The sequence below is a fragment of the Salvia hispanica genome, chromosome 1 (genome assembly GCF_029641045.1).
Source record: "Salvia hispanica isolate PSC_SH4W2 chromosome 1, Shi_PSC_v1, whole genome shotgun sequence".
NCBI classification, from domain to species: domain Eukaryota; kingdom Viridiplantae; phylum Streptophyta; class Magnoliopsida; order Lamiales; family Lamiaceae; genus Salvia; species Salvia hispanica.
This window is the reverse complement of record NC_142692.1, coordinates 5,883,254-5,952,381: the sequence shown is the minus strand read 5'-3', so window position 1 is coordinate 5,952,381 and position 69,128 is coordinate 5,883,254. Positions and strand designations below refer to the sequence as shown.

General features: G+C 38.6%; 9 protein-coding genes and 2 pseudogenes across 10 annotated transcripts in view; 6 read left to right on the top strand and 5 right to left on the bottom strand.

Annotated features, from left to right (window-relative positions):
* Positions 1-2,265: 2,265 nt before the first annotated feature.
* Positions 2,266-4,444, bottom strand: LOC125218458 (cytochrome P450 76T24-like). Its single transcript, XM_048120129.2, has 2 exons — positions 3,523-4,444; positions 2,266-3,041 (listed from the first exon to the last, which is right to left on the bottom strand). The coding sequence occupies exons 1-2, from the start codon at positions 4,402-4,404 to the stop codon at positions 2,427-2,429; spliced, it is 1,497 nt and encodes a 498-aa protein (XP_047976086.1). The 5' UTR covers positions 4,405-4,444; the 3' UTR covers positions 2,266-2,426.
* A 12,460-nt stretch (positions 4,445-16,904) lies between these two features.
* LOC125222589 (WD-40 repeat family protein / beige-like protein) lies at positions 16,905-37,481 on the top strand. 2 transcript variants are annotated; one of them, XM_048125290.2, is made up of 33 exons: positions 16,905-17,193; positions 17,302-17,418; positions 17,688-19,775; positions 20,348-21,129; positions 21,811-22,473; positions 23,026-23,160; positions 23,860-23,964; positions 24,060-24,173; positions 24,768-24,844; positions 25,132-25,213; positions 25,621-25,923; positions 26,350-26,972; positions 27,344-27,428; positions 27,596-27,790; positions 28,386-28,931; positions 29,013-29,156; positions 29,240-29,710; positions 30,124-30,266; positions 31,154-31,223; positions 31,336-31,419; positions 31,771-31,827; positions 31,923-31,991; positions 32,080-32,166; positions 32,255-32,371; positions 33,034-33,183; positions 33,388-33,472; positions 33,583-33,703; positions 33,888-33,984; positions 34,065-34,178; positions 34,924-35,293; positions 35,637-36,385; positions 36,701-36,823; positions 37,122-37,481. In XM_048125290.2, the coding sequence occupies exons 3-33, from the start codon at positions 17,750-17,752 to the stop codon at positions 37,194-37,196; spliced, it is 8,862 nt and encodes a 2,953-aa protein (XP_047981247.1). In that variant the 5' UTR covers positions 16,905-17,193; positions 17,302-17,418; positions 17,688-17,749; the 3' UTR covers positions 37,197-37,481. The 2 variants fall into 2 exon arrangements, with proteins under 2 accessions (XP_047981247.1, XP_047981246.1); XM_048125289.2 differs by lacking the exon at positions 17,302-17,418.
* Positions 37,400-39,569, bottom strand: CYP704A2 (cytochrome P450, family 704, subfamily A, polypeptide 2). The gene is made up of 5 exons (XM_048125291.2): positions 38,858-39,569; positions 38,493-38,777; positions 38,079-38,411; positions 37,788-37,988; positions 37,400-37,717 (listed from the first exon to the last, which is right to left on the bottom strand). The coding sequence occupies exons 1-5, from the start codon at positions 39,377-39,379 to the stop codon at positions 37,520-37,522; spliced, it is 1,539 nt and encodes a 512-aa protein (XP_047981248.1). The 5' UTR covers positions 39,380-39,569; the 3' UTR covers positions 37,400-37,519.
* Positions 39,570-41,712: 2,143 nt separating this feature from the next.
* LOC125185329 (uncharacterized) lies at positions 41,713-46,019 on the top strand. The gene is made up of 13 exons (XM_048081853.2): positions 41,713-42,177; positions 42,580-42,671; positions 42,787-42,806; positions 43,124-43,367; positions 43,453-43,548; positions 43,633-43,748; positions 43,866-43,946; positions 44,220-44,343; positions 44,597-44,646; positions 45,029-45,119; positions 45,198-45,233; positions 45,384-45,481; positions 45,678-46,019. Exons 1-13 carry the CDS (start codon positions 41,882-41,884, stop codon positions 45,792-45,794), a joined length of 1,461 nt encoding a protein of 486 aa, XP_047937810.1. The 5' UTR covers positions 41,713-41,881; the 3' UTR covers positions 45,795-46,019.
* An 882-nt stretch (positions 46,020-46,901) lies between these two features.
* Positions 46,902-49,089, top strand: LOC125224171 (serine/threonine-protein kinase Aurora-3-like). The gene is made up of 6 exons (XM_048127530.2): positions 46,902-47,153; positions 47,228-47,470; positions 47,630-47,725; positions 48,330-48,544; positions 48,636-48,708; positions 48,789-49,089. Exons 1-6 carry the CDS (start codon positions 47,016-47,018, stop codon positions 48,888-48,890), a joined length of 867 nt encoding a protein of 288 aa, XP_047983487.1. The 5' UTR covers positions 46,902-47,015; the 3' UTR covers positions 48,891-49,089.
* A 568-nt stretch (positions 49,090-49,657) lies between these two features.
* On the top strand, positions 49,658-51,257 carry LOC125185477 (fasciclin-like arabinogalactan protein 10). Its single transcript, XM_048082005.2, has one exon. It carries the CDS (start codon positions 49,780-49,782, stop codon positions 51,055-51,057), a length of 1,278 nt encoding a protein of 425 aa, XP_047937962.1. The 5' UTR covers positions 49,658-49,779; the 3' UTR covers positions 51,058-51,257.
* Positions 51,258-53,202: 1,945 nt separating this feature from the next.
* LOC125218108 (zinc finger protein-like protein) lies at positions 53,203-58,375 on the top strand. The gene is made up of 7 exons (XM_089059438.1): positions 53,203-53,616; positions 54,229-54,692; positions 55,938-56,052; positions 56,530-57,207; positions 57,595-57,672; positions 57,778-57,888; positions 57,981-58,375. Exons 1-7 carry the CDS (start codon positions 53,269-53,271, stop codon positions 58,242-58,244), a joined length of 2,058 nt encoding a protein of 685 aa, XP_088915564.1. The 5' UTR covers positions 53,203-53,268; the 3' UTR covers positions 58,245-58,375.
* Positions 58,376-61,931: 3,556 nt separating this feature from the next.
* LOC148933161 (uncharacterized) lies at positions 61,932-62,968 on the bottom strand (annotated as a pseudogene).
* A 1,293-nt stretch (positions 62,969-64,261) lies between these two features.
* On the bottom strand, positions 64,262-65,735 carry LOC148933160 (uncharacterized; annotated as a pseudogene).
* Positions 65,736-66,312: 577 nt separating this feature from the next.
* LOC125218109 (phenolic glucoside malonyltransferase 1-like) lies at positions 66,313-67,970 on the bottom strand. Its single transcript, XM_048119709.2, has one exon. It carries the CDS (start codon positions 67,834-67,836, stop codon positions 66,463-66,465), a length of 1,374 nt encoding a protein of 457 aa, XP_047975666.1. The 5' UTR covers positions 67,837-67,970; the 3' UTR covers positions 66,313-66,462.
* A 176-nt stretch (positions 67,971-68,146) lies between these two features.
* LOC148933159 (uncharacterized) overlaps positions 68,147-69,128 on the top strand; it is a 2,354-nt gene continuing 1,372 nt past the window's right edge. Inside the window, exon 1 of the mRNA XM_089062976.1 lies at positions 68,147-69,128. This exon is cut by the window's right edge and continues 116 nt beyond it. Within this exon, the coding sequence (XP_088919102.1) occupies positions 69,107-69,128 (22 nt within the window). The 5' untranslated portion in view covers positions 68,147-69,106.

Sequence of the window (69,128 nt, the reverse complement as noted above, 5' to 3'; positions counted from 1 at the left end):
ATTCTTGGGGACGAAGAGAGTATCTTTTTCCTTCCTTCCACAGTCTGCTTCTGCGTGTTCATTTTCTATAAGTTTTTCTATGTTTTTTCTTGTTGTATTTCTATTTCTCTTCCTTTTCTTTTCTTATTTTGATAAAATGAAATGATTTGGACTTGAATGTAATAAATTATAATTTAGAAAGTGATTTAAAATTGTTTTAATGTAAATTGGGATGGTCTTGCAAAACTTAAAAGTGCATTTGGAAAATATCTCCAATGATACTGCAAATCAATCTTAATATAGGTTTTTAAATAAATATCTCTCTCCATCCCATCGAAAATTATTCATTTTTCTTTTGTTTGTCTCAATCAAGATGACCTATTACTAAAATGGAAGTCATTATCTCTACATGATTTCCTCCCTTTTACTTTACTTACTTCACTTAACACACAAAATAAAACTGTATCAAATCTCGTGTCGCCCAAGAAATGTGTCATCTTACTTGGAACAGGGGGGAGTACTCATTTTCGGGTTTACACTAGCTAAACAACCTTAATAGCTTTTTCAAATTTTATAAGTGCAAAAAAATAGTGGATAAGTTTGAGTTTAGATTAAATGATTTAAGAGCACTTCCAATGGTGCCGGCTAAAAGTCGGCGTTTTTTCGCCGTCTATCGCCGAGTTATCGCCGACCAATGGGAGAGGTCGGCGATAATTTGGCGATTTTTCCTCCCGTTTTATCGCCAACCGGCGAAAAATCGCCGGATTATCGCCGAATTATCGCCGACCACTGTGGGCGATAATTCGGCGATAAATATATTTTTTGTTTTTTTTTTTAATTTCCCCCCTATAAATACACACCTTCTCTTCATTCTCTCCCCATCCTCATCCCTTTTCTCTCTTCATTCTCTCCTCATCCTCATCCCTTTTCTCTCTTTATTTATTTTCTCTCTCTCCATCTATATTTAATGAATTCTGAATCCTCTTCTTCATTCTCTCCTCATCCCTTATTAATTTTCGTCGTTGTAATGTTTACCCGTGTTTAATACAACGAACTTTATTACTATTATTTGTTTTGTCTTATAAATTAAATTAGCTAGCTTTATTATATACAAAAATAAAACAATTAAATTAGTGATGATGTAAAAATGAAATGTTGAGTTAGGGAGAAATAAGGGAGAAACCATTGGAGCAGTTGGCTAAAAATTGAGGATAAATTATAGTGCTGATGTGGCAGGAGTTAGGGAGAAATAAGAAAGTTTTTAGAGAAACTGTTGGGAATGCTCTAACTAAAGTTTGATGTAATACGTATACTATAAAATGAGGTTAATTTACTACAAGTAGTCAAATATTCCCTAACAAGGAATCAAACCCAGGTCTGCATTATGAAAATGCATTCTTCAACCACCCGACAACGATAATAATTAGTTATAGAATCTTAATATACTAATCATCTTATTTTGTTGAGTACAAATTGTACCCCTTGTTTTTTACTATTAGATACGCACATAGTAATGTGACATGGGATTTTGATTTAATTTGTTTCAGTTTTGTTACCAAACTTGTTAGGTCATGTTTGGTCCGACTGAAACAGAACGAAGATAAGAATGAAATGTCAATTTCTTTGGATTTTTTTTTTCTTTTTCATTCATTCCATTATTCATTCCATCATATCATGTAAATTAATAAAATAAAAATAGAAATTTCATTCCATTCCATCATACTACTAAATATGGCCTTAGTAATTTATAATAAAATTAAATAATACTAGCCGGATGCTGTTACAAAATCACTTTTCTCTGAATCCACACTCTATACTAGTACGTGGTAAATGTAACATATACCTTTCCAAAATTGAAAACATTGAGAATGCTCATTGAATAAGTAATTTAATAAGAGAGCTCGGATCAGTAGTATTAAAAAATCTCGTTATTTTTGGGAAAACAATTTGTTGGGCTCTTCTAGGTGGCGGTCATGATATAAAGGCCCAAATGTAATATTGTTTTTATTTTCGGAATATGTGTGTGCATGGATGAACATTTTCTCTCACATATATAGGACATTGTTGGAAAAAATGCTTTTGAGTTTTTAGAACTTTTACTCAATTTGGAATTAGTTTTGAGCTTGTTTAATTCTCAGCTAAATTTAGTGATTATAAATTTAAGTTTACATAAATTTGTGAATTGGAAATTATTCAACGTGGAGCAATTTTCTCCAAACAAATTTTCGATAAATAAAAAAATGATATGCTAAATTTGTGTGATTAAAGCTTGATAATTATTCTAAATTAAAATAAAATTATTTTAATAATATTAATTATAAAACCAAAATAATAATAACAATAAACAAACACAAAGTAACATAGACCTATGTTTCTAGTTCAAATAGGGTACACATTTATTTATACATAGTCACATATTCGTAGATATAGAAACTATATAAGTCGACTCATAGTTTGGTGGGAATTGCTTTGAGAGGTACTGCCTTTTGAAGCGTAATTCCAAAATTCTCATTCATATCTATTTCTTCTGGCTTCATATTTTCCAGTTTCCACTCATAATTTCCCACAAATGTCACCAACATCTGATGCACCATCCGATCAGCCAATGGCAACCCGGGGCAGATTCTTCTTCCCGCGCCAAATGGAATCAGCTCGAAATCTCTGCCCTTAAAATCTATGTTGTCATTTTCATTTAAGAATCTCTCCGGCAAGAATTCATTTGGATTCTTCCAGATATTGGAATCTCTGCCACTCGCCCACACATTGATGAGAATCTGGGCATTTTCTGGTACGATGTAGTCGTTTATTTCCACATCACAATTGGCTTTGTGGGGTACTAGGAAAGGGGCTGCGGGGTGTAGCCTGAAGTTTTCTTTCACCACTGCTTGCAGATATGGCAGCGATGAGATGTCTGATTCTTCAACTTGTTGCTTCCCATTTTTAGACATGAAGCTCCTTATTTCGCTCCTGAGCTTGGCCATTTTTTGAGGATTGCGTATTAGTTCCGTCATTGCCCATTCTACTGTTCCTGAAGTCGTGTCGGTTCCTGCAACAAATAGATCCTGCATACCGTTGTTATTAAAATTTAGAATTCACAGATGTTAATACGCAACATATAGTCAGATTATTCTCAAACAAGTTTAATTATTGATAAGAATGACCGAATCAAGACAAAAGAGATCAAAATTTGAAGAAATCATAGTAGTACTCCCTCCGTCCACAATTTAAAGAACCATTTTGCCATGTTAGTTCGTACACGATTTATAGAACTATTTACTTTATTCCACTTTTAGTATGCAGATCTCACATCCCACCAACTTTTTACACTCACAATTCAATATAAAACTAATACTTTAAATGGGTCTCACATTCTATACTCTCTTTCTCTTTCTTTACAAAGTCAAACAATTTTTTAAAACCGTGCCGAGTCAAAATAACTCTTTAAATGATGGAAGGATTTCTTTACAAAGTCAAACAATTTTTTAAAACCGTGCCGAGTCAAAATAGCTCTTTAAATGATGGACGGAGGGAGTATATTCGTACCAGAAGGAGATGTCTTATGTCATCTCGGCTAAGCTGAGTTTCATCTCTTCGGTTGATCTCAAGAAGCGCTTCCACCAAATCGCGTTTCTCGCCCTCCGATTTCAGTTTCTCGTCTATTATCTCATCCAATTTCGCAAACAGCTTCCCATAATTATACTCCGCCGCCTTAAAAATCCCCTGCGGATCCGCCGGTTTCAGCAGCGGAAAATAATCAGCCAAATTAGGGCTTCCGACGGCTTTCATGACTCCCCACACCACCTCCTTCATCTCCTGCGACGACTCCGAATCGAACCGCGCGAACTCCACCGAGAACAGCGACGCCGACATCAGATTCAGCGCCGTTGTGAACGCGGCATCTCCTACGTTCACGGCGGCGCCGCGGTCGCTGCGCTCTGCCACGAAGTCTTGCAGCTTCTGCAGCTTCTCTCTTCTCAAACCCTCGCTGGCGTCAAGCCGCGGAGCTGAAAACATCTGCTCTCTGCATATCTTCCGCAGCTTCCGCCACTGGCTTCCCACGGGTAGCCACGCTACGGAGAACTCGTGGTGGCGGAGGGCTTTGGAAGCGGACGGAAGGGTTCGGTTGGAGAAGGAGGAGTCGTGTTTTTGAAGCACGAGTTTTGCGGTTTCTGCTGAGGTGATGACAACGGTTGTAATGCTGCCTAGCTTGAGCGACATCACGGGCCCGTATTTCTGGGATAGTTCGGCGAGGGAGCGGTGGGGTTTGGGGCCGAGATGGAGGATGTTGCCGATAACCGGGAGCCCGTACGGGCCCGGCGGGAGTTTGGATGATTTTCGAGCTCGGGAAATAAGTATGCATACCCACGCAATGGATGCTGCAATTAGCGAAGATGTTAAGAAATCTATGAGGAAATTGAAGTTCATCTTTACTCCAAAAGTTGATGAGTTGATGAATATTGGTAGGATATAACTTTCTATATATAGGAGTATTATGCTATGTTTGTAACAACTTAAAAACTATTGATGCAATTAATTTTATAAATTACGTCAAATTAAAATCGTGTTGTCAATTCATTGGGTGAGGCTAGTCAATCATTATCTATTGGAGGGTTTATAATTCATTTGTTAAACTCTTATTGTCAAGTTGATAAGATACATTTTTCTTCAGTGTTACTAATTGATGGTTTTGATTGACTTTTCGTGCTATTTTTATGACTTTAAATCTGGCCATTGAAATATTTGTATCATGGGCATGTCAGAATAGGTATCTTAGTTGGATTTTTCTTTTTCAGTTCTGTACGCATTCATGCGGATTTGCAAATATTATGCAAATATATGAGTTAATTTGTTTCTGTTGTTTGGAAATTTGGATTACTGGGAAATTTTGTTTGCCTAAACTTACAATTTCAAATGCAATTGATTTTCAAATGCTTACCCTATATATATGTCGTGTTCCTAAATAAGTCTATATATACTGCTATGGTGTCGTATGCAGGTGAAACTTGGTCTCTACTAAGAAAAATATGTATATCAAATAATAATTAATTGCAAATTGAAATAGTAGTGATAAAATTTAATACGATGTGTGTTAACTTATTTGAAATGTCACTGGATTATTGAGAGATTTGATCATGTGAGGACGAAAGGTTATTATTATGGCCAACGTCCTTCAAATCCATATATAGAAAATTTGCTGAGGAAATTAGTTTTTATGTCACTGAAAATTTTAGTATTTTAGAAAAACATGGGTAATAAAAATTTTCATGTGCTAATCAAATAATCTACTCTAGTGTTTGGAGTCTTTAATTAGTTTGCCTCGATTTTTCTTTTACAATCTAATTAATTTAATCTGTGTGCATGTTCATTTCCTCTCATTGTTTATCTTTAACGGATGGAAATATCTATTTGGAGGTGGAAAACGGTGATTGATCGAGTGACAAACGAAAATTTGGCATTTTATACGTGCATCAATAATGAAATATGCACATAAAGACAATGCATAGGTCATAATTATATCTCATATATCCCTTTCTCAATAATTATGTAATAATTTCAATTTATTCACTTTGCACATTGTAGAGTTTGAATGGTGCATATATAGCACGGTTTTAAAGTGGAGAATAATATATATATATAGCTGAAAAACATCATATACTTATATTATATACCAATGAAGGGGTATAGTTTTTATGCTGATAAAATTGAAATTACGTGATTAGAAAAATTAATATTGTAAAATTTAACTACACTACAAGAAATTGAACTTGAAGGGAAAGCTTGTTTTTTTTTCACTTTTCGCCATTCAATTTGTTAATTTACAAATAATGCTATCAAGAATGTTAGCACATCTATAAAATTACATTTTGTTATAGTGGCATATCTATCTCAATGATAAAGAAAAACGATGAATATGAAAATAAACTCGACTTAGATAATTTGCTTTTAAATGCTGGTAAACTCCTATATTCAGAATCATATCTCTATATTCAACATAATTTTATAAATTACTCTACTCATATTGATATTATTCAATTTAATTTGTTCTTTATAGGCCCAAATGCGATATATAAGCCCAATTACAATATTGTCTTTTGAAGACTAACTAAGAGTCCGCAAATAGTTTTGAATTCATTTGGAATTGATTTTAAGATCGTAGAACTATTAATTCATATGAGTTTCCCGAATTCAAAACATGGAAGATTCTTTTACGAAACAAATTATTAAAAACGGTTTCTTTTTAATTGTTAAACCGACTTATTAAAGTGAAGCATTGAGGAAAAAAGTTAAAATGGGATTTTAATTATTGAGTCAGCCCACTATATTTACGATCATTTCAATTCGGGTTGAAGATTAGTTGTCGTGGACTAATTGGACTGAAATTTTAACAAGTTATAAATTTTCAATTTTAACTTTAGGCATTTAGTTAGACTATCGGGGCTACAAATAACAACAGTAACCTTTATGCACACGGCATGGACTTACCTTAGGCAAATCCCACATCAGACGGAAAGGAGAATGAACAGCTCTATAAATGGGCTGGCATACCTTTCTCTTGTGTGACGCGTTTTAAAACCGTGAGGATGGCATGCACTCGGCATGGTCCAAAGCGGACAATATCACGCAGGCGGCGACCTGGGCTATTACATTTGGTATCAGAGCCGGTGCCGGTTCGATGGTGGGGCAAACCTCAGCGAGGACGCTGAGTCCCTAAGGGGGGTGAGTTGTCATGCACATGGCATGGACTTATGATAGGGACCTCGAGCTCCAAGCCCAAACGATCAACTAAGCCGTGGCCCGACATCTTTTATTGTTAGTTTATTAATTATTTCCTTATCTAGCTATAGTATTTTTGAAGCACAAACCTTGCTCCTTAAGCAAGATATTTACCGTATTTTAGCATAGGATTTATGTAAATCTTTTCGGGTTTTCTTCTTGATTCTTTCCCAAATCGTAGAGTCGAATCAAGCAGGGTCCGGACTCTATATATACTAGAGTCCATTAGAGAGTCAAAACATTGAGAAATATGAATTAAACTTCTATTCTCATTCTTGTTCCGAAAACCCTAGAACTTCAACTAGGGAATTATCTTTTTGCTCAGTTCAATCTTCGTGTGCTCTACAAACCTCTCGATAGGGAACTTAAACCCTATCAATTGGTGCTTTCACTGACTACTCTTCCCCCTCAACACGCGATAACCATAGCACCGGATTTGATGGTTTCGAAGCCCCCACCTTCGCCCAAGTTTTTTGGTTCTGAATCAATGGTTCGGAAGCTGGAATTCCTAGCTTCTTGCAGGAACATTACAACATACAAACATAAAGAACCGCCAGACCCCCCAGTTACGGAGACGCCGGCACAAGGCATGTGTGGAAACCACCACCATCTCGGACTACAGCACCGGCTATCACCACTCGGGAGTCCAGTCCCCGCCCTCGCTTGGAGCCGCCTCGTTTCACAGGTGCTGATACTTCTAATTGGATTCAGAAGATCCAGAGGTACTTCAATCACTCTTATACTCCAGAATCTGATCGCCTCTATCTTGTCACGTTCTTATTTGACCCACCGACGTCCGATTGGGAAACCTTTTGGAAGGAAAACAACACAGGAAAGGGCTGGAATGATTTTTTGATAGCAGTCAAGCATCGTTTTGACCCAAATTTCGATGAAGATTACGTGAGCAACAAAGCTACGATCGAACCGCCTGACTCACCTGCTATTCCTTCAGACACAAGCGGGTGGAGATTGCCTCCGTCGCTCACACAGCCGCCGACATGAGCGGTGCCCGTGGCCTTACCTCGTCCTCGATTTGATGCTCCTCGTTTCGATGGTAAGAACGTCGTTGAGTGGATTCGTAATATACAGAGGTATTACAACCATTGCTACACCCCTCTATCTGATCGGCTATACCTTACTAAATACTTGTTTGATCAACCGGCGTCAGACTGGATGACAAGCTGAAAATACAATCATGTCGGAGAGAATTGGGATGAATTTCTATTGGCAGTCAAGCAGCAATTTGACCCCGACCCATATGAAGGGCGAGTAGCAACCTTGCGACACACGCCTGCCGAATATGGCGTTTCTGATAATGGTGTGGATCTCTTGATTACCTTGGACAAACAGGCAGCTACCTCTGGGATACGTGCAGAAAGGGATGAGACTGTCGATTGGTCAGGGATGTATAAGAGAGCTACTCCTGTTCAGAAGCCTCACACTTCCACTTCAAATATGTTAACTTGGTCAGAGGCTCCTTCTGCAGCAATCCCCTCAGCCACCACTGCCGCTCGTGCGAGCCAGCCTATGGGCGGAGTTGGTAGAATACTGTTTGATGGCCAGATTATTGATGGGAACGCTGAGAATCTTAATGACGGGAAGCCTTGCTCTGGCTACAAACTAGACGGGATGAATGGCAACAAAATAGTCGCGGGTGTCGGTGGAGATGGTTCAACAGACTCTAGAATGTCTGATGATGATTTCACAAGCCGAATATCAGCCCACATTGTGCAACAAGCTCCAATTATTGCAGGTGACAGTGAGCATCCTCATCTGCCTGAGCGGCAAAAATTCACTAGCTTCAAGGAAACAAGTGATGGTGATGATACTTCTTTTTCCTTTGAATCTGCTTTCTATATTAAAGATCCAATATATGCAACAACTTTGACACGATTATTTAGTGATGATATGAAGTCTTTCCTAGAGCCAAATACTTTGCTCGGTGTTGCAAATCGAGATGTGTTCATACATAAACAAGCACTTCCCTCTGATGCCCGCTCGATTCCTCCATGCAATGATGTACTACGTTCAGGCTGAAGACTTGACACAGGTGGGAGTATGCCGGGTTCCAGAACAGCCGACTCATTTTTATCTATTGAGTCTTTATCCCAAGTTCGAATGGCTACCTCTCGTTCCTTGGGTGATGATCCCATAGAAAGTATGGTATTCAAATTTGATGGTAGTAGTGCTCTGGGCCCGCTACATCTCGAGCTAGATTTTTTCTCTCTTGTTAACGTTTTGACAGTTCCGCCCCTGTATCCGCTGATTCTTGGGATGGAGAGATTATTGGACCAGTTCACGCTTGGATGTCGATGCAACAAGGGGAGAACATGATACAACCTCATCGACAAATATCTGTCAGTTGCCCCCTCTTTGCCAAGCTGAGAAGACGATTTTACGCCCTTTCTTCTGTTCTCGAGTGGCATTTTAACTCCGAGCTCTATTCTATTGTAGTGCATAGAGGGGATTGATAAGTCGTATTCTAAGCCTTGGTTACTGGTCAGTATGTCGTGAATTACATGTATTATCTGCAAAACAGTTGCTTAAGTGTGCAGGATTGAAGGATCCAAGCCAGTAGGTGGCGATTCGTGTGACGCAAGTGAAAAAGGGCACTAGAAGGGTGCGACACTGACCAGAATGCACGCCAGAGAAAAGGCTCGAGATGGAGAAGGAGGATAGCTGGGATGATTATTTTACAAGGGCAAAAAGGTCAAAATGCAGGAGAAGTCTACCCTAAAAGTAAGGGCAAGCCTCCCTATAAAAGGAGCCATTTGGAGAGAGAGAAAGAGTTCGGTTCGGAGTTTGAAAAACACACTTAGTAGAATTCTCTCTAGAAGATCCATCCTTCAGCATTATCCTACCTCTCGTTCCTCGCCACAGCCATGGTCACTTAACGTCCAAGAGTCTGCCGGAGAAGTCATCAGTTCGCCTTTCCAGCCAGTTGTCGCAGTAGTATAGTAGTATCATCGCCCGGAGTGGCAAAAACAATCTTAATCGCTTTCTTAGTTAAAGTTTACTTGTTTTCATCGCTAGTTATTCTGCAAACACTCATCGTTGTTGCCTTTTTGAAGTACTTTGTTAAATTCCAGCTTTTACGTTATGAAGTTTCTATTTCGCATGTCACTTTGGTTTGAGTTTGCTTCATTCTGCCTAGGAAAGTTAGATTTAGTCATTGCTTTCAATTTCTAAGTTTTATTTCTTGTCGAGAGCGGTTGATTTGAAGTTGTAGCTAAGTTAGTCAAGTTTTTATGCATGAATTTCCTTTCTGCGTAGTGATTACCACCTTGCATGTCAGTCAGTAGAAGCAAAAGCTGCAGTTACCGTTTAATTTAAGTTTAAGCATTTTAATCAATGAATCTTGAGTTTGAATTTATGAATCTGAAGTTTAGTTATGGTATCTGTGTTCATATGATTTTTGTCAATACTTGGTGAAGAAGAAAACGTCAAAATCAACTTTAGTTTGAACCACCTTTACTTTTAAGTTACTTTTTACTTTTGTTCCCTACTTTTCAGAGGTACTATCCAGACGTCAGAAAGCCCCCAGCCATCAGATACACTTTGTTTTCTAACTTTCCTCTTTTAGTAACTGTCTACTTTCCGTATGTCCCTGATACACCTTGTTCCCTACTTTCACGAACACTCCCATATGTCTGTTATTTTTTCGCCTACTAGTCAGTAGAGTACTTCCTTATTTCCTGTCTAGGTAAAATCTCAACCCAAGCGTGGTAGCTAACCAAACACCCAGGAAAGTCACCACAGTTATCTAAACGTGTCCATCCTCGTGGGATTCGACCCTTACCTCCGCTATACTAATCAGTAGAAGTGGGTTGAGGAAATTTGTTTGAAGTCAGGTCTCGGTCGTCGTATCAACGACTCAGCTGGGTCGGGAATCTCTTCCTGATCAGTTGGATACACTCCAATTCCACATGCGAAACCATCGAGGACAGAGAACCTAGAGACAGCACTTCAGGGATACATCGAAGGCTAGCCATTCCTACAGATTCATTCACTTAAACTCCACAGAATGCTACATATATGATGATTCTCGAGTTCCAGCAGTAGATGGTGCTAAAGTTTTCGAGCAGATGGCCTATATTCTCCTCTATGCTCCGGACGGCACTATCTGGCTTACAGATTTCATCCTATCTCTGCAATTATCAATTGGATTTGATTCTTTAGTGGCATCACAACTACTATCTATTTTTGAGTTAGGACATGGTGATGCAATTGTTTTGCCTCATGGTAAAGAAGACAACTGTTTTGAGGCTGATGAAGAATACATACACCTAAAGACTACTATTTCCTTCGTCCCTGACTCTATGGAATGGTGTCAAAATGTGAGTTTGGGTGGGGAAAATGGAGCTGGTGAAGCTGATAAAGGTCAAAGTTTGACTAGTGAAAGAGTTATAGTTGCTGATGGAGTTGAGAGTTTGGTTGCTGAGAAACATGAGGCTGGGGGATGCTTGGACGGTGATACTGTATTTTTACCAAGAGGATGTTACCATGATTGTTTTAATACTGCAAAAACGTGTTTGAGGAGGCAGGGAATAATACTGCATGTGTTGTACTAGTTGCCTATGTTTACGACACTGGTGGAGATCAGATTGAACTACTTAAGTTTCTGGATGTTGAAAGCTTTGAATGGGATATTCACAATAAGTGATAATTCAGCTAAAGGATAATGTAGTCACTTCTTTGGATTATTTGATGCTGATAAAAAAGGTTCCACATCTGCTATGACTATGGGCATCATTTCACCTATTTATGCAGGCAACGCTTCCCACAACAATAATCTCCTTGAAAGAGTTCATTTTGCCTTAGTGTGTGATTATATAGAATTGGTTATGGTGCACATTGCTGTTGTGGATGATGACTGGGTTGTATCTTGGAAACCGCTATTTTTTGGCACAATGCTTGACATCCCCAATGTTTCGAACAAAAATGTGACTACTGTGTATCTTCTTGGTCTCCTGCATAAAGCCATTGCTCATGGCTTGAATGAGATTAGAGAGGGAAGAAATTGGGCTGCTGCTATGGCAGACATATGTATAGAGGCAAATGCAATCTCGGGAGAGTTTGAAGATGTTTTTCTTAACGTGATAAAAGTGGAGTTGATATTTGCCTTGTGCCTCTTTTGCTGCATTTTCGTCATATTCGCCTTAAGGACAAGGCGATTGTTATCGGGGAGGGAGTTGATAGGGACCTCGAGCCCCAAGCCCAAACAATCAACTAAGCCGTGGCCCGACATCTTTTATTGTTAGTTTATTAATTATTTCCTTATCTAGCTATAGTATTTTTAAAGCACAAACCTTGCTCCTTAAGCAAGATATTTACCGTATTTTAGCATAGGATTTATGTAAATCTTTTCGGGTTTTCTTCTTGATTCTTTCCCAAATCGTAGAGTCGAATCAAGCAGGGTCCGGACTTTATATATATTAGAGTCCATTAGAGAGTCAAAACATTGAGAAATATGAATTAAACTTCTATTCTCATTCTTGTTCCGAAAACCCTAGAACTTCAACCAGGGAATTATCTTTTTGCTCAGTTCAATCTTCGTGTGCTCTACAAACCTCTCGATAGGGAACTTAAACCCTTGATAAGGCTCGTTTCATGCATTGGTTTTGGGTGATATTATATGCTTTTGGGGGAAATAATGCACAAATTTTGAGCTTAAGTGTGCAGAAATCTGCTGAACCCAGGAGTTTGGCCTAATTGACCTGGCAGATGCAAAAGTGCTGATTTTGAAGTAAAACACCAGAAGTCGTCGCTCGGACCTAGGAGAATCAGGAAGTTGACGACAAGAGTAGAAATGGAGCAAAAGCGCAGAAAAATTCATCTACTTGGTCAAGGAGACAGAATAGCGGAATGGAGCAAAAGTGCAGAATAAGTCTCCTACCTGGTCAAGGAGACAGAATGGCGGAATGGAACTAAAGCGCAGAAAAAGTCATCTACCTAGTCAAGGAGACAGAATGGCGTGCTGACATGAAGATCCTTAATTATTGCAAGGGTAAAATGGTCAAATACCAACAAAAAGTTGTCATAGGGTTAAAGTTAAAGCCACTCTATAAATATAAGCTTTCCACAATGAAGAGAGAGCTCTTAACGCTATCGTAGTTTAGGTAGGAAGCTCTCATAGGCGCTTAACGCCACCACTCTCTTAGCTTAGTTTAGTTTAGTTGCTGATTTCTTAGCTTAGTTCAATAGTTTCATCAGAGGAATTGACGACTCCGCCGTTGGATCTCGACTTATTTTCAAATTTATGAAGCTTTGGTGTTTATTTTCATGTTGATGATGCTATTTACTTATTTCTCTTGGATGCTTTTCGCAATTGGTGGCTTAGATGTTTAGATCCATGTTGTTTCATAATTTACAGTAGTTTAGAGGTTGAGATTTAGTTGTTCACGTGCTCGATTTCTGAGATCTGATAGTTTAGGTGACGTATGGAAGGTAATCTGTGTATTTCGTTTTCTGCTTGACCCAGTGATGTGAATCAAATTGTAGTCCTTATTGTATTGTTTTAACACACATTTTTAGGTGAAAAATGGACTCATTTTGATATATTGTAGGACAAAAGACCAATCCATAAGAGAGAGGAGGAAGAAAACAAAGGTCCAAATCTGATCAGTAATCAGCTCTGCAATATTAACTTAAAATGCTTCTACAAGTCCACCATTCCATTCACCTTCGAAAGAGCTTCGCGTGGATACCTCGCACGCCTCAATCGGAGTCCGGATGAAGAAGATACGGCTGTTTTACGAAGACTGCGCAATGCAGTGCAAAACGCGCGACCGGGCGTCAAAACGCGCGACCTGATCGAGATCGGGCGTTTTTTCAAGATGCAAATCGCCCGACCGGGCAAATGCTACTGGGCCTGTTTTTCGGGCCCTAACTATTTAAATAGCTAGGGCACGACTTCCAATGCATCTTTTGGCGGCTGGAGGCGATTCTTAGAGAGAGAAAGAGGCTTGGAGTCCATTTTTCGGAGGAAGAAGAAGAAGCTTGAGGCTAATTCTTCCCTAATCTTGCCCATATGGTAGCATTTACTTGTTTTCTTGTATTGTTGCCCACCATGAGTGGCTAGATTTTAGGGATTACTCCTAGTTTGTTAGGGAAGCTTGTAAATATGAATTTATGATTGTGTTTTGATAGATTTCCATGTTTTGGTTCTTGTCTATGTGTTTATTTCAATCCGTGTTGGGTTTTGCTAGCAAACTTAATCCGGTAAAGGCCTTAACTTCAATGTCTCTTTAACTTGGAGCAGGGAGCTAACATAGATAAGGAACCCTAGGCTAAAACTGATCAGGGGATAGTCCGGGGTGGATCTTATGTGTTGAACGTTTGTAGAAGCCAATCTCGAGCTTACTATGCGACTGTAGGAGTGAGGGGTTGGTGAGTAGAGCCTAGGAGACGTGATCAGCTTATCCTAGGTGTAAAATTCCACGATCAGTGATCAGCTGCGTGAGAGCGTAAAATCAACACGATCCCGATAAATATTGGAAAGTAATTAGACTTTAGGATTCATGTGAACAAGCAACCCGAAACAAGCTAGGAGTAGTCTTCCCTCTTTATCGTGATTTCCTTATTCTTTTTCCTTCTCGTTTCGTTCTTCACTCGCCTCTAGATCAAAAAAACCCAAAATTAAATTATTTTACTGCTTTTTAGTTAGATTTACTAGTTTTAGCAATTAATCTCCTCCCTGTGGGTTCGACACCTTTTATACTGCATTGCACGTTTGTATACTTGCAGAGGTAGTATTTTTAGGGATTTATTACTTGTTTTGTGTACTTAAATTGCACCCTAAAAATCACAACACCCAGTAGCGTAGATCTGGTAGTTCTAGCTTGAATTTCGCATTTACGTCTCGTTTTGAAGCATGATCAGTTTTATTTCGTCAATGGTGTTGAAACTCTGTTCTATGCTCTGTTTTTACTTGGTGGTTTGAAGAAGATGAAGTAGGAGTTAGGTAGAGAATCAGAACTGCTTTTTGCTTTTGCTTTTTGCTTTTCCAGCTTTTCTGTCAGCCCAGCTAGTTTGAGAAAAATGGTCCCCATTTGCTTTTACATCTTTTTCTGCCTATTTTAGGAAAGTCTTTAGCTTGGTTAGTAAGTTTCAATTGTTTTCTTTAGTTGCTTTCATGTTTTATTAAAATGATGAAAAATATTTTCGTGTTTTATTTTCCTTCCGTACTTCTCCCGTCTCCTAGGTCAAGTAAATAGAGTCCAGTTTAATTCCGTCAGGTCAAGTAGATTAGAGTTTTAACCCACTCAATGAATGTGTAGCAGCAGCCGACCCCTTTTCTGAATGTGTCGCAGAATCGATCTCAAGTAGGTCCATAGTCTCTGTGGTTCGACCCCGCTCTTGCCGCTTATACTTAGTAATATTCGTTGCATTAGTGGGAAAATTATAAATCTTGTTGAAAGGAGGGACACGTGCACACGACACACGTGCAAAAACCCTCTCTTCAACCGTATCAACTTACCTTAGGCAAATCCCACATCGGACGAAGATGAGAACGAACAGCTCTATAAATGGGCTAGGATACCTTTCCCTTGTGTGACGCGTTTTAAAACCGTGAGGATGGCATGCACTCGGCATGGTCCAAAGCGGACAATATCACGCAGGCGGCGACTTGGGCTGTTACAGTAACGTCATTTATTCAAAAGGTTCACGATGAACCCCGTCGTGTAGCGTGTCCAGATGCATCAGTCTCCTCTAGCTCCCGTAATGGCTAGTAACCCCCGACGGTTACAGTCAAAGCCATCATGGCTCACATAATGGTCGTTGACTCCATCAATGCCCATGAGTGGACTTGGCCTATAAATAGGCATGCATCCATTGCATTCTCTACACAACATGAAAGTCAACAAGATTGCATATCATTTTGCATAGCTCTCCATCTCTCTGCATAGTCTTCCATCGAAGCTCTGCCCTCGCCATCATCCAGTTCGCCGGAGCTTGTTATGTTTGTGATGCTGCAACGAACAAGACGAAACCGTTTTATCTTTGGGGACGACACGCCAATCCGAGAGCACTACCGGGGCGTATCTCGTCTTGCGGAAAGAGGACTCATCGACTCGCCTTACATCTTTACGGTTTACAATTTCGATTATTGTTTTTGTTATTTCAATTCAGTTTATTGTAGACTTTTATCTTCGTTCTTCATTTGAGTTGTATTACGCCCGATTAGTATATCTTTGTACCACAGTTAATATTCAAATAAAAACCAACATCGACCTCTTACTTTTTAATATTGGCGTTCTCTCTTGACTACTATGCGTTCTTTCAACATTGCTTAAAAGTATTATTCTCATAAATTATAAGATTCGATCTTTAAATTTTTAATATTCTCATTCACTCTAGGCTGACTAGGCGTTCTATCAATATTTCTTAAGAATCGTTTCTCATAGTATCCTTCGTAATCTCATGAGTTATACTCTAGTTTATATCAACTTTACTTTCATAACAAATTGTGATCATATTTAATATATTTTCATTAGAGTGATTGAGAATGTATTATTCATAGAATCTATTTAATTTGCAATATTATCTCTCATCTTTAAATGTGTACTTATGTTTAGTTGATTAAATCTCAGGATAATCATATAATAATGATTTATAGCTAATACTTATTCACTCAACTAAAAAATCCTACTACAATCTAATCCCAAATGTATTATATGATAATGAGTTATAATAACCATATGACACCTTAGAGTATTATATTCTAAGTAAAAAATGTGTGCATGAAAGTTTAAATGATTGCGGAACACAATAATACTACTAACATTTAAACTCACAAAGTAAAGCGAATGACGTATATTATGTTATTACAAGAAAAACATTGAAATTAACATGCACATTCACATCCAATGATCCAATTATAAAATACATTCTCGTTACAGATTCTCTAAGAAGTAATACTCCTACTTGACTATGCGTTTGGTGGCGACAACTTCTTATTCGTGGTGCATATATATCGTCAATCAGGTTAATTGGTCGTCTCCATTTTCACTAAATAGCAAATTATGATTGCAGTCTGATTACAAGCGTGATTAAAAAAGTTTTTGCACTCAGTCTTCAAACGTATAATATAAGAAAAAATGCATAAAATTAAAACTCAATTTTAAATAATACTTCTATATGATATTGATACTCGCTCATCCTTGGAAAATTACCAATACTCTATCTCCAAATTGCTTCTATAATTGTGCAATTTGGGATGAACAAAACATACATATGATTGGGGAATGTAACTTGAAGCAGAGAAATATTTATTTGGTTGGCTCGGATCGGACTTTATTCCTCACGCTCCTATTTCGATTCCCCTCTTCTCATTCAATTTCTCCAAATTTCTTCATCCGATCGCCGTAGCTTGTCCCATATTTATGAAGGCTGATTCAATCAAATCGCCGGATTTTATCGCAAATCTTTTATTTTAAGGTAAGAAACAATAATTACCAGTCTGCATTCGCGGTGATTCTCGCGGCATGTTTGCATGAATTTGAGATCCTCCGATTCCGAAGCCTGATCTGCATTTCGTTTTTGTAGCTTCCGAATTCGTAATGCGTTGCTGGGATCTGTTGATTGAGTGTCTCGAACTTCACTTTTATCACTTGTGCTTGTTGTTTGATTCGTATGCGTGCGGTGGGGAAAAATAAATGATAGGTGCATTTTATTTAGTTGACTAAATTGTTTAAATCTTAAAGCTTGCATTAGCTCCGACGTTTACCCCAGGTCCGTGATATGAGAGTTCTAGTTGAAATTCGAAATGCATAAAACCTAAACTGAGTGGAATCTCTGTTTTCTGAAAAGTGTATATTTTCAGTTTAGTTTTGTTCTCCTCTGTTACCTCTCTCTCTCTTTCATTGTGGAGTTCAAACTTCAATATGGTTGTTAATTCTATGTGATTGACTGCTTCCAATTATGTTTTTCAGGTTTATTACAAGAAATTCATACGAGGAATATGTTTATGCTTGCGTTTATATTTTGTTAGAAAATGGAAGAAGAGGAAACAAAGAATCATAAAGAAATGCCTGGTAATGACCATGAATCACAGAAGAATGAAGGCACCAGCGTAGACGATAATATAGTATTATCTAAAGCTGCAGATATAGAAAGTGATACTAGTCATGCCAATAATGGGGGTGGTGGTACAGATTTAGAGGGAATTAATCCAGCTTCTCCTATTTTAGATGATGATCTTTTTGACCATATTCCCCTGAAAGATAAGGAAAAAATAGGTATTGAAACAAATCAGTCTCCAGGTCCTGATGACATCAGACATTCATCTATTGGAAGTGAGGAAACATTTGAATTTACCTTTCCAAATGTTCCGCCATCTGGCATAGATTCTTCACCAGATGCAGGCCTGGATTATGGTCTCCGCTCAAGCTTTGGGGCTGAGAATGACTCCAACTATGACATCAATGAGTCCCTGTCTTCATCTAGTCTTGATGCTTTGCAGCCGTATGGAGAATTTGGATACTCTGCCGATTCGCCTCAAAAGCCAAAATCTAAACAGTTGTCACCTACTGGGTCCCCAGAGCTTTTGCATTTAGTAGATTCAGCGATAATGGGGAAGCCAGAAAGTTTAGAAAAAATGAAGAGTGTTGTTAGTGGTGTTGAGAGGTTCGGAGGAGATACTGATGCAGTTGCTGTGGCTTACGTGGTAGTTGATTCACTTCTTTCCACCATGGGAGGAGTTGAGTCTTTTGAAGAGAATTTGGATGAGAACCCACCCAGTGTGATGCTGAACTCTAGGGCTGCTATAGTGGCTGGTGAGCTCATTCCCTGGCTTCCCGACATGGGAGATTTTGATGGTTTTATGTCTCCTAGGACTAAGATGGCGAGAGGACTGCTAGCCATCTTGCGTGCTTGCACTAGGAATAGAGCAATGTGCTCCGTGGCTGGTTTGTTGGGGGTACTACTTCGGTCTGCCGAGAGGATGTTCGTTCAGGATATCTGTTCAACAGAGAAAATGAAATGGGATGGAACTCCTCTGTGCAACTGTATTCAGTACTTAGCTGGGCATTCGCTTAGTCCACGGGATCTGCACTATTGGCTTCAAGTAATTAACAGAATTCTCAGGACAGTCTGGGCATCTCGTTTAATGCATTCACTAGAGAAAGCAATGGCTGAAAAAGAGGTATTAGGTCCAGCGAGTACTTTTGAGTTTGATGGTGAGAGTTCTGGTCTGCTGGGCCCAGGTGAAAGCAAGTGGCCTTTTACCAATGGATATGCATTTGCAACTTGGATCTACATTGAATCGTTTGCTGACAACATAAGTACAGCAACTACTGCAGCTGCAATTGCAATGGCTGCTGCCGCTACATCCGGGAAGTCATCCCCCATGTCAGCTGCTGCAGCTGCTAGTGCACTAGCTGGTGAAGGCACAGCACACATGCCTCGTCTATTCAGTTTCCTATCTGCTGACAACCAAGGGATGGAAGCATATTTTCATGCTCAATTTCTGGTAGTTGAATGTGGAAGTGGGAAGGGAAAGAAAGCTTCACTGCATTTTACTCATGCTTTCAAGCCGCAGTGCTGGTATTTTATTGGCCTTGAACATACTGTCAAACAGGGTCTTCTTGGGAAGGCCGAAAGTGAGCTTAGGCTGTACATTGATGGTTCATTGTATGAAAGTCGTCCTTTTGATTTGCCAAGAATTTCAAAGCCTCTTGCGTTCTGCTGTATTGGCACAAATCCTCCTCCAACTATGGCTGGATTACAACGCCGTCGCCGCCAGTGTCCTTTGTTTGCTGAGATGGGACCTGTATATATATTTAAAGAACCAATTGGGCCAGAAAGGATGTCACTTTTGGCTTATAGAGGAGGTGATGTGCTGCCTTCATTTGGAACTGCTGCTGGGTCCCCATGGCTGGCAACAACCAACCATATCCATAATATGGCCAGGGAAAATGCACTTCTAGATGCTGAAATTGCTGGATGCCTTCATCTTCTATACCATCCTAATTTGCTCAGTGGTCGTTTCTGTCCAGATGCTTCCCCTTCTGGTGCGACAGGTATCAGGATTACACTTTTCACTTTTGAAAAACTCAATATAAATAAAGGTTCACAAATTTGATTGTTAATATAAACTTGTTCGCGATATGTGATCACCTTGTTTCTTTAAGTTAGAAATGGCTGGTGTTTTTTAATTATATCCATATAAAATTGTTTTGTACTTAGTTTGATACCATATGGTGGTTCTTATTTCTTTGATATGGATTAGTTTCTTGCTTTATGTTTGGGACACCTGAAGACTAATTGAAAATTAATATTGGATGGAATTATTTTGCAGCATAGACCTATCCTTTGCATGACATCATTCTCTCTGTTCTTGAGTCAAAATTGTTTTCCTAAATAGCGGTATTGTTTCCCCAGACATATTAACTGGTCCCTAGTTGTAGCATTTTTGGTGGAGCTTGCTTTTACACTAATGTAGAGTGTTGACACACATTTTTACACACAAAATCAATTTAATGATAAATGACTCCAAATTCTCTATATTATATTCTTGCTTCTCTTTTATGCATGGTTTGAACTACTTGACATGCTACTTTTCCTTGGCGAATAATGATCTTGTGTATTTAAGGAAACCTCCGGAGGCCAGCAGAGGTTCTTGGTCAAGTGCATGTTGCTACAAGAATGCGGCCAACAGAAGCTTTATGGGCCTTAGCTCATGGAGGCCCCATCTTCTTGCTGCCTTTGGTAGTTGGCAGTGTACATGAGCATAGCCTTCAGCCACGGAAAAGTGACCTTTCTTTGTCCTTGGCCACAACTGCACTTGCAGCTCCTGTATTCAGAATTATATCTTTGGCTATTACGCACCCTGGAAACAATGAAGAGTTCTGCCGACGAAGAGGCCCTGAAATATTATCGCGAATCTTGAATTATCTCCTCCAAACTTTATCTTCACTTAAATGTGCAAAACGTGATGGTCGTGAGGAACTTGTAGCTGCTATTGTCTCCTTATGCCAGTCCCAGAAGTTCAATCATGCACTTAAAGTGCAGCTCTTTAGCACCCTGCTTCTTGATCTAAAAATTTGGAGATTATGCAGTTATGGACTGCAGAAAAAGCTTTTATCATCACTTGCAGACATGGTTTTTACCGAGTCATCGGTGATGCGAGATGCAAATGCTATCCAGATGCTCCTTGATGGTTGCAGACGATGCTATTGGACAGTTCGTGAAACTGACTCTGTTAATACATTTTATATGAGTGAGGATACTCGTCTTGTTGGCGAAGTGAATGCTTTAGTCGATGAACTTTTAGTGGTTATTGAGCTATTAGTTTTGGCAGCCCCACCGTCTTTGGCTGCAGATGACATCCGTTGTTTGTTGGGTTTCATGGCTGACTGTCCCCAATCGAATCAGGTACAAACTCACTCATGCTTTTATACGTTTCTAGTCTAAAAATATATTGGTGGTAGAAACATTTCTGTCATTTTGTCTTAGTTTCTTTTTCAAACATAAAAATTCCTACATTACATGGAGTCATGGGTGATAATGAATTCATCTCTGTAACTGCATATAGAATGTATCTGACTTATAATAAAGACACATGGGAAGCAACTTAGTTGTGTTGACCTCATAAGTCCTCTCAGATCACTGAAATCTATGGGCTTGTTTAATTGCATTTCAATCTTCATGTCTAGTTTTAACTATTCCCTGCTGGGATTACCAGATTGTATGTGGAATGAAATTATGCTTGGGTTAGTGTTTGGAAACTGAGATTTTATAAATCTGAAAATAAGACGTATAGATAAACTTAGCTGAAAACAAGACATATATTACGTAGTGAGTTTTACTTTCGGGACTACCAATTCACAAAGCTGCTGATAAGCTTAGCCAAAAGCCAATTTGAAGGCTATTCATGTTATAAATTTTTTGCTTTTACTTTGCACCCAACAATTTGGCACCTGTTTGTATAATCGAATATTCTGTCCTTATTTTTGGTTATTTGGTATGTAGTAATTTTCATATCCATCTAATTGTGAAGTTCTTTAACCATGCATGCCAAATCTTCTGGAATTTATGGCTTCTCTCTCCTTCCAGGTTGCTAGGGTGCTACATTTGATTTACAGGCTTGTGGTTCAACCGAACACATCGCGGGCTCAAACCTTTGCTGAGGCATTTATATCATGTGGTGGCATGGAGACCCTTCTTGTTCTGTTGCAGCGTGAAACAAAATCTGGAGACCGTGATGTCTCACAAATGTTGACTGAACATGATAAAGGTTTATCTTCTGCCAAAGTTGATGAAGATAATAATCATGGTGATGGGAAATCTTTGGAGAGAAAAGATCTTAGTTTACAGGAGAATGCTTCTGAATTTGAGAGTTTTGATGGTTCTACTGTATCTAACACTGAGAGGATTTCATCCACCTCTGCTAATCCATTACCTAAAAACTTGGGTGGTATAAGTTCCTTAATTAGTGCTGAAAATGCACGGAATAATGCGTATAATGCTGACAAAAGTGACGGCATAATCGTACGAATTGTTAACCTCTTGGGTGCTTTGGTAATATCTGGACATTTAAAATTTGATTCACCTGCTCCTTTGGACGTGACAAGCAACCTCCATGGTTTGCCTGAGGCAGGAGGTACCATGTTTGATGACAAGGTTTCTCTTCTTCTTTTTGGTCTACAAAAGGCTTTCCAAGCTGCACCTAACCGGCTTTTGACATCCAATGCGTACAAGGCTTTATTGGCTGCCTCAGTACGTCTTCCATCCTTTTGCTTCCTCTTACTTCCTTAAGAAACTTCTGCTTGTTCTTGCAATACCATTTGGAATATAATAGGCCTTAAAAAGCTCTGTATTATTTCCATTAGCTCTTTAAGTTGGCTTAGATGAGAAAATTCAATCTTTGATGAGTAATGCAGTGCTAGGATGAATAACTATGTCAGAATTGGTTGGTACAAATTCTGACCAAATAGTATGCGCGTTTTAGAGGTAAAATGGATCTGATATGTTCTCTCACGTCTATTGTGATGAACTAATTTTCATGTCTGTTGCAACCTTCTCTGGTCAATTATGGATATTCACCTAACATATTTATCCCATTTCTTTTATTGTTTCAAAATTATCATGAACTCCTTTGTATTGCTTGGATCACAAAGCCCAGTATGTATTCCTTATTGGTTGGCAGTATTATGCTTGAATATTAAATTATTGATGCTCCAATATATGCAAGGAGATACTGTTAAAGTACTATTAAGTTGTATTTTGGTCTTTTTGAGAAACGTTTCTGGTGTTTTCTTTGCTTTCCAGATAAATGTGTCTTCAACAGAGGATGGTCTAAACTTCCATGATCCAGGGTACCGCTTCGAGCACTTGCAAATCTTGTTGGTTCTTCTTCGTTCTCTTCCGTATGCATCAACATCACTGCAAAGTCGAGCACTTCAGGTGCTAAGTTGTGATATTCTACTATGCCTGGATCGGAGAATCTGATTTTAGATCAATGCAGACTTTTTCTGTTTCAATCTCTCTAGACTTTCACATCTTCCTCTATTTCATTTGTTTTTTTCTCTGTGCTATTTTAGGAGCTTTGCTGAGGTAGTGTTGGAGAGAGTTCTTATATGATAAAGTTGTTTAGCAAGGAAAACATGAGTCCACTTCTAAGATAACTTTGATGTTTGAAGTATATACGTTGGTCTAAAAGCATTTTTTGTTAGAGTCTCCCAATTGATTAATGCTGATGCTATCATGAAATTGCAGGCATATTCTGGGCATACATTTCTCATTCTCTTGTTTTCTTCTAGCTTATTTGCCTTCATATGGGTTTATTATTTAATATACATTGCATGCGTCAAGTTTTAGTGTTATCTCTCCAGTAGTAGAGGGTTGAGCATTATATAACAACGGAGTTTTTTGGGAAGTACCCAAATTTTCTCCTCATCTTCTCTGTTGAATTATGTAATGAAATTTTGTATTGCTTTCACAAGACCATTATGTCTAAAGTTTTTATCCCAAATTGCTACTCTACCACAATGCAAATTGCAAAACCATATTTAAATGATTGCTAAACCTAGTGCCTTTTTTTGGGGAAGCTAACTATAGTGCTGCTGGTTCCATTTGAAATCTGACACCTCATGTTTATGTCAGGATCTTCTGATTTTGGCTTGCGGTCATCCAGAAAACAGAAGCAGCCTAACAAGCATGGAAGAATGGCCAGAGTGGATCTTGGAGATTCTCATATCTAATTATGAGGTCACATCACTTATCACTTACCCATATAATGGCTGACATGGGTATTTTATCGAACCTTTTTGTGGTGCCATTTCTCATTTACATTTTTTATGCAGAAAAGTGGAAGTAAAAATGGTAACCCTTCCAGCTTGAAGGATGTAGAAGATTTCATACATAATTTCTTGATAATATTATTAGAACATTCAATGCGCCAGAAGGACGGATGGAAGGTCAGTGTCCCTTTCTGTTGTCTTCTATTCACACCTTTGTATTTTCTGCCAAGCAAATGAGGTGTTCGTAAAATTATACTCCCTCCGTCCACTAAAAATAGTCCCATTTGTGGATGGCACGGGTTGTAATGAAAATTGGTAAAGTAAGAGAGATGGGAGAAAAATTAGATAAAGTAAGAGAGACTGAGAAAAAGTAAGAGAGAAGGAGAAAAGGTGGGTAAAGTAAGGGAGAAAGTTTCCATTTTTGAAATGAGAATTTTTTCGTGGACAGAGGGAGTAAGTAATACTTTAATAGAACATATTGGGGGGGGGGGTGAGTGTCTTGAAGATGATATCTTAAATCCTATAGGCTTTGGTATATTTGTTTTTTTTCCTCTTCTACTGTGTGTCAACCTTTACATAGTTCAGTGCCACATAATGCATGAGTTGCATGTGTACTATTTCAAAAGATTTGGTGCCAACATAAAATCTTGGCCTTCCAATATACATATAATTTTATCCTTCTTTTGTTCTTGTTTAAGCTAATCTCTTTGTTTTTTCCCAACTTTGTCAACTTCTGAGTTTCATTGGTGTATCTGGCCATTACTGTGACAGGATATTGAAGCTACAATTCATTGTGCAGAATGGCTGTGTATGGTGGGTGGTTCTAGCACTGGAGATCTAAGGCTCAGGTATTGCCTGCCCAAATTACATTTTTCAGTATTCTGGTTTTTAGTGTAGAGAGCCATGGATTTTTCTCAAATCTTATTACTGTATCATTATTTGAATTCCCTCATGTACGGTATCAAACAAGGTTAAAACTTGTGGGTTCTGCTCTCCGAATTCTGGTCTGAGAGCAGTTAGCTGTGTAAACTGAAATTGTTCCAATAAAGGCAATTATGGGACCCGTGGCTATAGAATTTTTTTACATTGTGCGAATTGTTCTAGAATTTCAAGAGGCTGATACTGTGCTTCACAGACGTGAAGAGTCATTGCCCATCTTCAAAAGAAGGCTTCTGGGTAGCTTGTTGGACTTTACTGCTAGAGAATTACAGAATCAGGTAATGTTATATCTTTGTTACAGAAATTTCTGTTTCTGGTTGGCCATGTAGGGTTTTCAGTTTTCTTGTTAGTTTTCTCTTCATTTGCTGACAATATTTTGCTTTTTGTTGCCTGTATTATCGTCCTGCCTTGTGAGGCAATAACTTCAGCCTCTGTATATTAAGCAAGTTTCAAACACTGCTTTTCAACAATTACTGATAAATGTTCAAAGTTAATCATTATTCGTATGCATTCTTTTTTGAGTCACTTCCTGGGGTACATTTTTATATTTTTTAAAACAATTACCAATTTTTAACCTACCTGTCAAAATCTGAAGCTAAATTGGTAATGTTCTACGGATGATTTATTATTACTATTCTTGCAATGCTATAACAATGTCAGCCATTTTAGCTTTTCTGTCCTTCAGACTCAAGTTATTGCTGCAGCGGCTGCTGGTGCAGCAGCTGGAGGATTGACACCTAAGGCTGCAAAAATTGAAGCCGTGAATGCTGCTCAGCTCTCTGTTGCTTTGGTTGAGAATGCAATAGTGATCTTAATGCTTGTTGAGGACCATTTACGGTTGCAAAGTAAACTCTACAGTGCTTCATCTACTTCTGCTACTCCACTTTCGAGTATGTTTCTTCAGGGTGGCCGCTCTTCAACTGCAACGCCAGATCCTACAGCATCTCAAAAATCATCAACTAGTGATTCTGGACGACCCTCTCTCAATGTATATATGTACTTATATTATTTGATGAGATGAGCATTTTTTACCTGCAATAATATTGAAATACTTGCATGTAATTAACCTTTATTAAGTTTTACTTGGCAAGTCAGCATGATGTTTAACACAACACCATTTTCTAGTCGACCATTGTATGTCAAATTTGAGAAGGCTCCAATTCCAAGTATTTACACCTGTCTGAGAGGCACCATAAAAAACTTTCTTACTTGTTGGCATGTCATATCCTATGTGTCATGGCAAAAGGTCTGTCAGTTGTTCCCGAAACACTACTCTCATAATTCTGAGTTTAAAGGCATAGATAGCTTTGTTCCTGAATGAGTCTTAACATTACACATGATCAAAGTCCCTCTTTCAAATTTCCTGCATTTGATTGTTACAACTAGAAAAACTAAATCTACTTGCTCTTGGTAGGTTCTAGCTCCAATGGCGGATGGAAATGGGCAAATTTCACCAGCTGTAATGGAACGATTGACTGCTGCAGTGGCAGCAGAACCTTATGATTCAGTTTCCTCTTCTTTTGTGTCATATGGGAGCTGTGTCCTAGATTTGGCAGAAGGATGGAAATACAGAAGTCGGTTGTGGTATGGTGTTGGACTTCCATCAGCGACATCTGAATTTGGTGGAGGTGGCAGCGGTTGGGAGTCCTGGAAATTGGCGTTAGAGAAGGATGCTAATGGAAACTGGATTGAACTTCCACTAATAAAGAAGTCAGTTGCAATGCTTCAAGCTTTGCTATTAGATGAGTCCGGACTTGGTGGAGGTCTGGGTATTGGTGGAGGATCTGGTACTGGAATGGGAGGCATGGCAGCTCTTTACCAGTTATTGGATAGTGACCAACCCTTTTTTTGTATGCTTCGGATGGTGCTTGCTTCATTAAGGGAAGATGATGATGGTGATGATCACATGCTAATGAGGCATGTCGGTACTGAAGAAAGGTCAACTGAGGGTTCCCATAGAAAATCTACCAGCACCATTTCGTTTGAGACAAACACTAGAATACCAAATAGGAAACCACGATCAGCATTGCTTTGGAGGTACCATCTACGTAGCCAAAATGAATTTTTTATTCTTATGCAAGGAGTTTATTCCTGGTGGTGGCATATAATGTGTTCAAATGCAAAATCTACGATTATGTCTCTTTTTAATTGTTTTACCAATCATCAGCTGATAGTAAACGTGTGCCATGTTCATGTTGCTACACAAACACCTCAACTTGATAGCACTATATCTAATGCTGGCACACAGTCTACCAATCGGCCTATGGTCTCCCCAGTTGGCTTGAACAAGAACATCCAGTTCATTAAATAGCAGCTTCTCATATTCTTGACTATTCTCTCACCTGGGGACTGCAGGATGTTTTTCTGTATACACAAAATGAGACTAGTTGACTGTTAATTTTGTGCAGCGTGTTGTCTCCAATCTTGAACATGCCAATAACTGAGATGAAGAGGCAGCGAGTCCTGGTTACGTCTTGCGTCCTGTATTCAGAGGTCAGACTTGTATATTGTCGTGGTGTTACTGTTTGTATAGTCTTCTACCCTTTTGTGAGAGCTGTTTTATTCTTCTGCTTTTACTTTATATATGTCCATAATAGGACACTTAAAATACAGTTATTCTAATTAATATGCTGTTACCATAGTATTTTTTCATGTTGCAGGTGTGGCATGCAATTGGAAAGGACCGAAGTCCTCTACGTAAACAATATCTGGAGGGCATCCTTCCCCCTTTCGTTGCTGTATTAAGAAGATGGCGGCCTCTTTTGGCAGGAATTCATGAACTTGCTACTGCAGATGGTGCTAATCCCCTTGTTCTTGATGATCGTGCTCTGGCAGCAGATGCTCTACCTATTGAGGTGGTTATCCATTTCTATTTTGAAACAATGAGAGTTTTCCTGAATTTAGGGATTCTTTCTTTCAGTCGCACAAACTAGGATCAGTTCAGCTTTTGATGCCTCTCATTGTAAGATATAGAGAATCATTATTGCACATACATTAAAGTATTCAAATGCAAACATCTGTCCCAGTTCAACTTGTTATGGAAAAAGCATGCGTGAACTATGTGTAAGGACATTGCAATTATGTGTTGGATTGCATTAAGCTTAGGCGTGATTAAAGAGCATCTTAACTTCTCCTGCATTAACACCCATCCATGAAAGGACGCCGCTAGAAATTCTTTGATATGTCATCAATTGTAACCACAGTTTCACTTTGTCCACCATCATTAACAGGTATTCAGAAAATATATACTCCGTATTAGCTAATATTTTCTCAATAGGCCTGTAGCCCAGGTTTCCTTCTTATGTCGTGGATCAATTTATTTATCATCTAAAAAGAAAAAAGTTGCTCACCATGATAGGGCAAGATTTCTGTTACTCCTATGATTATTCTAGCTAACACTGCTTTCCTCAGACAGTAAAATAACTTATATTTGTTTACTGATGCCTTTAGGCTGCTCTTGCCATGCTGTCTCCTAGCTGGGCTGCTTCTTTTGCCTCACCCCCCGCTGCTATGGCATTATCAATGATTGCTGCCGGTGCTGCTGGTGGAGAAACCCCTGCTCCTCCAACTTCCACATATCTTCGGCGTGACACATCAATGCTTGAGCGGAAAACAAATAAGCTACATACTTTTTCAAGTTTCCAGAAACCGCTGGAGACACTTAGCAAACCTCAGGCGGTTCCAAAGGACAAAGCCGCTGCAAAAGCAGCTGCTTTGTCTGCTGCCAGAGACCTTGAACGTAATTCAAAAATTGGATCAGGAAGAGGTCTCAGCGCTGTGGCAATGGCTACATCAGCGCAGCGTCGGAGTAAAAGTGATTCTGAACGAGTAAAGAGATGGAATGTTTCTGAAGCCATGGGAACTGCCTGGATGGAATGCTTACAATCAGTGGATTCAAAATCTGTATACGGGAAAGACTTGAATGCTCTTTCCTACAAATATATTGCTGTTCTCGTTGGAAGTTTAGCTTTGGCTAGAAATATGCAGCGATCTGAGGTATTGCATTCTTGTGTTGAAAGTTCCAACCATCTCTGATATCACAAATCGCAGTTACCTGAACTTTCTGTCTGATTTTAGGTTGACCGAAGGTCACAAGCTGATATAATATCTCAGCACCGAATGCTCACTGGAATACGTGAATGGCGCAAACTTATCCACTGCTTGGTCGAGATGAGATGTCTCTTTGGTCCATTTAGTGATGATTTATGCAAACCTAAGCATGTATGTTTACAAACTGGACTAGTTTAATTTATTTGAGTGTTTGCGAGTCAATAATCTGTTAGTGTGAACTTTGATGGTGTCAGGTTTTCTGGAAGCTAGATTTCATGGAAACTTCTTCGAGAATGAGAAGAATCTTGCGGAGGAACTATCAAGGATCAGATCACCATGGCGCTGCTGCAAATTATGAAGACCATACAGAGCAGAAGCAGGAAAAACCTGAAGCTGCAAGTCCATCTAATGCCTCTATCGTGGCTGTAGAAGCAATTTCATCTGATTTGGGAAATGATGAGTATGAGCAGGACGTGGCCTATATGGATGTTAGAGCAAGTGGTGAACTGTCTGATGATATTCAGAGAATATCATCTGGACGCGGTGAGAATTCACTGAAGTCAGGGGAATCTCTGGAAGTATCAGTTACTGATAGCCTGGACTCAGAACCTATTCCAACATTGGTTGCTCCCGGCTATGTCCCGTTTGAGCATAATGAAAGGATTGTTCTTGAGCTTCCATCATCAATGGTCCGTCCACTAAAGGTCCTAAGAGGCACCTTTCAAGTAAGTTCTGCATATATTAATCAAGATATACTTTAATGCATTGTTCTAGCCCATTTTCCTGATGCATAAATGTGGTCTTACTTTCTGCATGTTCTTTTCTGCTAGTGTTGCTATTGGAAATTTCAGCATCTGATAATATTGGAACCATGAAAATGATAATAGGGGACAGCAAAAACAAGTGATAGTGATTCAGATTCACTTATGTTTAGGAAGTAACAGTGTGGTTTTGAGACCAAAACTACCCATGGTTTTCTATGTGCAGCATTAAGTGGCAACACTATATTTTACCCTTCTCCCACTATTCACTTTCTGAAGCTCCATTCCATATGATGCTCATGCTGATGTTGAACTTACTTGCATAACTACTTGCTAGTATTCTATTTTCAAATGTGTCAAATTATGTCTTTTGTCAGATAACGACTAGGAGAGTCAATTTTATTATTGATCGCACGGATAATAGTGCTATGAGAGATGTGGAGAGCAAAGGTAACAATGAAGTTGAAGAAAAGGATCGAAGCTGGTTGATATCATTGCTTCACCAAGTATACAGCAGAAGGTTAGATTTGATACTGGTTCATTCACATGACCATACTGCTTCTATCTTTTCTTCATGTTCATTATATTACTTGTAACGGTCCTACTGCCTATCTTCTTCTGCCTCTAAATGACCTGGTTTGTAAAAATCTTTGTATTTGTTTCCTTTTCATCTTTTGTGTTTATTTTATCCTGGGGGACAGATTCCTATAAATGCTGAAGAAAATGATTGTCTTCTTCATTGTTCAAGTATTTAAGTTATCCAAACCGTTTTACTCATCAGCTTAAAATGTTACTCAGATCCTAGAAACATCTTCTGTCATCTATGATTGGAAGATTACTTGTTCAAAGTTTCTTGTTCTGGTGATTATTAATGAACAGTACTCAATATATGAAAGTGCAAAGACCATTTTTTTTTTTGGGGGGGGGGAGGGAGAGAATAGTGCAAAGACCTTAATAGCTTTTTTATATGGCATTTTCAAACTATCATCATTAGATTCATACTCAGGAGTACTCACTGACTGAACAGGCATGTTTCTTTTTTTCTGGAGCTGGGGGAGGGGAGATCTGAGGCTTGACCTCTCCCTGTGGCTCAAGGGAAGTCTTCCACCAGGGTGTCCCTGGATGGACATCATAAATTCATAATTCATTAATGTTATATGTAAAAGGGACACATTAATTTGGGTTTCTCTTGAAGGCTTTGTATCCCTACCACATCCCCAATTAAGCGTGATTCTATTAGACAGTATGTTCTTGAAGATGCAATTTCCTATGGAACATATTTGTCCTACTGACAGCTTTTATTTTTTCTTTTTATGTTTGTGAGTCTCTGATCTGGTTTCACTGTTACTTAGAATGCTGTGAGGCCTCTTTTGGAATGTGCATTATTGACTCATTCGTCTCTTTCAGATATCTGTTGAGAAGAAGTGCACTTGAGCTGTTCATGGTTGACAGGTCAAATTACTTTTTTGATTTTGGGGTATGCTTCTCCATATATGCTTCTCCATATAATCTATAATCCCACAAGATAGACATTTCACCTTTTGCGCGTAATTAATACCCCCTGTGCCCACTTCTCCTTTCTCCTGCAGAGCACTGAGGGACGGAGAAATGCATATCGGGCTATTGTCCAAGCCCATCCTCCTCATTTGAACAATGTCTACCTAGCTACTCAGGTATTGATCTTGTGATATCTTCCTACCCCCTTCCTACCCCCTTTATATTAACTAATGCAAACCAATATTCCTTTGTCAATGAGATTAAGTGTTTCCATGCAAAGAAACTGACTCCACTTGTTAATATAAGCAGGGGTGTAGCCAGGAAATCATGTTGGAAGTGGGGGGAAATATTTATAGGGTAATTTTGAAGATTTAAGAAGAGGGTATTTAGTGAATATCTATAGATATATTTAAGTTGAAGTATATAAATATAGGATTGTGAGAGGGTTTTTTTTTTCATAATGTTTTGAGCTTTCAAACTGATCTTAATACACCTTCTAAAAAGTGTTATTATTTCCTATATTGAAGAGACCTGAACAGCTTCTAAAGAGAACTCAACTGATGGAGCGTTGGGCTAGGTGGGAGGTACTTTTGAAAATCAACCTGAAGTACAAATATCCAGTAATTTGTCTTGAACTGACAAGTGTCTGATAAATTGGCCATTTAATACATTTGTGCAGATCAGCAATTTTGAATATTTGATGCAGCTTAATACATTGGCTGGGCGCAGCTATAATGATATAACACAGGTGAGACTTTATTGACATTCCATACTCATCTTATGGTAGAAAAGTTGACATTTTAATACTCATCTGCATTCTGCATTTTTATGTGCAGTATCCTGTATTCCCATGGATTCTTTCTGATTACAGCTCACAGAACTTGGATCTTTCAAATCCTTCTTCTTTCAGAGACCTCTCAAAGGTGGTTTAGATCTCCTTTTTTTTTTTTCTTTTATTGTTGTAATTTAAATTACAGAATGGTTCAATTTTACATAAAATTTGTATTGCAGCCAGTTGGTGCCTTGAATTCTGAGAGACTACATAAATTCCAAGAGAGATACTCCAGCTTTCAAGATCCAATCATTCCCCGATTCCATTATGGTTCACATTATTCAACAGCTGGAACAGTGGGTCCTCTCAATATTCATCCTTTACATTATACAAATAATACCATTCTTCAAGCCTACTGACATGTTTAAATGCTTACTAGTAACATAGTCACACAGATGCAAATTAGGAGTAGTTAGATAGCACTTGAGCAATTTTCTTTTATGAGGAAGTCAAGAGTAATTAGTAATGATTGCAAGAACCATCTCTAGATTTTATCCATCAATCTTTTTTTGTGAGATATGGCATAAAATTTGTCGAAATTTATCCAGAGTTTTAGTTGGAGACTGGATGTAGTTATCACATCAGATTTTGCATTCTAGTCGCTCATCAGTAATGGTGTCGAATAAATTTATGATTAATGGGAAGGAAACCATCTAAATTCATGTATTTGATCCACAAGCTAGTAAGAGCCAAGGACATCAGATCAAGCAGCATGTAGATCGATTGCTACACTATATGCATTATGATTGATTCCTCATTGGCTTTATTGAACCTTCTATTAAAAAAAAAGCTTGTGAAGTTGTTTTTCTGCAGGAGCATTTCTTTCCTAACCCTAGTGTCAAAATCATTCTCCCTTTGGTTTTAGACTGTATCAAACTTTAATTCCATCAAAATCATTCTCCCTTTTGTTCTAAACCATATCAAACTTTCATTCTATTTTCTTTCCATTTTGTGGCAGGTGTTATATTACCTCACTAGAATAGAACCTTTTACAACCCTTTCTATTCAACTCCAAGGTGGCAAGTTTGATCATGCTGACAGAATGTTCTTAGACATTGCTGCAACTTGGAGTGGAGTTCTTGAGGACATGAGTGACGTAAAGGAATTGGTAAATGCATCAATTTTCTTGTGGATTATTATCCTTTTTATTACATTTTTTTTTCATCTTGACCTGAATTTAAGAGTAGTTTCCAGCTATTCTTTCATATGGTTGTATTAATTTGATTAGCCATGGTTGCTGCCAGGCATTGAGGATATGTAGCACTTAAATCTACTAATATCATATTGCAATTCCTTTCGTTGCTGAATGTAGGTTCCGGAGCTATTTTATCTTCCAGAGGTTTTAACCAACGAAAACTCAATTGACTTTGGTACAACACAACTTGGCGAAAAGCTTGGTATGCATCTATGTTTCTTGCTTCTGTTACAAATTTGATTTGTATTCGTGATAAGAAAAATATTTCACCCTAGCTTTGTGTTATATTTATACCATCTGTTCACATTATAGGCTCAGTTCGGCTTCCTCCTTGGGCCGAAAATCCAGTTGATTTTGTCCATAAGCATCGGATGGCACTTGAGAGTGAGCATGTCTCAGAACATTTGCATGAATGGATCGATCTCATATTTGGGTACTTTTTCACTTTTTTGTTCTTATAGCCCACTTTTCATATTTGTGTATTTTCCCTTTTGTTTTTTTAACTCCTGAACCTGCTCTCTCTCTCTCTCTCTCTCCCTTCTATATCTCACTTGCATGCACATGTTTATTGATGATTATGCTTTAATCTAAGACTTATCTAATTTCTACATATTTAGGTATAAGCAACGTGGAAAAGAAGCTACACAAGCTAATAATGTTTTCTTTTATATAACATATGAAGGAACTGTAGATATTGATAAGATACTAGACCCAGTAAGTTAGCTTTCTTGTACAATTTCAATCTTTTTTCTCAAGTATACTCCCACACTTAAATTTTTAAATATATGTGGAAGGTACAACAACGTGCTACCCAAGATCAGATTGCTTACTTTGGCCAAACCCCTTCACAACTTCTGACAGTGCCTCACATAAAAAGGATGCCGCTGGCAGATGTCCTTCAAATGCAGGTACTTAATAATGCTACAGATTATAGTTATGCTCTAGTTTCCCCCTTGTAGACGAACAAGCATGCCTATAGCAATCGTTACGGACATAATACAACTGAAATGATGAATCTTGCTGTAGAAGATGTGGGTATAATCCAGTTGGTTCTCATCCCAAATCTTTTGGGGTCAGAGAATGAGGCTTTGAGTTAGAGTTGAAATATTATAGCAACAGACCATAATGATTTGGGGATGGGGGATTATATGCCATCAAATATATCATCAAATCGAATTTATGATTTCTGTTACCCAAAGTGATAAAATCAGATCAAGGAAAGATTTGACTGGATTTGAGCTTGGCTTGGTTTCAACACATTTATTCTACCTTAAATACTTGATCTTGAAATAAGAGACTGCTCAATCTATATGATAGAATCTCAAAAAACAGTAGGTTACAAATAGGGATGAGCATTTTATTTATTTAGTTGGTTTTAATAGGCATTTGAAACAAACCGAATAAAACTGAATTATACTAATTCATTTGTTGAAAGAATGTACAAGCTTTCTAATTTGTGGCTACATTTCCTGATACCAGCAAGATTTTGCGCATGGCTTTAGAATCACTGAGCTGCTTGCTCTCCATTATTGGTTTTTTTATCTGGTATCTATATGTATCTGTTTATGAGCTTGTATTAGCTTAACCAAATTTGTTTGAGTTTGCACTAGAAGAGGCAAGTCCCGTGTATCTGATTGTATTCCTTGTGAGTAGACCATTTTCAGGAATCCCTCAGAGGTTAAGCCTTATATGGTTCCTTTTCCTGAGCGTTGCAATGTGCCTGCTGCTGCCATTCATGCATCTTCCGACTCTGTTATAATTGTTGACATCAATGCTCCAGCGGCACATATAGCACAACATAAATGGCAACCAAACACTCCTGATGGCCAGGGGACACCTTTCCTTTTTCAGCATGGAAAGCCTGATACTGGTGCTGCTGGTGGAACTTTTATGCGAATGTTCAAAACCCCAACTCCGTCTGAGTCGGAAGATTGGAATTTTCCTCAGGCACTAGCATTTCCAAGTTCTGGAATCCAAAGCACAAGGATAGTTTGTATTACTTGTGACAGAGAAATTATCACTGGTGAGCATATGTTCTTAGAGTAATTTGGTTTTAATGCTTCCCTTCCGAGTATATGTGACTTCCAGAAGTTCCAGAAGGCTGTCTCTTCGAGCCTAAATTGGTTGTAAATTGGATACATTGTTTATCAGACAAAATGTTTTTTTTTCTTCAAAAATTAAAAATCTTATACTATCAACTAAGTGGGTTTTTTTGTTCTTGTTATGATTTTTTATGACATACTCTATCTCCTTGATACTTCTTGAGTTCCCAGCATTACTTTAGCTTCTAGTTCATTAGGCATTTACTTTACCATAACAGTGGTCTTTCCATAAACTTGTATTAAAGGCCTAATACTCTGTTTTAGGTGGGCATGTGGATAACAGCGTAAGGCTGATTTCAGCTGATGGAGCAAGAACATTGGAAATAGCTAGAGGACATTATGCCCCAGTAACGTGCTTGTCTATGTCTCATGATAGCAACTATCTTGTGTCTGGATCTCGGGATGCTACAGTTCTACTATGGAGAATACATCGGTCAACAATTTCACAGTCTGGCAGCTTGCCAGAGATTTCAGGTAATCCCAGCACACCTAGATCGTCAAGTAGTGCAAGGAGATCCAACTTGGCAGACAAGTCTACGAGGCACAGGATAGAGGGCCCCATTCATGTCCTTCGAGGTCATCTAGGGGAAATAGCATGCTGCGCTGTCAGTTCAGATCTTGGGATTATTGCTTCCTGTTCCAATTCTTCTGATATCTTGATTCATTCAATAAGGCAAGGTCGGCTGCTTAGAAGGCTGCCTGGTATTGAAGCTCATTCTATTTGCCTATCTTGCGATGGAATCATAATAACCTGGAATAAGAATCTGTATGCTATCAGCACCTACACTCTTAATGGAGTTCTGGTTGCTACGAAACAACTTCCAGTTTCATCAACAATTACTTGCATAGAGGTCTCTATTGATGGTCGTAGTGCTTTGGTTGGACTAAACCCTTCTGTGGAAAATGATGGAGGTTCTGAGTGCAGTCCTAAGCTGAGTGCAGATCATGAATCAAGTGAAGGAAATAGACGGGAGCTGCCTTCTATTTGCTTCTTTGATCTCTACACTTTAAAGGTATGATCAGATCTGCTGTCTTTTGCATAAGAGTCCCGTTAAGACTTATACATGTCTGAAGCACTTAGTTTATTCCCTTAAATGCAGAACACAGAACCAAAATAAATAGGTCATTATAAGAGAACACCGAATGTCATTTTTACTTTGTTTTTAGTTCATTATAGGAAATTTGGATTAAGATGAACTAAACGATATAAAAATGACTTTCATTGTTCTCTTATGTGCGTTCTACGTTTAAAATTAGTTCCGTATTGATCACATACCCATACCCACATCCTTATCTTTTATTAATGCTTTGGGATCTTTTTCCTGCAGATCTTTCATAAATTAGAACTAGCAGAAGGACAAGATATTATCTGTATTGCTCTGAATCATGACAATACAAATCTATTGGTTTCTACAGCAGATAAACAGTTGATAATATTTACCGATCCTTCAGTAAGTTGCACCTGCTATCAGTCTCTTGCTTTTTCATTTCTTTCTTACATATATTACGAAAAATACATGCTTTGAGAAAATACCATTCTCCTATGAAACATCACAGCATATAGCTTTGTTGCGTTCGGCTTTTACACAGGGAAAGGAAGTTATGAATTGCGTCACTAGCTTTTTCTCTGGGCAAATATTGTAAACGATTTTTCCAATTGCAATCGGGGATGGGGATGTTACTTGAAGCTCTTTTGTTTCGCTGTTTGCTTGTTGTAAAGGAAATATAACTCATTCCTTTTCCTTGCAGTTGAGTTTGAAAGTTGTCGATCAGATGCTCAAACTGGGGTGGGAAGGTGACGGATTATCTCCTTTGATGAAGTAAAATGCCTAAGATGATCGATGCCGCATTTGGGAAGACTTCATTTGCACTAGGAAGTGAGTCGTTGGATGTTTATTGAATAGTTGTAGTTGTAATACCCACCAAGTTGGCAAGTTTTGTTGCTTGAAAGGCCTCATATGAGTTTCTTCATAATGTTATATTTCGCATTGTTGTGTAAAGATTTTTGTGTTCAGTTGAGGCCGCTCTTGCCACTTATTATTGTATAAACAAATGAGAACATTGTATTTTTATATTATAGCAATGTAAATTTCCTCGATTCTTTTCTTTTTTCCATAATGTAAATCAAGTCTGTATAATCTCACATCTCAGTTCTTCAACAAGTTTGTTCTTGGTTCTGCATAAACGTTGAGACTTCCACTGATATGAAGTGTGAGCATGGTTCTGTACGTCACTATGTTGCTCTCATCACTCAATCTGAACCTGAAGAAGCGAAGTAGTGCTGCTGATACGATCTTCATTTGGCGATAGGCAAAATCCTTCCCCAGGCATGTCCGAGGGCCAGCCTGAACATCGAGCAAAGCATCAAACACGTGTGTGCAGTTAGTTCAACTCCGTAGTGACAAGCTAACTTACATTGAATGCCACAAATTTGAATGGCGACTCAGGCTGAAACACCCCATTTTCGAGCCATCTCTCCGGTTTGAACTCCTCTGCATTGTCCCCCCAGATATACTGCATACGCCCCATTGCATACGCAATGTAGTAAACACCGTCTCCCCTTTTCAGTCTGTAGCCATCCGGCAGAGTGTCGTCCGTTTCAGCACACCTCCCATCCTGAAGAGTTCATGTAAGAACATAAGTGATCTCTCACCTTGTGTTTTGAGTTAGGAAAAGAAGCATAAGCTAAGGTTTGTGTTGCTATACCACTGGAACTGCAGGGTACAGCCTCAAGGTCTCGGTTATGGTTGCGTGAAGGTAATGCATTTCGTCAAGCGCTTCATCTGTGATGCTCTCAACAAATTCACTAACAGTAGCATCATTTCTTGAACAGAATTTCCTCACTTCTTTTGCAATTTTTTCTTGGATAAGTGTATTCTTGCAGAGCATGTAAAGAAACCAAGAAAGAGTGTTGGCTGTGGTGTCTTTCCCTGCAACCATGAAGCTGAGTATAATATCCCTCAAGTACTGATTGTTCATCGTCTCGGGATCCTTCTTGCTCTCCACCAGAAATCTAGATAGCAAGTCCTTCTTCACATTCTTGAATCATGAAATGTGAATTAGTTTTGCAACTATACAAAATACTATATTATGAATCACTAAAAAGAAAATTGAACTCACATCATTTTGTTCCTTCTCCATCTGTTCTCTTTTAGTCCTGATCACTCTGTCCACGAAGCTGTGGATGAAACCGATGTTCTTCTTCAAGGTTGCTTCGCTACATATGTTGAGGTATCGCTTTATCTTCCATATCGGATCTACATAACGCCTATACACCAATTCATTCGAGTCATCAAAGGCCTTAATGAACTCATTCCCTTCTGCATTCGACTCCTCTAGGCAGTTCAGATCGACTCCAAAACCAACAGTGAATATCGAATCAAGGGTGTATCTCATCAGCAAAGCCTGCCACAACGTTCACATAAAACGTCGAAGAAATAAACTAATACTGATTCACAGACAAATATTGATGAGATCTGCATTACCTGCACATCAAAGGACAGGTGGTGTTTGGAGAATTCTTGAACTGTCTTCACAAGTTTCTCCGCTTTCTGTCTGAACACCGAGCAGCTGTAGTCTCTCAGCACTCTGGTCGAAAACTCAAAGCTCGCGAGCTTCTTCTGCTGGCGCCACTTGTCTCCATCCACCACGAAGATCCCTTGCCCAAACAAATCCCTCATGATGTCTTGATTGTACTGCCCCTTGTTGAAGTTGTGGAATTTCGACTTGAGAATATACTCCACGTTTCGCGCATCAGCCGTGTACACCTCACTCTGATCCGGAGCTAGAAGCCTCCACGTCGTATGCTTCTTGGCCATCTCAGTTTGGTAGTCATACAGCCTATTCAAGTAGAAAAGCTGATCAAAAACAGTCCCAACCACAGGAGGGTAGTCTCCATTCCTGATGGATTTTCCAACAAAGATTCTGATTAACAAAGATGAAACTAGTGCAACAACAGCCAAAGCTGCTGCTGCAGCTATGTAAAAGATAGCACTGATAATATCCATCTCTGCAGAAGTTGATGATTCTTGTCCAAGCCTATGTGAATGGGAGCAGTCTTTTAAAAGATCAGAGGAAGTTCTGACAAAATGGTAGTGTCATTGATGATAACGAGCCTGCATAAATTACAAAAGCGAGTAGACAAAATAAGGCACAATCAATAGAGAGAAGACTTTTTAAAATTACTCAGGAGAATTTGGCAGTTTTGTTTGTAAGAAGACATCCTAGTGTATGTACATACTAGCTATGATTTGATGTTTTATATCATTGCAGCAAAAAAAGGCGATTCCGTTGCCTTGGTGGCCCCTATACTCCGGCCCGTTATCATGTTTTATATTATCTTCTTTGATAATGTTGTTAAAAAGTCGTGTCATATCGCATCAACAACAGCATACCTGAATTTTATATTATTTGTAAGAACATTTTTTTCTCATGAGGGTCACAAAAGGTGTCTAAATCAAGACACTAGTACTCTTCAACACCCGAACATTATGCATCCATTTTCAACACCAGAATATTTTTAATTAAAGTGAAAAAGGTAGATGATTTGAACAATCAATATTATATGATTTAAGAAACCATGAAATGCAACCCAGTTGATAAGATTGCTCCTCTTTCATCAAATACGTTAGGAGTTCTAGTCATCGTGGAATAAATGAGGAACTACTCAAGATCTCTACGTTAAAAATAAGAGGTCTCTACGTTAGAAATAAGAGACAGCCTCAAAAGGAACAATTAAAACCAAATTATTACTTGTACAAAAACTATTCCCTCCGTCCCAGTTTAGGAGTGTAATTTAGTTAGGGTACGAGTTTAAGAAATTATTAGAGTGTGTAATAATTGAAATGAGATAGTGATTGTTGAAGTGAGTAATAATTGAAGTGAGGTAGTGGAAAGTGAGACTCTTTTGACTTTTTATGTTTATGATTTTGTTGTGTTTTATTTTTATGAAAGTAGTAGCATTTGAGTGTAAATTTCATCAACAATGAGGTTAAATTTTATGTTCAAATATGGTAAATTCTAAATAAGACTTTTAAATTGGAACGGACAAAAATGATAAAATATGACTCTTGAACAGGGACGGATGGAGTACAAATAAGGGGTTAGCAGCTAAAATAATCACTCTCATATACTCCTACTAGTAACAAAATAATCATTTAATGCGTCAGAATTGTAAGTAGGGGTGCTTAAACGGTTCTCCTCGGTTAACCGGAACCAAAACCGGCCGATTAATTGAGGAATCGGAACCGAAAAAATCCGATTCTGGTTCCAACTTTTGAAATAAAACCGGTTCCAGTTCGGAACCGGAACCGACCGGTTCCTAACTGAGAACTGGATTATAATTCAATTTTATTTTTTTTATAATTTAATATACTAATAGATCAAATTTTATTGAATTAATTTTGAATTAAAGTAAAATATTTGAAACCTTGAGTGATTTTTAGATTTAAACAGTATTAGATTTGCGAGCTTTGTTTCTGAAGTATTTAAAATCTTTAAACCCTGATACTCTGAATTTACAATTATTTCCCCAATCCATTTTTTATGAACTAAATACAATGAGTATGACATCATAATTTTGTTACTAATTTTCAGAATAAATTATACAAATACAATATCATTTCATATGATAGAAATTTAACTTTATAACAAATTTATGTACCAATTCATTTAACATATGATTTTAACCTGTTTGTGAATAATATATTGATTGTTCCGTTATAAACCAAAAAGGTTACAACAAGAACAATTAGTATTAGAAATTCCATTGAATATTTGTTTAGCCAAAAAAAAAGGAAAATAGAATTCAATTTTAAAACTTATTTTTTTTTTAAATGCTAAAGTTTAGAGCTCCTACTTTTTTATTAAAAAATTACTAATATAAACTAGTCCGACCTAGTACACTTGGCATCACTCTTATCCATATATGAATATTATTGTATTGTTGGTTTGTACATTTTGTATATTTATTTGAATTTTTAGGTATTATTTGTTATATTTCTGGATGTTGGATTATTATTTTTTTTAGTATTGAATTATTTAAAATTATAAATAAATTCGGATTAAAATTACACATCGGTTCCGCATCGAAACCAAAATCGACTGGTTCTTAACAAGGTTTCAACCCGGAACCGAGCGATTCCGGTTCCGATTTCGGTTCCAATTCCGGTTCTAGGATTTATAAAAATTTAAAATTGATTAACCGGTCAACCGGTCCGATTAGAACTGAAACCGGCCGAATAAGCGGGCCTAATTGTAAGTAATAGTACTAGTATACACCAAAAAAAACTTTAATTATGGTTAAAATATAAATGTAAAACATATAAAAAATATATTGGCGTGAATGGGAAACTTAAACGGAATCTGTTAATTGGATTGTAGAATTGCAAGTATTCAACCGTCGGAGCTGCGTTGAGTTTGCAACTCCGGAGCAGTGATTCTCAAGTCACCGATTGCAGAAAGTTTTTCTTCAAATTCTCTTCCGAATCGCCCAATGTTACAATCGCCCGATGAGCTTTCTTAAAGATATCATCGACAATTTTAGTTCGATCTTCTCCGATTCGGCACCGACTGAGAAAAACCCTAGCACCGGAGCGATGGACGGGGAGGGCGGTGTTTCGACGGGGAATGAGCGGACAGCGTATAAGCTGAAAGGTTACTTTGATTTGGCCAAAGTGGAGATTGATAAGGCTGTTCGCGCCGAGGAGTGGGGGTTACCGGACGACGCCGTTTTTTGTTACCAGAATGCTCAGAGTATACTGGCTGAAGCGGTTTCCACTCCAGTGCCTTCGTACATCACCTCTAGGTACTGATGGTAGCAATATGGAGTACTATAAATTTAATGTTCAATTATGAGTTCGTTTGTAATGTGTGTTTTTCTATGGTTATGCATATTGATTAAAGAGTGTGCGCAGCTTGATTACGGAGTTTATCAATTTTATGGAAAATTCATTTTGGACATGTGAGTGCGTTCCTTTATCACTTTCCGGTTGATCATATGCCTGTTAAGTATCCTCATTGTATGAACCCTTTTAACATATGCTGTTTGATTGTGTGGTTCTTTTCCTTGAGTACATATGCATATTGCATCACAGTTTGGAACGTTAAATCTTAATAGCGAGATATTGAACTATACATGATCTAAAAGTTTTTATTAAAGTTGGTTCTTGGTGCATCTTTTGTTTCATTTTTGTCGAATTTCCTGCAGTGAAATGGAGAAGGTGCAATCTTATCGGCAGAAGATATCAAAATGGCAGGGCCAAGTAGCAGAGAGACTACAAACTTTAACTCGAAGAACAGGTTATTATTATCTTCCATCCTTAGTGTCGTATCTCTTAATATTGAGACAAGCATTCTTGATGGCCATAAAAAAGAAAATTTGATGTGCTCCTCTGTGCCTTCTCACCTATCTCAGGTGGATCATCAGAAATCAAGGTATGGAAAGCTCTAAATGAACTGTAAGTTAGTCTCCTGATTTGTTTCCTTTACTTAATAGATGTGCTTCCCTTTAGATAATTATAAATGAGTTCCTGATAGTGTCACCTGTTATGGTGGTTTTACAGAAGTATTTGTACAGTACATTAGTGCTTGCTTGAATTTGGAGGCCTGCCATGATGATATGTAGTTCTGTAGCTTGAATTGGGAGGGAGGGAGTGATATTTCTTCACCTTTTCACTTACAATGTTTATGGGTAATTACGCGGAGTTCAACCACCAGTTTGACCCATTTTTCACTTCTATCCACTTTGTTAGAGTACGTCACCAAAGTTACAAACTGGGGTAGTTTCATCTTCTGTTTCACGACCAAGAAAAGTGGCAGCACAAAAGGTTTCTGTCAATAGCAGAACTGGTCCTTCTCTGAGGAGTCAAGGAAATAATGCTCCAACTTTGCAAAAACCTGCTCAAGGATCTGTAGGTGGTCATGATGCTAAACTGGTAGAGATGATAAACTCTGTGATTGTTGATCGTAGCCCTTCAGTTAAATGGGACGACATTGGTTAGTTGCTGTGATATTTTCATTAGAGATATCTAGCTTTTTCTTAAGCCCTATTAAGTGTCTTAATTTAACTTTTGCCCTGTAGCTGGTCTTGAGATGGCAAAACAAGCATTAACAGAAATGGTTATTCTACCAACAAAAAGAAGAGACCTTTTTACTGGTCTTCGAAAACCAGCCAAAGGTAATATTAGGGTATGAATTACATAAAAAATAGCTGCCTGGACCAGATTTCTAAACAAGGTTTAGGGACTGAATATTTTTGCAGGTTTACTGCTCTTTGGACCACCTGGTACTGGAAAAACCCTGCTTGCTAAAGCAGTTGCTTCAGAATCCGAAGCTACATTTTTTAATGTTTCGGCTTCTTCACTGACATCAAAGTGGGTGCGTCTTATTTCTCTATCTCCTACCTTAGATGTTATGTTACAATAGGTGGGTCTAAGCCCTTGTTCTGTTTGCACATGATATCTGAGGTCCTCTTATATTATGTTTGCATGGTAGGTGGGAGAGGGTGAAAAGCTCGTTCGTACTCTTTTCCAGGTTGCCATTTCCAGGCAGCCATCAGTTATCTTCATTGATGAGGTACTGTACAGTCCGGATTTTTATTGCGGGTTCTAATCACAAACTTCCCGTCCGTCATGATAGCGGACTTAAGTAGCTCTATCGATTAAGAAAACTATTGCACCCTCTAAGAATAGAGTTTCAGTGTCCTACTATTCATTGTTAGATTATGTGATAAGTGGTTTATCTTTGTGTAGCACCCTCTTGTGCCATACCTATGGTTCACTTTCAACAAGGTGAGCTAGTAGTGGTTGAGCTGTTCTTGTGTGCCTTATTGCAATTTTTTGGATGCAGATAGATAGTATAATGTCAACAAGAACAGAAAATGAGAATGAAGCAAGTAGAAGGTTGAAGTCTGAGTTTCTAGTTCAGTTTGATGGGGTTGCGTCAAATTCTGGTGATTTAGTTACTGTCATTGGTAAGCTTTAGTACTTTACCATTCAAATGCTTTATCCTGTTGATCAATCTTGCAGATTTCAATTGTGTTACAGATATTTATGAGATTCTTATTATTGGTGTAATGGCGGTTCTCTTTTCTTTTGTGTAATATATGTTGTTCCTAACTTTCAACTCTGACCAACTGTGTAACCTCCATGTTTCAATTGGAACATACTGTTTTTATTATTTTGCTATATTCTTTTATTTCTGACAAATTTAATATGCTACTGCAGGTGCAACCAATAAACCCCAAGAATTGGATGACGCAGTTCTTAGAAGACTGGTCAGCAAGAACTACTCTTTATGGCAGATTTATTAACTGAATTCTGGAATTTTCTTCTTGAAAATCACTGCCTTTCATATTGAAAACATTGGAAACTAGTAGTCTAGTACCACCTCTATTCTTTTCCATCAAAACTGGCATTTTTATCTGTATGTTTTAAAAGCCAATTCTTTGCATTCTAATAGCGAACAGTTTTACTTCAGATGGGATCAAATGGATTTCTTGGCACATTTATTGCATATGCTTTTCGGTCTATTACTAACTTGGAAGTTAATTAAATTCGGATAAACCATGCGAAATGCATTCACATTCAAGAACCAACCACCTAGCAACTGTAACATCGATCTCTTTTGCCCTTTTTGTATTTGATTTTTATGCACAGGTAAAGAGAATTTACATACCTTTGCCGGATGCAAATGCTAGGAGAGTTCTTCTGAAGCATAAGCTCAAGGGTCAAGCATTTTCTTTGCCAGGTAAATGCCTAAATTTATCTCATCAACGTTGGATACATATACTGATATTTTACACGGTTTATCATTCTTGTAAAACAGATAGAGATGTAGAGAGACTTGTGGCTGAAACTGATGGTAAGGAAAAACTTGCTATTGTATCTTTATTTTCTCCTGAATAGTGAGCACACTGTCATTTGTTAACTAAAACTAAAATTGAACAAAACATTAGAATCATGATTATTCTTTGGAACCACGATATGATGCATTGTAATGTTGTCTCTGTAGGGTATTCCGGAAGCGACCTACAAGCTTTGTGTGAGGAAGCTGCAATGATGCCAATCAGAGAGCTAGGTGCAGACATCCTTACAGTCCAGGCAAATCAGGTTATTATATAATCTTCTACCATTTCATCTGCTAATCTTCCACCCATTTTCGTTACCAAAATTCCCCAGCAAGAATCAATATTAATGTCACTAGCCGAATCTGCTACATCATCCCGGCCTCAAAATCCCTCTCTCGCATCTTGCGTTAGGAAGCATTTAAGTTGTCATCCGTAAACCTCTGGGTTGTTGTGTCCAGGTTAGGAAATTGAGATATGGAGATTTTCAGAAGGCAATGACTGTTATCAAGCCTAGCTTACAGAGAAGCAAGTGGGCTGAACTCGAAAGGTGGAATCGAGAGTTCGGTTCCAACTAGTTCTACATAAACTCAAGTCTACATGCATCAAGATTTTCCTCTATTAAAAAACAATTATTTAGGGTTGTATATTATTGCCCTAGAAGATCCAGTAACTGATAAAATGTAAAAAGTTAATAAAAGTCGATGGTAATTTAGTTTATACATGTATCTACAATCAACTGCTTTGTGTGTTGCCTTAATCGGCTTTCATAATATCTATGCATGTATTAGTCCCATTGCTTATCTTTTTTCCACTTCGAAAACTGTTGATTAGTACGTAGTTGGTAAAAAAATGGTTTAATTTATTTTTTTTTTGGTCATAATCAACAATAAAAGTTGAATTATAATAATGATTCTCTAAAAATTTATTGACCTTCAAAAATACTTTAGATGATGAATTTTACCACCCAAAATTACTTTTACCTGTGAAAGAGGATAAAATTTACCACACAAAAATATTCATCTTCGGAAATATTTTTGATACACAGTTTTTCACCAACTAATCAACAGTTTCCGATTGTAATTCAAAAATACTACTCCCTCTGTCCCGGCGGGATGACATGATTTCCTTTTTAGTTTATCCCAACTACTAAGACGACACATTTCCTTTTTTTGATACATTCTCTCTCCAATTAATAAACCTAACCACTTTTTATCACTCTTATTAAAATATTCATATTTCTCTTCTCTCTATTTAACACTTACACCCACATTTTTCCTCTCTAATTAAACACTTTAACCAATAATTCCTAAAATTATGTGCCGATCAAGAAATGTGATCTTAGCCGGGACAGAGGAGTTATAGTACCAATATTACCTAGTATTTTTGAATTATGAATAACAATATACAAACATTATTCTATAACCAAAAGTGATTTGTTATTAAAAAACTTTCGGTCACAACTTGATAAGTAATTCCAAGTTGTGAAGAATAATCTAGAAATTCACTTTCATGATCAAGAGTAATTTCAATTTGTGAACCCAGGATCATTTTCAATTATAAATTGCAAGGGTAAAATATTGAAGAAGATATTTTAAAAATTTTATGAGTGGTTACTAGTAATTAAATCTACTTAACTCAGTTTGAACATTTTTATGCCATAATTTGTTCAAAATTTAAACTCCCATCTTCCTCAGAGGAGTTAATGTCGTTGCAAAATAGTATCTTCGAATTCAAATATCACTGCTTCCCTCCCATTCCAAAAGCCCTAATTCACAACCCCCAAATTCAATCTTCCGATGGCCGATCAGCGTCGCAAACCCCCAAAACAACCCCAAACGACCTCCAAAAAGCAATGGTCTCTCTCCGATTTCGACGTCGGCAAACCCCTCGGCAAAGGTAGATTCGGCAGAGTGTATCTAGCTCGCGAAATCAAGGTAATTTTTCCCGTCCCAATCTCACCTTGGACCATGAGAATTTTAGATCTTAAGTTTGTTTGTTTTTTGGGTAGAGAAAGTATATTGTGGCGTTAAAAATTATATTCAAGGAGCAAATTGAGAAGCATGGGTTGCAGCACCAGTTGCGGAGGGAAATGGAGATCCAAAGCGCCCTTCGCCACCCCAATGTGCTGAGGCTTCACGGATGGTTTGACGACAATGAGAGAATTTTCATGATTTTGGAGTACGCTCACGGCGGCGAGCTCTACAGAAGGCTTCGAAAAGTGGGACGCCTCACCGAGACACAGGCTGCCACGGTACCACTATTGCTCTCTCTTCTGCTGTTTTTTTGCTTGGCTCCTTGTCCGAATGCTCATATTCGGATGTGTTTTGAAGCTTTATTGGACTGCCTTTTTGTGTTTACATTATGGATTAATATGCTTTTTGTTCTTGGTGTTGTAATTCTGTTGAATCAGTATATAGCTAGTCTCACAGAGGCTCTGTTGCACTGTCACCAAAAGCATGTCATTCACAGAGACATCAAGCCGGAAAATTTGTTGCTTGATCATGAGGTATGTCTTCCTATCAAAGAACTGTAAGATTAAAAGTCATGGATGTAAGAATTGTCATTTACTACTAAGCTAGTTCATCAAGATTGTGTTAGTTTATCTATTTACTCTGAGTTTATTTGCTTCTTTTTTTGTTTGTTACTTCACCACTTCACCACTTCACCCATGCCAAACTTTGCCTTGCTCAGGCCTTAACCAAACTGATCATAATAATCTCAAAGTCTTTAAGGCAATTCAGTGGTTTTAATGAAAAATCAGTTTTACTAACTGCTTGGTGAAGCTTGCTCATCGGTAGCATGCATATATTGAAAAATAGTAGTATGCAATTTCATCTCCATTAAAACATGTTCTGAAGTCATATAGTAAGGTTGGTTTTCGTGGCTGTGACAACATGAAACTTTACATGTTTTTTCATCTAAGCAGTTTGATTTTTTGACCTGCTCCTTCCTCTATGTAACAGCTCTGTTCCGTATGGTGATGGAAAGTGTAGAGTTGCATGATATGTTTTTGCGAGAAGTAAAACAACTTGAACAACCAGCTTGCTAAAAAACTCTTAATACAAATCAAACCATGTCTTTGAAATTATAACATTCTGAATCACTTGTAGGGTCGGCTCAAACTAGCAGACTTCGGTTGGTCTGTACAGTCCAGAAGCAAAAGACACACTATGTGTGGAACCTTGGACTATTTAGCACCAGAAATGGTAGAGAGAAAGGCGCATGACTATTCTGTTGACAACTGGACATTGGGAATTCTCTGCTACGAGTTTATATATGGTGTCCCTCCATTTGAGGATGAAAGCCAGATGGATACACTCGAAAGGTATGGAACCATTTATGGATGCTTTTACCCTTAACAAATTTCATTTACTGCTTATGAATAATTCGTGTTTGTATACCTACTACTGCTGTAGGATAAAGAATATTGATTTAGCATTTCCTTCTACCCCTGGTGTTTCAGCAGAAGCTAAAGATCTCATTAGCAGGGTAATTTTCTTTCACTTTCACATAGGATGATGGTTTCTTTACTCTTCTTCGCTTCTTGATTACGCGGTCTTTTTGTGCAGCTTCTCGTGAAGGATTCATCAAAAAGGCTGTCCCTAGAGAAGATCATGGGACATCCTTGGATAGTGAAGAACGCCAACCCTATGGGTATCTGCCCAAATTAGCACTATGCTATTTTGACTTATGCTATAATTATAATGCATGATGGCTAGTTATGTATATGAAGTAAGGTAAGGAGTGGTAGATTTAGCTGTAACATCTTTTATTATAGGGGTATAATATTCTATACTTGTAATACTATACTCATTGTTTGGTGAGATACATTGAAGTTAAGTAAATACTCTATATTATAAGTAGTTATAACTATAATTTGTAATGCAGAATCCCACAATCATTTAATATTTCGGTGCCTTAATTCATATTGAGTAGTGTGTCATATACTCATATTGAATAGGAGTACTAGTATATTGAGAATATATTTTCTTTGCACAATAACGAGTTGAAATATGAAATTTCCTATTCGTATAATCGAATTATATTTATTTATTTGTTGTGAAAAAGTAAACACCATCTATATCTGCTTTGTCGTTGTCATTTTTTTGGAATTCATTGCTGCACTATATGTGGAGTTTCCTCAACTCATTATGTTTGCCACTTAAATCAAAAGTTCATTCTATAATAAAGTAAAAAAGTTAACAATATGTTTGATTTATAGTACCTTTATTTAAATAAAAAAACTTTGTTAATGAGAATCTCCCGTGTCTTAATTTTGCCACGTAAATTAAGCTTGGTTTTGTAACTTATTCTTACTCACCTCCATTTAAACATTTTTTAACTAAATTCGTGTCGTTAATTGTCGAAATCAAAATGAATCTCAATATCATAGTACCATAACAATGTTAAAAACTTAAAACTGCTTTCGATCAAATTCCTTTTAGCATTTCAAGCTGAATCTCTTTCCTCCAACGGCTTTAAATCCGACGTGGCACTCACGACTACATCAAAACCCTATCCCCAATTCACTCTCAGTCAGTCCAAGCAAGCGAAGCAACAATGGCCGCCGCTTCCCTCACCCTCTCCCTCTCGATCATCGCCCTCCTCTTCGCCGCCATTTCCGCCACCAACATCACCGAAATCCTCTCCGGCTACTCCGAATACAGCGAGTTCAACGACCTCCTGACCAAGACCAAACTCGCCGACGAGATCAACAGCCGCGAGCCCGTGACCGTGTGCGCCCTCCCCAACGGCGCCCTCTCCCCCATCACCTCCAAACACCCCCTCAGCGTCGTCAAAAACGTCCTCGCCCTCCACATCCTCCTCGACTACTTCGACGGCCCCAAACTCCACAAAATCTCCGAAGGCTCCGTCCTCTCCACCACCCTCTACCAGACCACCGGCAATGCCGCCGGCCAGCTCGGCTTCGTCAACATCACCGATGTCAAAGGCGGCAAGGTCGCCTTCGGATCCGGCCTCCCCGGCTCCCCCCTCGACTCCACTTTCACCAAATCCGTCGAACAATTCCCCTACAACCTCTCAATCATCGAGATCAGCCACCCAATCGCCCCCGCCGCCGTCCTCTCCGCCGCCGCCCCCTCCGACGTCAACATCACCGCGCTCGTCGACAAGGCAGGCTGCAAGACGTTCGCCTCTCTCATCGTCTCAACCGGAGTGGTCAAAGTTTTCGCCTCCGCCGCGGCCAAGGGTTTGACCGTCTTTGCCCCCAACGATGAGGCGTTTAAGGCCGCCGACGCGCCGGATCTGAGCAAGCTCACCAATGCGGAGGTCGTTTCTCTCCTCCAGTACCACGCGCTCGCCGCCTACAGCCCCGTCGGCACTCTCAAGCAGACCAAAGGCAGGATCTCCACGCTCGCCACCAATGGCGCCGCGAAATACGACCTCGGCGTCAAAACCGCCGGCGATTCGGTCAGTCTCATCACCGGAGTCGACGATTCCAGGATTGCTTCCACCGTCATTGATTCCACTCCTCTCTGCATTTTCACCGTCGACAGTTTGCTCCTCCCCGTCGAGCTCTTCGGGAAAGCTCCTTCTCCGGCGCCGGGACCGGCGCCGGAGACATCTCCATCTCCTTCTCCGGCGGAGGCTCCTACCCCTGCCTCTTCCCCGGAGCCTGCCGCCGCGCCGTCGCCGTTCAAGTCTCCACCGGCGCCGCCGACGAGCTCGCCTGACGGAGCGCCGTCGGAAGGACCGACGGCGGACTCGCAGAACAGCTCCTCCGACAACTCCGGCGCCTCGTTTGAAGCTCCGGCGGTGGTGAAGGTGCTGTTGCTCACAGTGGCAGTTTCGGTATTTGGTAGCATTTTGACGTCCTAAATCGTCATTTTCTTTCCTGGTTTGTTATTTTCTTTTAATTTATTTCTTTTACTTTTTTTGTGTGTATTTCCGATTTCGAGTTGTTTGTGGAGGAAACGCTTTTTTAGTATTTTTGTATTTTATTTATTTTCGCTTTCTTTGTGTAATTGTTGTGTTTGTTTAGCATATTTTATGGAGACGGAGACACTGAATTCAAGTGATTTATATTTTCCCCTTTTCTTAATCTTAACGATCACTGGTTTGGATGGATGATTTAATTTTTTAATAGTAGATTAAATTAGTGGCCTCGTTCTTGAAAAAGTGAAGGTTCTTGAAGTGTCGGTTGTGAATCTTGGTATGAGCAGGTGGAGAGAGAAAATCTTGTCGGAACGGACCCACAGGTCAATTTTAGACTGCAATTATGAATGTAGTTACTAAAATAACTACTTAAAGCAAGAAAGTGGTTAACTAGAGACACATAAATTATTTCCCTTTCATGGGATAATCCAAAATCGCAAGGCCTAATTATGCAGTGGAGAATGTGGAGATCTATGAGTATATATGGTGCTGGGAGTAAGGAGACTTCCTACTAGGACTTTAATTAGAATTCCCCATAAAAACTTTCTGTCACGTCATCATTAGGACTTCTCATCCCACTGTCACATCATTAGGACTTCCCCTGCCCTAGAACTTCCCACAATAAAATTAAATTCACAATTATTTAATTTACGGAATTAATATTTACGGAATTAAATGAACGAGCAGTATATATAGAGTTTTTTTTTAAAAATTAAAAAACTCGGACGTCCGCGGCGGACGTTCGACCACGCCACAATGACGGACATCTGCCCGCCCATCACCGGGATATCCGAGGACTCGGGTGTCCTCACGGGACATCCGTGTCCGACTTATTTTATTCCAATGGCGGACGTCCGACCACTGGAGATGCTCTAAAAAGGGTTTCTCTGCAATAGAGTATAGTCTTTAATTAAAAATGTAGCAAATCTATCATATTCCGAAAATGTCACACATCGAATATTTTTCTCAACCATCACTTTAAATTGCATTCGAACCCATGTAGCTATTTAATGGTATTCAACAACCACAGCTCGAATTAATAATATGGCCCCTATGTTTTTAATCACTCCTTAAATTCTGCTATTTCAAATGGTCATTTTATTTTATTTGGAAGACCTATTTCAACAGGTCATTATTTAAAAGTTGATTTATCTCTCGTATTATAGTATAGATTCAATATACTCGTTTCTTAATTTTTGTGCCTGGATTTTGAACCCTATTCTAATTGGGATAGAGAAGTAAAGTTTTATCGAATTCTCTTTTTTTTTTAAGTTATGACGAATTTACATAAAATAATTAATATATGGTTCAAATTATTATTTTATCCAACTACCAAAAGCTATAGTTGCAAAAATTAAATCATCAACAAAGGTCATTACTTCTCAATTGGGCTGGCATGTTTTTATTGAGCCCATACATTGAAATTCTAGGGCCCATCTTGTGCCCAGCTTATTTAGAACCAAAATTCTTCTGTTTATTTGTTCTTTGTAGATTTATTATTTCCTCCGTATATATTTACTACCCTATGTCATAGTATTAAAAATTAAATATTAAAAATGAAACATTTAATAAAATTAATATCATCATTATTTTTCCTACTTTCTTATTTTATTAATTAACTAAATAACACTACATAAATAGTCAATGTCAAAAATTAAATATTTTATATTTAATGAAACTGGATGGAGTATTAATACTACTATCAACTTATTAGTCATTAATATATATCCTCTGAATGCTACTACCTCCACCGTCCGCAAATAGAAGTCTCGTTCCATTCCGACACGAATTTTAATAAATGTTAAGAAAACTGGATGGAAGAAAGTTAGTGGAATATGAGTTAGTGGAATATGAGTCTCACTTGTATATATTAATTTTAAATGATATATGAGTGGAATGAGTTGGTGGAATGTGAGACCTCTTTACTATTTATGATAATTATGAATCGAGACTCCTATTCGTGAACGGACCAAAATAGAAAAACGAGACTCTTATTCGGGGACGGATTACACATTTTGCTTTGTTTATATGGCAATTACATATATATTATAAAATTAAAACATAAAAGGTAGTATAGTTTTATAATTTATTAGTAAGTTTTTTTTCACTTGCAGTATCTCCGAGCGTCTCAAAGAGGGAAGCTACTTAATAACCATGGCTAGCGACGCCGCCGCCATTGATAAGGCGGCGAAACCGCTTCCGCGGAAGCACAACAAGCCGGACCAGACGAGGCGACACCGTTCGATATTTGAACTCCCACCGGACTTCTTCGATTCCTGCCGCCTCTTCAACTCCACCTCCTCGGATTTTGAAACTTCGCCCGACGATGGCGTTGAAGAACCGAAATCGGAGAAAGAAGCTTCCGAAAACACCAATCACGACGGAAATGTTAATAGCAGTGGTAAAATTATGCAGAGATGGTCTTGCAATACGTGTAAGGCGGAGTTTGAGTCTCTCCAAGACCAGCGCTACCACTTCAAATCCGACCTGCACCGTTTCAATGTATGTTTTTTTGTTTTCCTATGAGGTTTCTTTTAATTCTCGATTGCTGATACTGAGCATGTGTGATTTAATGGAGTTGGAATTAGTTTTCAGTTTATACATTTTTAGGTCATTAAGCATTTTGATTTCGATTTGATGATTTAGAGCGTATGCGGTCTGTGATTCAGTTTGTTTGATTGATAGGGTAGTTGAGATGGTTGCAGAAAATTTGAGTTTGGAAACTTGCAAATTGCCTTCAATTTTCAGGATAGGGGTTCTTAACTATGCTAGGCTCTATGTAAGCCGATGTCAGGAATTATTTGATGCCTATGCTTTAGTCAGTTATATGGTTCTGTTTGGTAATCCAATTGGCTCAGAGGGTAATACAATCTGCATTCAGTTTTAATCATAAATTCATGTGAATTTTATTAATGTAGAAAAGTTTTCTTTTTCTTATGACAAGGACTGATTGGTTGATTTGTTGTTGTTTTGTTCGCATGAAGTAGTGCACTTCTTTCGCCTACATTTCTAGTGATAGTGTTCAAAAAAACACAATTGTTCACCCACTCCTCACCTGTAATATAGGCTTCATTTTTTGGAATCTTGATTTACTTTGCGATGTCTGATCCCCAGATAAAGCTGAGCATTGCTGGAAAGAGCATTATTAACGAGGAAGATTTTGATGAAGCAAGTGCAAATTCATTGTCTAAAGACTACGATGTGTCGAGCATTTCTGGATCAGATGACGAGGACGAGAGAGAGACTAGTCTTCTTGGTGACAGGAAACGTGAATTCAGTGGACTATCAAAACGTAAAATTTGTATAAAACTAAAAGATGGGGAGATAGTTTCAGTCTTGAAATGCTTATTTCTTGATGACTCTGATAGTATTTCATATGACACTGATAAGCCCCATTTCATGGATGGGGCTGGAGTTGTAAATTTGACTCCAAGAGAAGTGATTGAAAAGCTGAGATACATAGTTCATGAACCTAGAGATAACTCCAGATTGAGGATTGTTTTACTTGCAAGGGGTGGGCACTTTGCTGGGTGTGTATTTGATGGGAATTCGCTTGTGGCTCATAAGACTTTTCACAGGTTAGTTCCTTAGTTCAGAATACAAAATGTATGACCAATTTAAATTGTTTCGGAATTTTGTTTTATCTTGCTTGCACCTCAAAGGACGTCTTCCTGCCCTCATTTGTTGCATTGCCAACAGATTGACACTTTTAGTTTCAATGGAATGCATTAGCTTCAATCTTTTGACCAGTGCTTTTCTGATGTCAACTGCCTTTCGTTATTTAGAGGGAATGGTTGTGTATCTGCATCTCTACTCAATTAGCTACACCTTTTGGTCAATTGTGACAATAATACTCCCTCTGTCCCCGATTAATTGTCACTCTTTTCCATTTCGGTCCGTCCCCAATTAGTTGTCACACTTTATTTTTACCATAAATGGTATGTAGGTCCCACATTCCACTAACTCACTTCACTCACATTTTATTATAAAACTAATATAAAAAAGTGGGTCCCACATTCCACTAACTTTTTCAGCCAACTTTTCTTTACATTTCTTAAAACCTGTGCCCGGTCGAAGAGTGACAATTAATCGGGGACGGAGGGAGTAATTTGGAATTGCAGTTTTTTGTATATTTACTTTTCCCCAAGTATATGCAGCAGCAAGATCATTTTCTTCATGCTATTTGGTCAACTTTTTTTCTATGATCTTTTCAAGGTCATTTTCTTTGCAAACTACCTGTTTGAGTTGTTGTTGTTGTTGTTTTTTTTTTTTTTTTTTTTTGTAAACTTGTGTAGCAGTATCCCTTAGCTGCCCTTTTTCCTTCGGGCCCTCATTTTTCTGTGGCACCCTTTGATCAACCCTACGGGTAGCCCCTTTCTGTAGGACATCTGGATCCACGTTCACCGCACCAAATTGATAAATATATAAGATAGGAAGCCCTAACTTAACCCAAAACCATGGTCAAAGGTAAATGGTTGACTCCCTATTATATGTCATTCCACACTTTCATGTGAAACCGATGTGGGATCGTATCACAGTCTCTGGTGACTTTGCTTAGTAATCCAGTCAATTGTAACAAAATTGATTTGGACTTCGATTTCTTGGGTTTAGTTTGACCTAAGTATGCGAAGATTGTTTCCAACTTCTAACTTGTTTTGCAGTTAGGAAAAACTTAAAAGTTCATTCATATAACAATTGAGTGCTTTATATGTGAATATTGTCATCCTCTTCCTCTTATTATATTCCTTCCTTCAGGATTCCATGTATCCTTTGCCTTCCATTGTCCTAGTTGATTTAACAGCACAAGTGGTTCTTTGATGTAGATATGTTGTGAGGGCCAAGGCTGGTAAAAAACAATCATTAAAAGACGCAGGTGGACAAGCTATTCATTCTGCTGGTGCTTCACTTCGTCGCTATAATGAGCTTGGTCTCAAAAAGGTATGAGGTTCTTCTTGTCTACACATGTCAAATGATTTTGGTAGTATGTGCTGAACTTTGTTCTGTTTGGTTTACCTTTTTTTTAAAGAAGGTTTGGTTTAATCTATGATTTTGCGCCTCCACATTACCTAGACAAACGGTGAAAATATTCTTCGAAAATATGTACTAATATGTTGAAATTCTTGCATTTTTCATACTTTAGTGTATGTTTCTAGTGTTCCATCATATGCGATCCTGTCTAGTTCCCATGAAGATAATTTGCCTTACCATGACTAGCAATTTTATATCGTTAACAACTCTATAACTTTGTTCTGTAATCAACTCCTTTCTGCAAAACCAAATCCTATGCAGCATGTAGTCTATTCCAGCTTCTTACTAGTTTATTTTGTTGACTATATTTGGCAAAAAATGCAGCCTTTATTTTGAAGTTAATATTCTTTGGGGTGCTGGACTGATTCACGTTTCCTCAATAACCAGGATATCCAAGAACTACTTACTTTATGGAAGTCTCATTTTGCCATGGCCTCCTGCATCTTTATTTATGCTCCTTCTAATAACCGTCAACTACTCTTTGATGGAGAAAAACCTTATTTCATCTGTCAAGAACGTGCAATAAGAAATATTCCATTGACAGTTAGGAGGCCAACCTTGAAGGAAGCTAGGCGAATATACAGCTTGCTTGTACAAGTTTCCTCCGAGATCGTTGAGGAAACAACCCCTGATACAAAAGATGAATCATTATCTAGTGTGAAGAGTGGAAACCACAGCTATACTGAATCCAGTGGATTGATGTCCAAAGAAGATTCAGATGGTACAAAAGTTGCTGAAGCCAGTTCCTTAGTATCTCAAATAAATGGTTTGTCTGTTTCATTTGAGTCCAAAGATGTGCTAAATGCTGTTGGCATATCAACACCTTTGCATGAAGCTGCAAAGTCTGGAAATGTTCAAAAAGTTCTGGAACTCCTAGAGCAGGGTTTAGATCCTTGCATTAAAGATGAGAGGGGCCAAATGCCATATATGCTTGCCACTGACAAGGAGGTTAGAAATACGTTCAGACGCTTCATGGCATCAAACATGGAAAAATGGGACTGGCATGCTGCAAAAGTACCCAGCCCTTTGACAAAAGAGATGGAGGAATCTCAAGCAGCTAAGCAGGTAAAGCATTTCTTTATGAATTTGCATCAATACTTCTCAGCCTCATAACTAGATACAAGTTTGACTTCTTAACAGTTAACCCCTGTGTGTAATAAAAATATGTAAATCAAATCAATTTTGCTTCCTCTTATCTCCATTATCATCTGAATAGTATCTTCCAATTTACTTGGACTTCATCTGAGGGGACCGCTAGTGGTGGAATAATTTTAAGTTGATTATGTGTAGTAGTGTTACTTCCTTAAATGCATTTTAAATTGGATTCATGATCTTATGTTCCAACTGTGACGTACAAGTTTCCATTAGCCTACTTGATGCTATGGTTGTGCTAGTCAGCAAATAATGCTGTCACTTATTTCTAATTTTTGTTTTATCTGAAATTTATATTAGGCAGAAAAAGATGCCAAGAGGAAAGCCAAAGCCAAAGAGTTAAAGAAAGTTAAGAAAGCGAAAGAAAAGAAGGCCCAGGCACGTATTTAATCCAACACTAGTTATTTATATTCTAATTGCTGTGTCATGATCATTTGTTGTTAGTCTATGTGCTTATTTATACATTTTTCATGCGGTGAACAGGCTGAAGCTGCTGAATCCAGCAATAACTCGTCTAAGCCCGGTAATCCAGGAAGCTCTTTATTAACTAATAAAGGCCAGTCTCACTCTACCGGTTCAGCGGCATCAAAAGAGGTATCCATGTGTTGCATTTCCCAATTCTGGTATACATCTTACCGGCTTCATCAGATACCTACAACTACTTTAAATTTTCCCCAAATATGTAGGAGGTGCTCAAAAGAAATCAAGATCTGGAGAGGGAAAAGAGAGCTGCAGCCGCGGAGAGGCGAATTGCAGCATTAAAAGCACAAGAATCTGCACCAGTTGCTGCTCCAACTAATCTGCAGTCAAATAATTCAAGTGGAAGTGATGTCCTATGCTCGTGCTGCTTTGTGTCGTTGGCTGGTATAGTACCCTTTCATCGATACCATTACAAATACTGCAGCACTTCATGCATGCATGTGCACAGAGAGATCCTTGAAGATGGATGAACAGTTTCGGATCATTGGCCTTCTCTTTTCCAATTTTTTTTTCCAGAAATATTAATGGATATATACATATTTGGGTTTGTGATACTCAGTCTTAGATTTTTGGTCGCTGCAGTTTTTGTTTTCCTCTTCTACTCTTGACATTCTATTTTAGGGCATCCACGGTGGGACGCCATAAGCGACGCCCTATGCACCGCCACGTCTATCCTCCTCCCATTCCACCTGCAGTGGGGCGGACTATAGCCCGCTCTAAGCATTTTATCTATTATTTGAATATTTAAGTACTTCAAAATTTGGAAAAAAAAAACTTCATTTTATTAAAGTTAAAACATTACAATACGAAATTAAAAAACTATAAATTCTCAATGGCGGTGGTTGCGGTTTCAAACTTCTTCAATCATGTCGGTCATGAGCTGAGTATGGTCTTGTTGGCTGCGCATCGACTCCTGTCGCTGTAGAACCGCACCGAAACCCATCGGTAATCCTCGAGTGACAGACGAGGTCGCCGTGCTGGAGCTAGATCCGGTTTCATCATCCACCCATCGGTGACATGCCCACGTTCTTGTTCGACTATCATGTTATGCATGATGATGCACGCATACATGACGTCGGCGATGACTTCCTTGTACCAGAAACGCGCCGGACCTTTCACGATTGCCCACCGCGATTGGAGCACCCTAAAAGCCCGCTCCACATCCTTCCGCGCGGACTCCTGCTTTGACGCAAACAAGACTCTCCTCTCACCAATTGAGCAGCTGATCGTCTTAAAAAAAAACAGGCCACCTTGGGTATATGTCATCGGTCAAGTAGTACCCTATATGAGGTGTGCGGCCGTTGACAGTGAATTGGATGGTCGGACCGCGACCCCTGCACTGATCGGCGAATAGGTTGGACGAGTTGAGGACGTTGATGTTGTTGTTCGACCCGGCTACACCGAAGTAGGCATGCCAGATCCAGAGGCGGTGGTTAGTGACGACTTCCAGGATCATCGTAGGGTGGCTGCCCTTGTAGCCACTGGTAAATTGGCCTCTCCACGCCGTCGGACAGTTCTTCCACTGCCAGTGCATACAGTCGATGCTCCCTAGCATCCCAGGGAAGTCGTGCACCGTCTCGTGCATCCGCATCAGGCTCTAGCAATCATCAGCAGTCGGGCGTCGCAATTATGTGTCGCCAAAAGCCTCCACAACTAACTTACAAAATTTCTTGAGACATTCGCGGCCAGTTGTCTCCCCGACGTGAAGGTACTCGTCGAACATATCCGCTGTTGTGCCGTAGGCCAACTGGCGGATCGCAAGCGTGCACTTCTGCAACGGCGTAAGTCCGGGTCTGCCGATCCCGTCTTCCCTATACTGGAAGTACTCATCACGTCCCTTAAACGTGTGCACAATGCGGAGAAAAAAATCTTGGCTCATTCTAAAACGTCGGTGGAAAACATTCGGGCCCCACCTTGGATTCTCGGCAAAATAATCTGCGAGCAGACGTTCGTGCGCTACGTCGTGCTCGCGGGGGACATACATCCGACGTTGTATCGGGCGAGGGACCCGCGCCGCCTCCTCCCACTGCATTTGTGCCAAGCATTCCGCCTTGGCTTCATTAACGACATCGAACAAGGCTCGAGTCAAGACCCGTCTGCAGCCATCCGATGTACTCAAATCATAGTCGTCGGGATTCATTTTTTAGACGATGAGAGAGAATAATTGAAGAGAAATTGAAGAGATGTGAAATTGGAGTGTGTGAAATGGTAGAGAGTTGTAGTGTTTAAATAAGAAAAAAAATTGGAAAAAAAAAAAAAACAAAACGCGTGAGCATCGTCCGTCGCATCATCCGCGGACGATGTATCGGACGCGGATGATGGTTAACCCATCGTCCGCGATGCTACAGTGGCGGACAATGCATTGTCCGTCGCATCGTCCGCACCATTGCGGATGCTATTATTAATGAAAAATAAAACCCTATCGGTTGGTATTATGAGTAAATATTCAATTCTATTGTTTTTGTGTTTTAACAAAGATGTCTTAAAACTGGTCTCAATCCTCGTGTGATGGACTATTAGTTTTATTTACGTTTTGCTAATATCATATTGATAATGAATCAATCAAAATGAGAAAGAATGTCATGAAATAGATTTTAAGTAAAAATATATACACTTTATTAGATAATTAAAAATACATATACTAAATAAATTTTCAAAAATTAAAATAATATTAGATAAATTTCCTTGACTCATATTGATGGAACACTTGATATCCACTACACAGAGCAATCGCAATCTAACAAGTAACAACACAAATGGAACTTGCTAGCAATCTTATTGTAATTAAAGAGAGGTATTAAAAGTTTGTAGCTTAAAACTTTAAAAGTGTACTGTGAAAATTCTCGTCCATTGAATTTGTCATGTAAGTTGATTGGAACCTCATGCAACATCACAAACAAATATTTTCCTCTAAGATAACAAGATTACGTAATCTCCAAACATTATTTGATTTAACATTATCTTTTAATAATCTTCTTGAGTATTTTATAAATTCTTCAAGGTTTCCTATATCTATACTGCTATACATATTATATACAGTACTGTACATATATAAAAGGGGGAAGTTTTGGTGAGATTTACATTAATACCATTTTAGCTCAAAAAAATTCAAAATCATTCTTAGTATAGGTCTCATGAAAAAGTAGTTTCACTTCATCCATTTACACCAAAACTCAAACTCAAAAGAATATTCTTATATTCTATATTCACCTACTTTTTATACCTTTTCAATTATCCCTACATACTTAATTAAATTACTCATTAATCCCATAAAATTTAACAATATTTTATATAATTAAATTATTTTTTTTATTAACATATTTATGTAATAAATATACTTTATCATCAAAAAAATTACACTAACTTGAAAATTAAAATACACTAGACATGCTAAAATAAAATTGAAATATAAATTGTACAGTAATACGTTTAAAAATATTGCAATTACACAAAACATATCACAATAAGCATATAAAATAACTAAAATTCAAGACTTGAAATTTGTGTGTTGTTCCCACAAATGATCAACTAGCGCATTTCGAAGTTCTAGATGAACTTTTTTTTTTATTTCTTATTGGGTCATATCGAGTCAAGTACTCTTGAATTCGAGCATCTTCATTGTCGTCGTCTCAACTTCCGACTGTGGCATTTGTCTAGCAACTTCAATAGATGAACAAGTACATAAAACAATGACGAAAGAAAATAAAATAATACTACTAGCTAAGAACTTGAGCTACGTAGACAATCCTCATAGTCGTGCTTATTTTTAAGCTGAAAGAACACGCATTTTACTGAAAGAGCTCAACAACAAGAACAACCAAATGATGATGCAACTAGGACATATTAGAGGATCTGGTTATGATTTACCGGATTATTAGATACGTTTTCCATTTTGTTATTGTAATTTATTGATCGTGCTTTAATTCACATTTATTAAATAATAATGAGCTGATTTGTAAAGTACCATATTTGATATTGTATCTCATATTTGGTGTTGTTACGTAGAAAAATTAAAAATGGAACTGGATATGATGTGTGATTGGAGATGTTTTCTACATAAAAAAAATGGATTTTGGTATATGATTAAAAATGATCTTATAAAAGTTTTCTACACGGTGCAACCATGAAGATCAAATTAGGCATATTAAAAGCCTAACTTATATCTGTATCAATTGCCTCACTCTCGAAACAACCTTGCCCTCAAGGTTGAGCTCAAAATTGAAACCAATTACTTTGTTCGGTAGAGGCTCAAACTCATGCTTTCGGTAAGTAGCCAGAGCATCGAACCATTGCAAATGGCCCATTATATAAAGGAATCGCAACATGACTAGATAGGAGAATGGAACGGCAACTGATGCATGTGGGGAGCCCGGAAAGGAAACCCTCATCTGCATAGACTGCTGGCTAGCAGCGGAAACTAAACATCGCAGCAAGGAAGAGAATGGAGGTTGAAACTGCAGAATGTAAGGGCTGGAGGTGGACAACAGCGGTGCTGTCACTGGTGCTAGTGTAGGTGTAGTTGCTGGTGTAGATAGACTAGGAGGAGATGGTAGAGGCACCAAAACTGGAGGTGGAATGGGCTGTTGAACTGCCAAGAGCAGGGGCACTCTATTGATCGCTTTAATGTCGGGGTAATAGCTGGTATCTCCTGGCGAACAGCAACGCTCTTGGGTTTCCATGCTTCTGAATCACCAAAATATTTCATCATTTCCTGCGCAAATCGGTCCCAAGATAGAGTGAGAATTCATCGCATAAGGAGTTGGATCCATGGTACGGCCGGGCCTGCCAAGGCTTCCATGGCAACACTCACGCGATTATCCAGTGGAATTTTAGACACCAGGAAGTACTGTTCAGCCCGCGCTAGCCATGCGATCGCATTGGAGCCGTCGAATGTGGGGATTGTGATTGGTGGTGTGCCACCTGAAATTTTCATGTTGGAGCCGTGCCCGTTAGACCAAACTTTAGGGAACGAACCAGTAGTGCTGTTCGGATTCCCATAAAAGAAGGCAGCCCGCATTTCTGCCCTGAACCACTTGAGTTGAGACCCCAGCGTCGACACACTTTCGTCCATTTTCAGGCATTGAATTTTCAATTCATTGACCACAGTGGCCAACGTATTCGTCCTCTTCTCTAGATTGCCGACAACCTTCTCCAAACCATCTAAACGGGTGTCTATGGTACGCGGAGGCACCATCGTTCACCGCACCAATTGTTAGGAGGTAAAGGATGTCAAACAGATTTCTCACACTAACTACTGGACAAAATACAAAATACCATAGAGAGTTAAATAGAATCTGGAATTAGAAATGCTCGGCTTTATTGAAAGAAAACTGAATTGCAAAATAGGAAAGGGAAATCCTCCGCAGAGGCCTAATCCTCACGATGGAGGCCTACGTGAAAAACTCATCCAATAAATTGATCTCTCCAAGATGGTTTTCACCATTTAAGAGCCTCAATATATAGACTTACAAAATGATAGAAATCTGCAACTAACTTAATTCAAAATTCAAATCTACTAACAACTAACTAATAAAAAAATAAATTAAGAAATAGAATCTAATCAAATCCTAACTAATGCTGACTAAGTATGCATATCCTGCGATATGCATATCTGTATCAGAGGCGCGACCAGCCACCTCCCTCAGCGGGCGCTGTGTCCTCCCATACATCCACAAAATATAACTCTCAGCATTTTATTAAAAATATTCTAACAAGTTGAATATTTTATTAAAAATATAACAAGGAGGCATATATATTTGAGGTCTTGAAAGAAATAAGAAGAGCATTCTAACAAGTTGGAGTATAATGTTACATTTCCACATATAATAACATGGAGTATTAATTACTACTACTCCCTCTGTTTCTTCATAGTTGAATCATTTTTTCATTTCGGGAAGTTTCTTCATAGTTGAGTCGTTTCCAAATAAGGAAATAATTAGCATATTTAATGGTGATTTCGTTATATTTATTAACATCCCTTATTACACTTAATTAAGTTAATTAAAGAATGAAAAAAAAAATCGCTCCAACCCTTCTTCTCATTAGCCGCATTATTCTTCTCTCTCTACAAAAAATTCTCCCCCTTCTCTCTTCTTTGACTTGCAACCCTAGATTGTGAATTTGGTTGGTGATTTGATGAATTTGGAATGTCATAGTTGCTGAATTCACAACCTTAACAGCCCTTGCATCATTGTTGCATATTTACACCTCTTTTAAAAACACAAAATGCATAATTGTTGCACAGTTACAACCTTAACAGCCCTTGCATCATTGTTGCACATTTACACCTCTTTTAAAAACATAAAATGCATCATCGTTGCACAGTTACAACCATTTACAAACACAAAATGCATCATTGTTGCATATTGACAGTCTATTCAAAACACAAAACACTTGCATGATATGTGCATTCATGTGTATTCACTAAATGCATCATTCATGCACATAGGCAGCCTATCCAAAAAACACAAAAGCTTCTTCTATACCTTCATAATCCTAAGGATTGGGAAATCATCTCCAATCCTTGGTTGCTCCCCTGGTCCCGCAGATAAGCAATTGCTGGCATAGCTAGCTCCACTGGAACTTCTAGATCCATTGAAGTTGATTTGTCCTCCTTAATTGTGTTTTCCCTATGTGGGGCAGCTTGTAGCTGTTATGACTCTGGACTTTCATAATTTCCATAAAACAAACTTGAAGACTTAGGAAAACATTGTCCAAAGTCTGTGGTTGTAATTCATTGAATGATTTCTCAACTACATTGACTAAATCATCCACATTATTGCATGTAGTCTGAAATTGCAGTGATTGTATTGCTCTGAACCAACCCAAATCATTGGCATTAGTGTCAGGTGAGTTAGGTGGTTGTTGCACAAGTGATATTGAGAAACCACTTTGTTGTGCAGCTTCTTTGAAAGCTGGATCATTGTCTTTGATGTGTGGTCTTGCGTTGTCTTGTTTTTTTTGAGAACTTTAGTTGCCTCATTTGGCCACTTGGCTATGATGGCAGACAATATCTGTTCCCAACAATGTGTCATACATAAAATCATCATTTGCACAACATTACAAATTCATTAACAGTGTATCATGAGAAGGTAGGTACACTAGTATGTAATGGCTGATGTGCATAAATAAATTGCATTAAAGAGATGCAAACATTACCTTATTGATCAAGCAATTCCTCGTCACATCTTTTATGATACTCTCTATGGGTTTTGTCTCCAAAGTGTTTATCTTTCTGTTCTTACTTGACCTTTTGGCGGGAACTTATTTGGTAAAAGGAAAAATTCCAATTTTTCCATCAAACAAGACTTCACAATTAACACCAAATAATGGCCTAAAAACTGCACACATGAACATTATTTTTTATATGAACTGCTTATTTTTACATGTTCTATGAGGTTCTTGCTCTCCGGGAGCAAGATAGAATCTTTGAGTTCCTTTAGTCATGTAGAACCACTTTTCATCAATATGTATGGTGTTATACATGTTCTTGAACCTGATCTTGTTCAAGATTCTGCCAAGTTTTAAAGATTCAATGGTGAATCTCAATCGCAACAGCTTGTTCGCAGCTGTTAGGTTGGGCTTAATGGCTGATTTGTGTGGCCTAATTAGGCCAACCTAACCCACCTCCAAACAGTTGTTTTTGAACAACCTAAACGGGTTGTCACACTTAAGAGATTGCACCTTTTTTAGAAAGGTATACTCTTGAATAACTCAGCATCCAGATGCAACTTTTTGGGGTAAGGCCTCACTTTTTTTACACTTACCAATTGCATTGATTCTCCTCTTTGTTGTTATTTCTTTACAGTATTCCACCACCTTGTACAGGTTTGCCGGGAGATTTTGAATTTGAGCTGTGCCGCCTTAAGTGTGCCACGAGGAGGTACACTAGCCACGCACCTTCCGATGATGAATTGAACCACTTGGTTCTTGAATTGTGAGGAGTACTCCTGATGCCCCATTCAAGACACTTCAGCTGCTAAAGTGAAAATTTACTCCATTTAGTGGTTGAGCATTTACTTCAGGGGAGGATTTATTTGTTGTTAGCAGTAGAGTATTAATAGAGGAAGTAGAAAGTGGCGCCACTTTTAGTTAATTGAAATGTTAAGTGGCGCCATAATTTTTGAAGAAATTTTATAAAGTTCCTTTCTTGAATTTTAAATGTTACAGCTGCCAATATTTGAGTTAATAAAAAAAGACTATTCATTTTACTCAAGTCCTATATATTGTCCGGCTTGCTTTCTCTCTCTTGAACTCAGAATTTATTTTTTAATAAGTGAATAACTAGCAAATAAATAAATAAGTTAAAGAATGAATTTTGGTCAACTAACAAATGAATAAATAATTTAAAGAATGAACTTTGGTTGTACAATTTTTTTAGTTTAAATAAAAGTTTCATATCAAAATTGAAATTCAAATTTAAAAAGTCCAACCACTCTGTTTTATTATCTATTCACTTGTTCCATTAAACATCTCTTTCTTAAACTCTATGTCTAAAAGTTCCGCTTTAACTATGACGAAACGAAACGAGTACTAATATTTAAAGTCAAAATAACACTTAATAAAACAACTTACAACCATAATAACATACTAATACCAGCTTATAATAATAACATAAAGTGAAAATCGAAATGCATGATACAATCTCAAAAACAATGGAATGAAAAAGTGGAAATTCATAATGGAGAACTAGAGGGTCTTCAATCCATGATAGAAGGCATCTGATAAGGCATCAACGGCTCTCTTCGACATCGCAACCCCCAATTCGATTCCTCCCTCAAAATCCCTAGATTTGCACACCGATATGGTCCCATTGTCGCTGTCAATAGACACCGACTCAAACTTCACTGCCTCCCCCCACCCGAAATCCAGGCCGTACATGTCGAGCTTGGGCGATCCCGCCACCCCGAACGAGCGATTCGCCAACAGCGGCCCGAATTTCACCAGCCACTCGTCCGCGTCGCTCAGCAGCTCCCCCTTCCTATTCACCTTATCCCTAATCACCTCTCCAAACGCCTTCGCCGCCGCCAGGAACCCCTCCTCCCCTCTTATCACCCCATGCCTCAACCCCGCCGCCACGAACCCCACGCAGTTACCGAAATATGCCGCCGGCAGCGGCGGATCCATCCTGCTCCGCGCGTCCACCGCGAGCCCGAAGTATTCGACAACTTCGTCGCCGATCTGATCCCCTGCCTCCGCCGCGGATCGGTCGGCGCACCACCAGAAATAGGCCATTGTCACGGTGAAAGACGAGATGTGGATGGAATTGGAATCCGGTTCCTTCTCCATCACCAGCTTCTTCAGCTTCTCGATGTCGGTTTTCTGCAAAACGAACGTTGCTCTGACTTTATTGGTTGCTGGCTTTGATTCGCCCAACTTTAATGCGCGCATTTGGTTCCAATATATCTCCGTTCTCCTCGTCGAATCTTTCAGCACCGATCGGTCGTAAAACGGTAGAGTGAATTCGGCTTCTCCACCGAGTTTCGCTGTTAAGCTCCACGCTTTGAGGAATCCGAAGATGGAGCTAGCATCTCCGGCGACGTGGTGGTTAGTAACGCCGATAACTATCCCGATCTCCGGAAAATGCGTGACCTGGATAGCTAGTAGAGGAGATTTTCTACATCCGGATTCGGAATCAGTCGTGGATTCCGGCAGCTTAGGCACGAAGAGGTAGAAATCATCCGCCTCCCGCGGCTGATTCCCGGTGAGATAATCAAAATCAGCAGGATCTCCGTTCGATTCGGCGAAAGTGACAGCGACTGAATCGCCGGAGAAGTAGCGTAGCTCCGGCATACCAGAATCGAGAGGGCAGAGTAAGTTACCGGCGAGAGGGAGGTAGTGGCGGAGCGTTTGGGAGAGAGAGCTCTCGAGATTCGGGGCGATGGTTTCCGTGAAATCGGCGGCAGAGCAAGGGTGTTTGTAGAAGAGGAGGCGCTTGATGGGGTGGAAGAAGATCCAGAGTATGTCGAAGTAAGTGAGAGGGAGGCGCTGCTCCGGCGCGTCGCTGGCTGGAGCAACGGAGCAGCGGCGGAGGATGGAGAGGGTTTTGGTTGTCGGCGTCATGGATTAGGGTGGCGGAGTCTGAATGGAATGCTGCCAAGTTAAGTAAGCAATTACGTTGTTGTTAAATTTACGTGTTACTATTTCATTTCAAATTGGACATGCCTCCTGATGGGGTTGTTGAAATGAAAGGAGGGGAATAAGGTAGACGGGGTTGTTGAAATGAAAGGAGGGGAATAAGGTAGACACAAACTGCTCAGCAGCAGGATGGGTCATTTTTTCCCAGGCTGGATGGGATAAGTAATTACGTTGTTGTTGGACCTATCACATTAATTTTTGCAGCCGTGCCAGTAGCGAGGCGACCGCTGCTCGACGCTGCACGTTGCCCGTCCGTGCCAGCGGCATGGCGGTGATCTTAAATAAGAGCGCGTTCATGCCGTTGAGCAAGGCTGACGTCGGGCTACGATTCCGTTGGCATTTTCATTTTTTTTAATTTTTTTTAAATTCAAAATTTTATATATAAAAAATCTTTTTAAATAAAAAAAAAATTCTCACTTCCCAATAAATTATACTCCCTCCGTCCCATTAAATATATCATATTTGCTTTTCGGCAAAAGATTTTATGTAGTGTTGTTTTGTGAGTTAATGAAAAGAAAGTAAAGTAAGAGAGAAGAAAAAGTAGAGAGGGTATTGTTTCCATTTTTAGAAACGTTACATATTTAATGGGACAGACTAAAAAGAAAAACGTTTCATTTCTAATGGGATAGAGAGAGTATCTGTTTTCTACACAGTTTTAATTTATTTTTCAATTTTTTTCCCAAAGATTCACATTTTCATCTATAAATACCCACATTTCAATACAAACAAATTCCCACCACACTACACAGTTCTCATCTATTATCTCATCTAAATTCTCTCATCAATTCTCAATCGTAATAGCCCGAACTTTCATACCTTATTATTATTACTATTATTATTATTATTATTAGCATAAAGATAAATAATAAGTGGTCGTTGTGTATTCAAAACATGTCCTTTATGTTTATAATAATCGATCTTGGAATTATAAATAATCGTTGCTTCGTTCTCAAACGAACATTTCAAGTTCAACTAAAAATAATAACACCATATAAAAGTTTATAATGTCCGGCATATCTCCGAAGTCCACTAAAGTACTATTATACTCCCTCGGTCCAAAGATTTGCTAAATGATGTTGGCATATCAACACCTTTGCATGAAGCTGCAAAGTCTGGAAATGTTCAAAAAGTTCTGGAACTCCTAGAGCAGGGTTTAGATCCTTGCATTAAAGATGAGAGGGGCCAAACGCCATATATGCTTGCCACTGACAAGGAGG

Coding starts and splice junctions, on each gene's coding strand:
- LOC125224171 (XM_048127530.2), top strand. CDS start 47,016: ATGGCCGATCAGCGTCGCAAACCCCCAAAACAACCCCAAACGACCTCC. Junction 47,471..47,629: donor CCGAGACACAGGCTGCCACG/GTACCACTATTG, acceptor CTGTTGAATCAG/TATATAGCTAGTCTCACAGA. Junction 48,545..48,635: donor CAGATGGATACACTCGAAAG/GTATGGAACCAT, acceptor CTACTGCTGTAG/GATAAAGAATATTGATTTAG.
- LOC125185329 (XM_048081853.2), top strand. CDS start 41,882: ATGAGCTTTCTTAAAGATATCATCGACAATTTTAGTTCGATCTTCTCC. Junction 42,178..42,579: donor CCTTCGTACATCACCTCTAG/GTACTGATGGTA, acceptor AATTTCCTGCAG/TGAAATGGAGAAGGTGCAAT. Junction 43,947..44,219: donor CAGTTATCTTCATTGATGAG/GTACTGTACAGT, acceptor TTTTGGATGCAG/ATAGATAGTATAATGTCAAC.
- LOC125218458 (XM_048120129.2), bottom strand. CDS start 4,404: ATGAACTTCAATTTCCTCATAGATTTCTTAACATCTTCGCTAATTGCA. Junction 3,042..3,522: donor ACATAAGACATCTCCTTCTG/GTACGAATATAC, acceptor AACGGTATGCAG/GATCTATTTGTTGCAGGAAC.
- LOC125185477 (XM_048082005.2), top strand. CDS start 49,780: ATGGCCGCCGCTTCCCTCACCCTCTCCCTCTCGATCATCGCCCTCCTC.
- LOC125218109 (XM_048119709.2), bottom strand. CDS start 67,836: ATGACGCCGACAACCAAAACCCTCTCCATCCTCCGCCGCTGCTCCGTT.
- CYP704A2 (XM_048125291.2), bottom strand. CDS start 39,379: ATGGATATTATCAGTGCTATCTTTTACATAGCTGCAGCAGCAGCTTTG. Junction 38,412..38,492: donor TGGAGAAGGAACAAAATGAT/GTGAGTTCAATT, acceptor TCATGATTCAAG/AATGTGAAGAAGGACTTGCT. Junction 37,989..38,078: donor TGTACCCTGCAGTTCCAGTG/GTATAGCAACAC, acceptor TGAACTCTTCAG/GATGGGAGGTGTGCTGAAAC.
- LOC125222589 (XM_048125289.2), top strand. CDS start 17,750: ATGGAAGAAGAGGAAACAAAGAATCATAAAGAAATGCCTGGTAATGAC. Junction 23,161..23,859: donor TGCAAAGTCGAGCACTTCAG/GTGCTAAGTTGT, acceptor TGTTTATGTCAG/GATCTTCTGATTTTGGCTTG. Junction 35,294..35,636: donor TGACAGAGAAATTATCACTG/GTGAGCATATGT, acceptor ACTCTGTTTTAG/GTGGGCATGTGGATAACAGC.
- LOC125218108 (XM_089059438.1), top strand. CDS start 53,269: ATGGCTAGCGACGCCGCCGCCATTGATAAGGCGGCGAAACCGCTTCCG. Junction 54,693..55,937: donor GCTCATAAGACTTTTCACAG/GTTAGTTCCTTA, acceptor TCTTTGATGTAG/ATATGTTGTGAGGGCCAAGG. Junction 56,053..56,529: donor ATGAGCTTGGTCTCAAAAAG/GTATGAGGTTCT, acceptor CTCAATAACCAG/GATATCCAAGAACTACTTAC.